Source organism: Sarcophilus harrisii, chromosome 6 (genome assembly GCF_902635505.1).
Source record: "Sarcophilus harrisii chromosome 6, mSarHar1.11, whole genome shotgun sequence".
Lineage (NCBI taxonomy): Eukaryota > Metazoa > Chordata > Mammalia > Dasyuromorphia > Dasyuridae > Sarcophilus > Sarcophilus harrisii.
The window spans coordinates 42,813,336-42,885,424 of NC_045431.1; positions in this window are offsets into that span (position 1 = coordinate 42,813,336).

Consider the following 72,089-nt stretch of genomic DNA (forward strand, 5'->3'; position numbering starts at 1 on the left):
CAAGACATGTTTTAAAAGTAGTTAGGTAGAATAAAGTGTCCCCACCCCCACCCCCGTGTGTGTGTGTGTGTGTGTGTGTGTGCATGTGTCTCTGTCTCTGTCTCTCTGTTAATGGATGAAGGATGAAGTTCATGCATGTACATTGCTGGTAATAGCATTAGTAATAATAATAGTAAAATGTAGTATTATTAATAGCAATAATCATATATCCATAATTCACATATTACTAAATAAATGCCAATTGCTGCTATTATTATCTACTGTTGTTTAGTCATGTCAGTTCTTTTCAAAACTTTGTTAGCCTATATGAATTTTTCTTGGCTAAGACACTGGGATGGTTTGCAATTTTCCTCCCTAGTTCATTTTACAAATGAGAAACTGAGGCAAATAGAGTTAAGTGACTATAAGGTCAAACAGCTAGTAAGTATTTGAGACTGAATTTGAACATACGTCCTCCTGACTCTAGACCTGTTAATCTACCTACTGCAGCACCTAACTACTTCCAATTACTATCAAATACAATACAAGTAATGCATATGTGAGGTCTATGACATATTAGTAGTAATTTGAAGTTTGCAAAGTATATGGCAATTTGGTAGTGATGTCTGACTCTTATTCATACCTACTCATGCTAGCTAGAGTTATTTCTCCTCTTGGGATTGATTTTTTCCCCTTTTCCTTCTTTTTCTTTCAAACCAGATTGGGAAGGAAAATGACAATAGCCCCGCCTTCATACAATTCCAAACCAATCAGTTGCTCCAGCCAATGCTTCTTGCCCATGCTTAGAGCAATACTCGTGTATGTAATTTCTTGGTCCTGGGAGATGAATCAAAACTTTCCTTTTATACCTCTGAACCCAACCAGAATTAACATTCTGGCAAAATATCCCCATTTAAAACTTTTTCCTCTCTCTCTCTCTCTCTCTATTTCTCTCTCTCTCTCTCTCTCTCTCTCTCCAAACATATATATGCATATATATACATACATACATTTACATATAAATATATATATATATATGTATTTTGGCTTAAGAGACAATATAAACATAAAGATAAATAAATTAAATAAAAAATGTCTCCCCAGAAACATCAGATACATTTTTTAAGAAGATAGGCAGAGAAGGGAAGAAGATAAATGGAAAATTTCCCTTTGAAGTGTCATCCATTAGATGGGTTTTAACAAAAGATCTATGTAGACATGCCTTATGATTCTAGAATCTGATGCTATCAATCTCATAACTAACTCCTTTTCCATGTCCATGACAGCTATACTCTAAAGATCCCTTTCTTATGGCTTTATATGGCTTCTCTCCTCTCCACTATTCTGATTTCTTGCCTCTTTTCTCAATTTCTGATGCTAATAATCTCTTAGGTTGAGAAAATAGGTTTATGTGAAACATCAAACCCCATCTTACAGTGCCAAGATAGGACACAATCTTCAAAAGTTAAAGATGAAACTATAGAGGAAATTTCTTTAGACTTTCATCTCCAGTGTCTTTATTTCCCTGGTAATACTAAGGCAATACTACATATATATTATATTTTTTTAGCTTCAAAATAATACTACAAGTTTTATAACCACATTTTCCAGATGAGAAAACAGGCTTGCAGAGGTTCAAGGAACTATGGATTTCAAGCTGGGATTTATTTTATAGGTCATTTATCCAAACAATGTAATTTTACAGTTGAGGCTACTGAAGTCCAGAGATTCAAATACGTGCAAGATCCAAATTATGAATTCATGCCATCAATCTCCAAATCCAGTACTCTTTCCACTGTATACTATTGTTTTCCCCAGTATCATATAGCAACATTATTTAATACAATTATTTTCAATATACACACACTAAGTATCCACTATGTATATTATTTTATTCTGGATCTTGGGTATTCAAAGAATAAAACACAGAAGTCTCTGCCTTTAAAGAGTTTGTTTTGTGGTGCTGGAAGAAAAGAAATTCAACATGTAGATAAATAAATAAATTCATACCATTTGAGGGGGGAGAAGGAAGTTAGGCAGAGAAAACTTGTTAGGAATTGGACTAAAATTTGAAGGAATATATTCATTCTGAGAGGGAATATTATCCCAGGGGTTGGAGGAGAAAACAGGTCAAGGAAGAAGGATATTGATGGAAAGCATACATCTACGAGAAGGAATTCAGGCTTAGGCTAGAGCAGAGAGAACATGAATACAAGTGATCCAAAATAGCCCTGGAAAGATTGGGCAGAGACAGGTTGCAGTGGGTTTTATAAGTCTGTCTATTGACCTGGTGGCAATAGGATAGAGATGAAAATCTCTGAGCAAGGTAGTGACGTAGCCATGTCCTTTCTTCAGAGGGACTATTTTGAAAAATTTATGGAGAATGGATTAGAGGGAGGAAAGATTAGAAAGAGATTAACCATAACATTGCAATAATATAAATAGGAGGTAATAAGTGAATGAACGAAAGCCATATTAGTAGACAGAATGCTATAGGTGACATAAATGTTTTGAGAATCATCATTAAGTAGATGTGAGATGAACTTTAATTTCTACTCATTGGGCATTTGTTTATGAACTTCTTTCTCACATAATCATAATCTTCTGAAAATTTAAAGTCACCAGACTGCTAAAACTCAGGTAGTAGCCACTGAGGCAGGAAATATCAATCTGTAAGAATTCTGCCCAATGACCTGGGGTTAGGAAAAGAAATATAAGACAGAAGAGGCAAACAGTGACTTGCAATTCACTATCAGTCTCAACATCATGAAATAGTTGATGAAAATGAAGTAATAAGATAGAATAGAATCGAAAGATTGATATTTTATTTCTTCAGGAGATGGTATTCTGAATCACAGTAATTAGGAAAGAAAGCGATGGGAGTTTATTAACTATATGACAACAAAATACGAGTAGCCCCTGAATTTCCAAGAAGCAAAGAATGGCAGATAAAGAACTATGTGTTGAGTCAAGAAGAATATGAAAATCCTTTCTCAGACACTTATTAGTTGTGTGACCCTGGGCAAAATCACATTCTCTATCTTAATTTAGTTTGGTCTTCAATAGAATGAGGGGCTTTGTCTTAATGGTCTCTAAATTCCCTTTGCTTTCTAAATTATTGAACCTACGAGTATGCTTTCATGTTTCACTACATAAAAATTAGAGTGAAGAATACAGATTTAAGGTATATATTTATTGCAATGATTTTTTTCCCATGGATTAAGAAATGGAAAGGAATTGGAGATGAGAATAAAATTTAAAAGAAAGAGAAGGAATACCAGAAAAAATAACAACCAAGCAGGGCAGCTTTTAAACTTACTTTATGAATTTAAATACAATTAAACAAAAACAAGTTCCAGATAACATAGAATCATATTTTCATGTGCAATACCCAACCACTTGCCCCCTTCTCTTCTCCATGGAAATTCTCACTTATTATGATGGTTTAGAGTTTTGTAATTTTTAATTTAAAAAAGCTAAGGGTATTGGTGTTGGACATTATAGAAGAAAGAACCTTTGAGGTGGGTTCTAGTTCTAATGTGTTGATGATGTTACCACAGAATTATTAACACTATTTAATTATGACTATAGAAGTTACTTCAAAGAGAAATTCATAAGTAGCTCTTCATTGATTCAATATTATCATTACAAATTTATACATATAGTCCACCAAAAAACATCAAATTTCCATGTTCCTTCCCTTACAGAAGTGTAATTTGGTTACATAAATAGTCATTGACAGCTTCTCTGATGGTCTGAGGTCTAGAAACAGGGTGCCTATAGTTGACCATTTAGCCCTCCTTATATGAACTAGTTGAAAACCTTGTGGTGATGGCTATATTATTTAAAGAGCTTTTAATTCACCTCCTTTCTCTGTTCTCAATTAATATGATTCACTTTTGGCAGTGAAATCTTTTCCTTTTGAGAAGCCCTGAGAGAGTAAGATACAGTTGCAAAGTATTACATGAAACTCCATAAAAGCTTCCTGAGAAAATGAAAGCAGAATAAAGCAAACTATGGCAAAATAAAATAAAATAAAAAATGGGCTTATCCCATTTATACCAAGTCATATTTCTCAACCATAGTAGCCCAAATTCATGACTTTTAAGCGGAGTTTGCCAAAGAACTTCTATTATTAGTGTCTACAAATTTCTTCATTTCTTCATATATTTCTTCAGCTAGGTTCAAGTCAGGCTAGCCAGAGGTTATATACACTCATAGAAATCAACCTCTTTGATTGCTTCTTATGCTTATTAAGAGAACAGAAAGTCAGCTGAATGTAAATCTTTTAACACATATTTCACATTAATTCTATACAGGTTTAATGAAGCTCTGCAAAGTTGAGTTCACAATTACAGAACCTTTCATGAGTTAGTGGCTTTTTCTTTACTGATGGGTTAAATGTGATGCAACATGTTAGCCACTCCATTAAGCCTTTCTTTATAGTGGCTTTGGGAATTGAGACACCCATTGCTTATTCACAGTCAGCAGATTGTGTATGCTAAGCCTCAGAAAACAGAGAGTTAGATATAATTCTTGAACAAGACAATGAAAAAAAAATCGCTTTAAATGGAGAGTTTATTGATGATGTGCCCTGCACAGTTACCATGCACCTCAGGAAGCTGCCCAATTCATTTAAACCATGAGAATGTAAATTGTACTCCAGGCAGGCCACTATTAATGCAGAGACTAGAGGAACTCTGACTCCTTAGCAATCCAAACCCATTTCTCCAGCCTCATTACTGGGTGAGTCAGTTTGCCTAGCATTCTTAAACCTTCCAGCATAATCTCAGGACCAGGTGCTGCATCCAGTAGTCAGCATCTCTGAGAGTCATCTTTTTAGATCCCAGATAGATATACATCTACTAGTAGGTTGGGGAATGGCCAACACATCAACTGACAGTGATTTGGCCCCCTCAACAGTGATATGTATCATTATGAGATGAGAGTACAGACTGAGGATTCCTGATGAGAAATATAGTGTGCCCAGAACCTCACATGACTTCCTGAAGAGTGCTATTAAAATGGGCAGGTGATAATATCAGTCATAGCAACATATCCTCAGCACAAAACCATGCCCCAGATTACCTCAAAGTCATCCAAAATACAAACATGGACTTTGAGACCCTGGAAAGAGATGGAATGAACTTAGAAGGAGAAGAACCAATGGAAGTTATCAGCAAGCTTTGAGTTCTGACATTTTTAATGACATGGAATCTATTCTGGCCGCCGCCAAACCAGATAAAGAGAATGTTTTTTTTTGTTTGTTTGTTTGTTTGTTTGTTTTGTTTTGTTTTGTTTTTTTGTTTTTTTTTTTCCATTGGTTATAGAAAGCTTCAGGGAGACTTAATTCCATATCTGTGAAGGCTCTAAAGAACTAATCCATTTGCATGTTAATTTTCCAAATAAGTCACTGCCTTTTGGTTTACTTAGAGCTGATCCAGTATCCCAATAGCCAGCAAGATTTCTTTCTTTCTTTTTCTTATTAAAAATTTTTTATTTATAAAACATATGCATAGATAATTTTTCAACATTGACCCTTGCAAAACCTTGTGTTCCAGATTTTCCCCTCCCTCCCCCTAACCCCTCCCCTAGATGGCAGGTAGTCCAATTCATGTTAAATATGTTAAAATATATGTTAAATCCAATATATATATATATATATATATATACATATTTATACAGTTATTTTGCTGCACAAGAAAAATCAGATTTAGAAAGAAAAAAAAAAAAAAAACCTGAGAAGGAAAACAAAATGCAAGCAAACATCAACAAAAAGTGTAAAAAATAGCAAGATTCTTTCATCTCGATATTTTGCTCTTCCTCATCTATTGTTGCTGTTATATATTGCTGACCTCTTTTACCTTTGGTTCTGAAGAATCAACAACTTTTTTTGATCTTTATTTCTTTTGCAGTTGCAACTACTACTCTTATTAAGGGTTGGTGGAAATGAGTTTCTTTGACTGATGAATGCCATTCCTTTTGCACAATAATGTGTTCACCTATCAGTTCACCTATCATTTTAACTAACCGCTCTGACTTCTGCATTTGCTACATGTCACAGCTTGTAGTTTATTCAAGTAGTTGTCTCTTCAGCTGCCTGTGGCAAGTGGAAAAAACATGAATTACTTGTCTGACAAGCCCCAAACCTTGTATCTGATCAAAAGAGCTGAACATTGACACGAAGGAGGGTACAGATATTTAATATTTTCCACTATTAGCTCTGTTATAAGTCATATAGTGCTCTGTATTCTGATTTAAGATATTAATAGCCATGTTGCCAAAAATATCAATGATGTAAGGTCATTGAGTAGATTTTACTTTTGGAATGAGACTACAAGTTTACTGGCACTTAGTTAAGTATTAATTACACTAAACTCTGCTACATCCAATAGCTGCTGGTTTTTGAGTAACTGCAAATTCTGTATGCAGTTTTCTTGCCATGAAATCATTGACACTGTATCAAGAAGGGAGAAAAATAGAATTACACATAAGAACTTAGACATGCTAATGGCAATGGAATAAAAATGAAAATATATCAATAGGGAAATAGAGATGGGAGTGAAGAAAAGGTGAACAAAAATGAATTTTATCTGATCCTTCATCTGTAAGGAAAGTGTTGTTACCATCTCTATTTTATAAATGAGAAATGAAGATAAACAAAGGTTATTTATCTACTATTATGTGTCTGAAGCCAGATTTGAATTTAAGGCTTCATGGCAATAAAGCATAGCAAATATTTACCCTGAGGAAAAAATTAAATAGTTAAATATTAGGTTTAAAACAGAAAAGGGACAAAAGAAATTCTCCTCCAAAAATAATCCAAACCATATAGAATCATTACCAGTAACTATAATATGGGAACAATAACATCAAAAAAAATTGAAATATTACACATAAGGTAAAATCCTAGAAAAGAATTGCAATAAAATCCATGGATTCAAGTGCTTATGTATGAAGTATGGTCAAATAAGCAAAGTTCCTAATTCAAGAAAAGAAAACAAAAAGTTGTAGAACTCACTGAGAGTTGGTATAATAGTGACTACAATGTGACTCTGGAATGGTATTTTTTTCCCCAAAGGAATATGCTATATAAAATGTACATGTGTGTGTATGAAGTACTATCACATTCTAACATACTTCTATAAAGAAAGATAAATTCATGTAAAGGAATTCAATAACATGAGGGGGGAAGTGCAGTACAATTAAATGAAGATCAATGGAGGCAGAATCAGAAGCAACATAATCATAGGAATATCGTAACCGATTTCTTGGTATCAATTTTTTCAATTGGAAATTTGAGATAATAACAGTTCTATCTCTTACCAGAATTATTGTAATAATAAAATAAGATCATAGATGTTAAATGGTTTGAATAAAGTTAAAAGATAATGAATTCAGGAAACAACACTAGTTCTGACAATGAGTAAAGATAAAAGATGGGAAATTCAGCTACAGAAGCATTGAATGGAGATTTCTCTGTGAAAAGCTGAACATTCTGATTACTTTCATGGCAATTTTGTCCTTCAAACACTGGAAGAGGTTTGCCTTAATGACAATGTCAGACTTTTAAAATCTGAAGAAATAATAGGGATTTTTTATTCTAATCCTTCAAAAGGTTAAAGCATTTGCTTAAGTAACTTGATGGGGAAATCAGATTGAAGGACTACTTTGTTTTAAATTATCATTAAATCAGCACTCTAAAACCTGAATATATACTATGCCCCAAACATTAGGCTAGAACCACTGAGCATATCCACATAGTAGGTATAAATAATGGATATTTGTTAGCTGACTATAAACTATTAATCACATTCATATATTGACATTTCTGAATTATTATTATTATTATTTAGGACCAGGGCTATTATTCCCAGATTGTGCTTTCATCTAACCCATTGATTTTTTAAAGGTTTTTTTGTTTGTTTGCTTTGCTAAAGCAATTTGAGTTAAGTGACTTGCCCAGAGTCACACAGCTAGGAAGTGTTAAGTGTCTGAGGCCAGTGCATTTAGCTTCCCTAAATCCATTGTTTACCAAAAGAGCAGGCAGGAACTCTAAGTCCAATTACAAAGTATTTAGGTGAGACAAAATAGATGACATGAGAACAGTAGAAAATCTAACAATGAAATAAGGAATGAGTACAATCTTCCATAGACTTCCATAGGCTAGTAAAGAAAACACTCCTTAGAAATGTGCTATAGTGGGAGAGGGATTCAAAACCTACCTCTATCATTTAAATGGTTTTTGATATTGAATGTCATTTATCACCCCAACCTTTAATTTCACCACCTAAAAATAATTGCGTTGGTTTGACTGGAATAAATTCTGAAATGTCTTTCAGCTGTTCATCTATGATCTTACGATCTCATTGGGGTATTTAGGAAATATCTGTGGACAGAATACTGGGTCTGGAGTCAGGAATATCTGAGTTCAGATCTAGCTTCAGACATTTATAAATTGTGTCACTCTGGACAAGTTAATTTACTGGAGAATATCATAGCAAACCACTCTAGTACTTTTGCCCCCCCCCAAAAAAAATTGGAGTCACAAGTCAGATATGAATAAAATAACTAAACAACAATATAATCTCATATTCTGATTTGAAAAAAAGGTTCTAGGGAAGCCTAATTACCTAGTATCCCTGCTGAAACACACATAAATGCATACATAGGCTTATTTCTATGGCTTGCTTTTTAGAGGAGTCCAGTGATAGTTCCCTGCCTCTGTGCAGTTTAAGCAGGGCAGTTGTGTGCTCTGCCACGATCCATGGCTGCTCTGCTGAAACTTTGACACCTGAGGCTGTGCTCCATGATCATAGCTGCCACAGCTAGAGTTGACAGCAGACAAAGTTGGCCCTCTCGCCATGGCATTCAACCTTTTCAGCTGCTACTCTGAGGATCTGCCTTCTTCAATTGCTCTCTGCCTTTTCCTACTGGTAAGCCATTGGGGAGGCATGTTATCCCATTTTAGGGATGAGTGATTTTTAAAGAGTATTTCATCACATGAACCTGGAGCTCTAAACTGCTTCCATTAAAGTACTGGAAATTCTTTAGAGGGATGAGAAAAAGCAGTTGTCTCTTCCAAGTGTTTCTCCCATCAATGCCAAAGTCTCTACCCTACTTATTTGTGCAGGGTGGAGGCTGGCCTGCTTTCCTTATCCTCCCTCTACTATCACAGCATTTTCCAAACTTCGTCTCTATTAACTATTGATGGTTTGTTTTGGTGGAATGGCATAAGCCGGTTTGCCTTCATTCTCCTCCTGGACCCATTTTGGACTTTTCCAATTCCAATAAAATGTCCCTATCTGGATATCTCCCCACTTCCTCACTTCCCTTTGTGTCTGACATTTCCCACTAAAATTTAAGTAATGTGAGGTTAGGGACTGTATTTCCTTTTTATTATTTTGGTATCTACAGAACCTGGCATAGTACTTGGCACAAGAAAGTATTGAATAAATACTTTCTCCCCTTCCTACTTCTTTATATGTCTATATGGATGCATATCCATATATATGCCTGTATAGATGGATGTATAAAACAGCCAATTTATGTAGAAGATTTTGTGAGGTCAGAGATTATGATTTTTAAAAATAATTTTATTCCCAAAAGTGACTATCAAACCAAAAGTTGACCACAAGTTATTTTCACATAAGAATGAATCCTGAAACTATCATTATGTCCAGGGGCAAGAAGAAAAGGTTCAAGCATGAGTCAACCTTCTACTGGTTATGAAAGGGAAAAAAAAATATTTCTCCCCACTCTATAAGCAATATTATTTAGGTTATTCAAAATGGCACAAATCCACATTTCTCCCCTCATTCACATTTATAGTCATGGGGAGTAAAGAGCATGACCTCTAATTTTCTGCTTTTCCCCCTCCCTCTTCACTAAGCAAAGGGACTCTACATGCTGACCCAGCTACTCCATTTTCATTCCTTGTTCCTATTTTCATTCCATGTTCCTATTAAAGTATTGTTATAAATGATAGCAAATTTATATACCAAGATAATTAGTAATGATCCCTAGATATTTTATGGATTAAAGAGGATTTCAGATTTTTTTTCTGTGTTAAATAGTTATCTGTAGCCTTAATTGGGAACTGGTAATTGTGGCGAAATGTAAAAGTTGTAAAGCTGGATTTTTCAATTTTTATCATTTTTTTAAATCTCAAACTCTCTAGTTGCCTTTACAACTAAACTCAAGTGTCATTTTCTACTCAAAATGTTTTCTGTGTCCCCAAATAATTGTGTCCTCTCCTCTCTCCAAAAATGATCTGGTATAGGTCTTTAATCTTTTTCTGCTCCTGACCTGTTTTCACCTGAAAAAATTTTGTGACCCCTGGTACATAGGTATATAAAATAGGCATAGAAATCAAACATTACTGACAAAAATAATAAAGGAATGTAATTTTTAAAATATCCTTTGGTATGAATATAATTTTACCATTTGTTAAAGATGAAAGCAAATTTGCATATAGATATGATTATTTTTACATAAAGAAAAATCTTGACAGGATATTTGATATTTGTAAGGTCACCAAATTTTTCTCCAATCTCTCCACGACCCTATATGTGATCATGACCTGAAGTTTAAGAAGCCTTGATCTAGTATTCACTTTGTATTTTTGCTGATTATATCCAATCTCTTATCTATGAGAAGTATTGAGCTTCCAAAATTAAATTGGACTCTCTCCTCCCCATTCTTCTGTACTCTTCATCTGTGAAATGTAGCAGTCCAATTACAGCACTTAGTAGGTACTTTCAAGCTCTTGATCATTCTTCTTCCTCTTTTCTTTCTCTCTCTCTAATTCAGTCTATCTCTTTCCCTCTCCATGTGTCCATATACACAAATATGTGTAGAGAAGAATCTATCTAAAATACTTATATATGAGTATAAGTATCATTTAGATATACATGCGTATATATACACTCAGATTTTCATTTACTAAAATTAGTCTCTCCTGAAAAACCAACCAGAAATAATATCAAGACAATATATTAAACTCACTTATGAGATGTGTGTGTGTGTGTGTGTGTGTGTGTAGGATGTATAGTGGATGAAGTGAAGGAAAAGCAAATTCTCATGAGAATAGTATGGGATTACAGAGAGCAATTAGCCACTGAAGGAGCATATTATATTTCTGGAAAATATTTGACAAGTTTCCTAGAAGAAATGAGAATGGAATAGTACTTCCAAGCCAAATGGAAAGAAGTGTTACCAGAAGCTTTTCCTAATTCTGTCCCACTATTCCACTAGACAGAACATGTAATTTTAAAATGTAAGTTATCAAATTTCTAAATTGAACAAAGCTTACACTGCTAATGCTTGAGAGCAATATGCCATATGTGCCAAAAGGGAAATCAGTTTTTTTCTGAAAAGACTTATTCAAATATATGTACATATATAGGTGTATACACATATATATATATATATATATATATATGACTATGACTATGTGGGAAAAATGAAAATGGTTCTAAAGCTTTATTTAGAAATCATACTTGTTGTCGTTAAATCCTTTCACATATAGCTACTGACAAAAAAAAAAAAAAAAAAAAAAAAAAAACATTACAGCTAGTGGTTTTCATCTTCCTTAAAATGTGAGGGTTCTTATATAGCTGAAATGAAAGTAGTGTTTTTTATAGTATAGATGGATAGATAGATAGAAAGATACCCTTATATGCATGAATTCCCACTGAATAATCCCATAGAAAATGTAAATTCTATCATTAAGTGATTTTTACCTTCTTATCAATTGTCAGTTTCAAAACTTTCATACATACATATGTATATGTGTGTGCATGTGTGTGCCTATATATACATATATGTGTATATGAAAAGATACATACATATAAATATGTGTGTTTATTAAGTGTGTGTATTTCCTTTTCCTTCCCTGAAAATAAACAGAAAAATTGTGTGTGACATTTAATAATTATAGAAGTTCCACAGGGACTAATATTAAATGTACTAGTTGGATCAAGAAAGTCTGGCTACAATTATCCAAATCATTTCCCAATGCACCTTAAGTATTCTCTAACGATGTGGGATGAAAGAATTTATTTATTACTCTCATCAAGATCCTCAGTTTGATGAATAAACCAGTTTGCTTCCATCTGCAACTGTCTTCCTCATTTGATTCATCTCCCTCCTATAGCTATTGTCTAAACCAAGAAGACTCTGATTTCCCTCTCAGATTCTTTTATAAGCTAGTCCTTCCACAGATACGGGTTTTTATTGCCCTTTAGAAAAGGCATACTAAGACAAGAAAATATCTTTATACTACAGTGATTTAGCACTAATCAAATTCAGAGTCCTAACCAAATTCAGAGTGCTAACCAAATTCAGAATTTGATTATTTTTATGATAGCATGGAGAACTTGCCAGAAGTGTTTCTTGGTTTGGTTTGCTTTGGTTTGGTTTGATTTTATTCAGTCATAATATATTATATAGCAGCACAGGGAACATATACATATATTTGTGTATAGATGCACATATATTTATATGTTTATATATTGTATGTTACACTATAGGTAGTTTGCTTCTTTTTATTGTATAAAAGCAATAATAAGTCATCACACTCTCTTCTGGCATTTCCAGTGTCTTCAGGAGTATTTATATGAATGTTGATTGTGATTTTAAGTTGGCTCAATGAAAACAAAGGATTCCTTTGCCTAAATTCCTTTAATTCAAAAGAAAATTTTCAATCATGTGGGGAAAGTTTTCTAAATATCATTCACAGAAGGAAGCCTCATGATGAAGTTTATCACTATAAAATTGTAATCACAGGCAATAGGCTAGAATCAGCAGAAGTTTGGAATTATATGTCAAGTCATTTAATTCTTGCCCTCTTTCATTCCCATAGATGTGATTCAGTGAAATGAGGCATCCTGAGCAAATACTGTTTCCTTCACTCTTCACACTCTATTCCACAAAGAAACAACAGAAAGAAATGTAATTGGAATTCAACTATATTTATAATCATATAATTATCTTTAAAACCAGTGCAAGTTATAATAACTTTAACCTGAGTTCTTGTAATAAACCTTGTTCTCAATTATTACAGAAGGGAAGGAATTCTGAAGATGTAGACCCTAAGATTACTTTCCAGTTTTTTGCTGCATAAAACTTACATCTGTCAGCTGAAATTTGCTGGTGAGTTTTAAATCTTATTCCTTACTTTTCAATTCCTTCTGTTTCCTGTATTGACTCTCTCCTGATGTATTCCAGTTCTGCTTTTATGAGTTGATGTTTGAGAAAAAAAAAGTATTTGTGAATTGTTTCTTTTGAATTGGATTGTTTTGTTTAGAACTGTAACCAATATGGGATGATTGTGTCTTAGTCCCATGTGCTGTATTTAGTTTAGCAATCGGTATCCAGTTTAGAGGGTATTAATATATTAGAGTTATTACAGGTCTTTAACATTATAGAAATGATTAGTCTTATCTCCTGCATAAAATAATAATTGTAAAATATAAATAAAAATAATGGGCTGGTTTGAACTGTTTGTTACTGTAGTTAAGAAGTCATTTCTTTCTACTGTTTGTCTAGACTGTGCTTTGTAATACTTGTCGCAAGGGCAAATATTCCTATACTCGTGTCTGGCTTGTTCAGCAGAAGTGTTTGCATATATCATTTCATGGGTCATTGTGGTTATAAAGAATGAGAGGATAAGAAACAACTTTCTTGGCATTCTCTCTTTTTTGGTAGTCAAGTTTCCTAGATGTGTGGGAGAATTAAAAAAAGCCATTCAGTCAAAGGATCTGGATTCAAATTCTCTCTCTCTCTCTCTCTCTCTTTCTCTCTCTCTCTCTCTCTCTCTCTCTCTCTCTCTCTCTCTCTCTCTCTCTCTCTCTCTCTCTCTCTTCTCTGCATGAACTTAGTCAAGTCACAAGATCTCTAGAACTTAGTTCCCTCCATTTAAGATAAATGAATAGAACCAGATGATCTACGAAGTCTCTTCCAACTTTTGGTCTATTACTCTATTTTTATAAATATAGGGCTTTTGGAAAAGAAAACTCATTTGGGAGGGGTAGAATTTGATCTGGTAAGACATTTAGACTGGGGTTTTTAAGTGATATAAGACGAAATGCACAGGCAGGGAAACAATGTTTAGATAGTTTATAAAATATGATAATATCACAAAAATGCTATGACAAACTGACCTGTTATAGAGTATATCTTAGTTTTTTATATAAAGTTGATCAAGGATGAAAATATGTTCTGAGATAGCAAATGCTAATGGTATCTGCCAGAGCAACAAATGGTAGCTAATTTACCTCAGAGGGCTGAAATCTTGACTCCACAGGAAGTTATTTTGCCCTCCATTGCTCACGATAGGATGGGGTCCACTGGAGGTTTGGCTCAATTCCCAAGTGCAGCAAGTGTAAGTTATTACACATAGGTTCTTTATTTTCTCAGACATCATTAGAAATAAGGAAGAATCATGGTCTTCCTGTGGCTTTCCCTGATAGAGGATGAATGTGAGACACTTGTCTCTGTTGATGAAATTAGTCATTTGGAAAACAGGTAAGCTTAAAATGACTACTATATTTGTATGGCCTGATAATTTATTTTCCTCTTTTTTCCCTCTTGAATTTTGCAAGAAGGAACACATATTTCTATACAGATTGCTCTATAATAAAGTCAGGACTCATCTTAGAAGATGTTTTAAGTCAGTATTTAATTTTATTTAATTAATTAGGTTTTTTTTTATTTCTTTTAATAAGATCCTAAGTTACTCATCAGTCATCATGACTTTTGATGTGGCAAAATTTTCCCAAGTCGTGTCTCTCCATGTATAGAAGAAGAAAATACAGAATTCTCCAGCATACATACATGTAAAATTATGAAATGTTCCCATTTTAAACTTGTTAATAAAAATGTAAAGATTCTTTCGACCTGTTTCCTTTTACATTGAGTTAATAGATATGGTTTCAGAATGTTGACCATATATTCAATGTGGGCATCAGAAACATAGTAACAGTGTGTTTCTGAATTTTATAATTCAGCCTGAATTAAGATAAGGCGATGGCCTTATAATTCATATATTGCCATTAAATTGTTCAAGACTGGTAGCATACATGATCATGTAAGAATACACATACAACTTTATCTTTGAAGCAAAGAATAAACAAAGGAGTGAGTTTGCATGACTTAGGATTTTATTATATTATAATTATAAAATCCAAGAAGGTTTTGTAGCCAAATTCTATTTATTTAAAATACAAACATATATTTATAGATAGACAGAAAGAGGGATAGATAGATAGATGATGGATAGCAGATGATAGATAATCTCCAACTCAACTTTTCCTCTCTTTGGAGAGTTGAAATCTCAGGACATGAAATATTTTAGTTCAAAAGAATTGACAGTGATTGTCATCTAAAGGGCAATGGAGAGCTATACAATGATGTGAGTAGTCACCAATACATTTACAACAATAAATAGAAAAGGTGAAATGGCAATCTGGAGTAAAAGATATAATCAGGGAAAAATATGTAGAAAAGAAGACTGGCAGGTAATGTTGATTTCAAAGGACTGAGAAAAATACATACTCTCTTGGAATCCTAGGATTATCAAGAGAAGACAGAAGAAAACCAATAAACATATTGGTTTAAATGCCGTATGGTGACTTTATGGGAAGACACAGGCATGAGTCACAAGATGAGATTAAGGTGGGTTGTGATATTTTTGGTTGGGGAGAAAACTCCATTAAGGGAAACCCCAGATCCATTGCAATATTAAACTTTTTGATTGCATAAAGACAAAGAATGGGTAAAGTAAAAGGAAAATGTGATGTTATATATGATTTAAGGAAGTAGGTTTCTACTTCAAAAGACAAAGACAAAAGTTTCCACTGAAGAGGCAATCTCAACTTGCTAACTTGATACAGAATTTACCATTTAAAACTGATGCTGAATTTGAGAGGCTGAAAAAAATTTTGGCACTCACTCAAAAACTTTTGTTGCATTTATATGCAATCTGCTGGCAAGATAATTTTTATTATTATTTTATTTATTGTTGCGCAGAACTGACTTAGTTTTTTTTTAATAGTGATTTGCCCTGAGCCTTTATTTTTTGAAAAGAAAAATTGGAAACTATCTATTGCAAAATGTACAATGAGGAAAGAGTTCAACTTTGGAAATGTCAAGGCCTTATTGAATAGTTTAATTTATATTATTTTGGTATTAATATAATATCATGATAAATATGCATAACACTATAGATTTCAAGTAGATGAAAGAAAAGGGAAATCATTTTAAAGGTTAATACAAATTATAGTAAGCATACAAATATACAGATATAATAAAGTGAATCAGAAAGATTTTTTTAAAACACATCATTACTTTCTAGGACAATTTTTCAAAGAGTATTAGAGAAGGAAGACAGTTATTTCCACATTGCAATTTGAGTGGATGTTGGGGAAAATTTCTATTCCTAAGGCAGTTTTCATGGAACATCAGATGGTGCACTTGACAAAGATTGACGTGTTAAAGGAGAAAGTTATGGAGGAACTTGAATAACTCAAAAGCAATAAATCACCACGACCATATGGTGTTCATCCAAGAGTTCTGAAGGAGAGAAAATGGTGTGAACTTACAGAGATATAGAAAAAAAATAAAAGCAGATAATGAAGCCTTAATAGTAGCATATGTTTTTTGATGATTGGAAGGTTACCAATCTAGTGTGAAGGGGGAAAGAAAAAAAAAAAACACAAGTGAAAAAGAAGTAAAAATAGAGGCAATCTAAAGAATGCTATTAGACTTTAACTTTTCTTGTTTGGAGCAAAGTACATATGTGAAGTATTTATAAGTACTATTCCCTCTTTTTTTAAAATTTCATCCATCGATGTTTGGCTTAAGCTATTCTTATATATTCATACTGTTTCATGAGCCAAATGGTTAAGTCTTGTAAACAATGAAATTTATCCCCTTGTGTCAAAACTAAAGACAGTTTGACCAAGCTTCTTAAAATCCACCAAACAAAACTATCAGACAATTCATAGAGTGAATGAACTTTCCCAATGGGAAAAAAAAAAAAAAAAAAAAAAAAAAAAAGATATCTTATTTTGACCAAAAAAAAAAAAAAAAAAAAAAAAAAAAAAAAAGACTCAAGTCTCATACAAAAGAAAATTTCTACAGTCTCTAACATGTTAAATTGGGGACAAGAATGGAATTGAGGTTCTGGTTTGTCCTCTACAAATTAATTTCTTGATGTTTTTTATTCCCTCTCCTTTCTGATCCTAAAGGCTTTTTGTCCAAGGTTTCACACAATGGCTTGCTGACACAAGATGCATACTACATTTTTTTTGTTGGATTGAATTACAGCACACTAAAATAAAAATTAGAAATTATTATATAACAACTATTTGTCAAATACTTTTGTACAAAGTACATTTTTTGGAATTAGAATTCTTCTTTCACTCTACAATTCATTTCCCTTTGCACTGGATAGAGCTATCCTGGATACTAAATCTGGGTATTCTTATGATAAATTATTTTTGTCACAATGATTTCCTTTATTTCTTATGTCCCGATCACTTTCAAATGTAGCTACCTCCATACCAATTTTGACTAATGAAATTTCCCTTGCTGCAAAGAAAAACAGTTAAATAAAACTAATCAACAAGACAAGCATGTTTATAGCATATGCAATATTCTCTGCCCATATTTCCACATGGATGTGTCTTTTCCACCTTTTTGGAGGCACACTTACCACTTTGGAAATACCTCTGCCCTAAAATCAATTGCACTAATTTGGGAGACTGGTTTGAACTACCATTTCACAAGGATGTTTAGCCACAGTCCTACCTCTACTCACTCAACAAATTTTCTCTCTCTCTCTCAGAGGAAAGTCTTGTCACTCTTTCCAATCTGGCTCCTCTTTAGAGATTGGGTTGGCCCCACTGCATGTAGATTTCCTCAGAGTGGGGACGATTTTCTTTGAATTTGTACCCCTATGCTTAACACAGTATCTGTACATAATAAGTGTTGGATAAATGTTCTGTGTGACTGTCCACCAATAAATCTCTGCCTCTTGTCTCTCTTCTCCTAAAGGAGAGATTCTAAAGCAGGGATTATGAATTTTTTTGAAATGTTTTGATAACTACATTATAATAATTTTATTTTGTTATAATCCTATTTAGTTCATTTTTTGAAATATGAAATACAAAAAAATGAAAATCTTTCATTTTATGCATTGAAATTTCTCTTTGAAAGGATTATATATGTGCATATATGTATATTCTTAAGTATGTGTGTATGTGTTTTATCAGGCTATCAAAGGGGCATATGGTAAAAAATAAAATAAAATAAAAGTCTAGTTCTGGCTTAGAACAACATAAATCATTGACATTACTCAATGCAACTTATCAGTGTTGTTTTAATTTGCATTGTTGAAGCAATTATATATATATATATATATATATACACACACAAACATGTAAATCTATAAATACAAATAAATGTGTTATGTGCACGAGAATATATATGTTAATGTATTATGAGAATATATATGTCAATGTATTATGAGGATATATATGTCACATACATAAATATACACTAATATACTTAGGGTTCATGTGTATTTCCCATGTGCTTATATATGTCCATATGAGTATGACTAGTCTAATTCATACAGTGGCATAATAGATCTCTCTCTCTCTCTCTCTCTCTCTCTTTCTCTCTCTCTTTCTCTCTCTCTCTCTTTGTCTCTCTCTCTCTCTCTGTATGTGTGTGTCTATCTTTCTGTCTCTGTTTCTGTTTCTCTTTCTGTGTATCTCTATCTCTGTATGACTTTCTATCTCTCCCTCTCTCTGTCTGTCTGTCTTTCCATCTCTCTCTCTCTCTCAATCTGTATGTGTGTGTCTGTTTCTCTGTCTCTGTCTCTGTTTTTGTTTGAATCTGTTTCTCTCAGTGTCTCTCTGTCTCTATCTCTCTGTGTATCCCTCTCTCTTTCTCTCCCTCCCCTCTCTCTTCCCTTTTCTCTCTCTTTCTGTCTCTGTCTCTCTGAATCTCTGTCTCTGTATCTTTGTCTCTGTTTCAGTCTAAGTCAGTCTCTCTCTCTCTCTCTCTCCCCCTCTTCCTTCCCTTCCTCCTCTGTTGCTCTCTGTATCTCTCTGTCTTTGTGTTTCTATGCCTCTGTCTTTCTCTCTGTGTCTCTGGTTCTCTGTCTCTCTCTTGACAGTGCAATTGGGATTAAGCAACTTGCCACAGGTCACACAGCTAGTAAGTGTTAAATGTCTGAAGCTGGATTTGAACTCAGGTCCTGATCTGGTGTTCTATCCACTGCCCCTTAAATAGGTATCTCTAGAATCTCTTCAGCAAACCCTCTTCTGTGCAAGAGTTTGATTCTTCCAGGAGATCAGGATCACATGGATGATTCTACTTCTTTCTTCAGAGAGGGGATTGAAGTTTATCCACTACCATAATATTGCTAATATTTTTAAGCTTCAAGTTTTGCTCTTAAGTACTATCATTTGGTAGGAAAGGAATCCTGCCAACCTATATATCTAAAGCTTACCTCCTTTCATACAAAATGGCAGTTTTATAAATACTGCATATCATAAATGTCAAATAAACCAATTTATTCAAGGAATCAGCAAACAGAAATAAGAGAAGCTGCAATATGAAATTATGCTGACAATTCACAGAATAAATGACTTTCCCACAGGAAATAGATATCTTATCTTTACCAAAAGAAAGACATCTAGATCTTACCCAAGATAAAATTTCTGAAGTCTCTAATGCGTTAAATTGGGGAGGAAAGATGATGTTCTATCTCCTCCTCTACATGCCAATTTCTTGCTATTTTTCTCTCCTTTTTGGGACTTTTCAATGAAGACGATCTGTTATTACATGTCTTCTCTTTCTTGTGCTCTGTGCTAGAAGCAAGAAGATAAAAATCTCATCTTTTTAACGTTCTTACCAACTCTGCTATTGGCACAAGCACAAAACATCAAATAATTATTTACCACTAATTAGGATAGTTTTATGCAAATGGATGAGCTCTGCTTATAGAAGTATGTATATTTCTCCTGGCTCTTCTTTCCTTGCTTTCAATCATTAATAATACCACAGCTCTTTCCATGTTTATTTGAATTATTTGTTATTTCTGGTGGCAAAATACATTTTATTATATTCACAAAGACAATATTTGGGTGACTACTCTGTTTGCATTTCTATATCAAATAACCAGACTTTGTCTACATCTTTCCATCAAACAGTCTTTTAATTAACCAGTGGCAGTGTGTGTATGCTGCTAAAATGAATCAATCTTATATGAAATTGACAGTTGAAAAATCAGAAATAACCAGATTTACTATGCTTAATTGCTTGCATGGTAGACATGAAGTAGGAATTAAGCAATTACAAATATGTATCAAGTATCATATATACAAAGCCCAAATTTCTGCAACAAAATCAAATTACAAAATACCTTCACCAAATGCCGTGACCTAATATATGTCAAATTTAACCACGTCATCTCTTGAAGAAACATTGTCTCTTCAAGTGTAGAGGAATTTCATAATTTTAATTCAATTGAAAGTGGCCTCTTCCCTACAGGAATTAAATGTTTTGATCCCATGTTAATTCAGTCTATGGCTAAATATCATGTGGGATGACACAAATTTTGGCCAAGTAAAACATGTGAAGTATTGTCTGGGGAAGAAAATGTCTCCAAAAATAGCTTGGAGAGGTGAAATAAATTCCTTGTAATCTCCTCTGAATTTCTATGAGACACTTGAGCTTTGCTTTACTCTCTGAAGCTTGAAATGCTTATGTTTCCATAAATGAGGCATAGAACTATTTCAAAGACTGGGATAAACTGGACCACACTGAAGAATCAAAGGTGGGTAACCTATGTATTGCTAGCTACCTAGAGTTTCTATTTCAACTTATTGGAGATATAGAATTCTTCCTTTGATGATGAATCCTTACTGATGATCCAAGACTGGACTTAGGCAGATTTTCTGGATGAAAATAGATTTAGAGTTTCTAAAGATATTACCACATTCTGACCCTTTTGTTATTAGCAGTTGGAAAATTTTCTTAATTTTTCAATTTCCTAATCAATAATTTAAAAGTAATTTGACATCAATAATGATACAGCAGTGTCTCCACTGGGCCTATATCCCAATGAGAACGTAGAGGAGGGAAAGGGATCCACATGTGCAAAAAATGTTTTTGGCAGCCCTTTTTGTAGTGGCAAGAAACTGGAAACTGAATGGATGCCCATCAATTGGAGAATGCTTGGGTAAATTTCATGAATGTTATGGAATATTATTGTTCTGTAAGAAATGACCAGCAGGATAATTTCAGTGAGGCCTGGAGAGACTTACATGAACTGATGCTGAGTGAAATGAGCAGAACCAGGAGATCATTGTACACAGCAACAAGAAGACTATACAATAATTAGTTCTGATGGGCATGGCCCTCTTAACCAATGTGATGATTCAGGCCAGTCCTAATGGTCTTGTGATGGAAAGATTGATCTGCACACAGAGAGAGGCCCATAGGTCAACCATATACATAACATTTTCAACTTTTTGTTGTTGTTTGCTTGCTTTTTGTTTTCTTTTTCATTTTTTTTTCTTTTTTGATCTGATTTTTGTTGTACAGCATGATAACTGTGGAAATATGTGTAGAAGATTTGCACATTTTTACAGATATTGGATTATTTGCTGTTTAGGGGAGGGGGTGGAGGGAAGGGAGAGAAAATTTCGAACAGGGTTTTGCAGGGGTGAATGTTAAAAATTATGTATGAATATATTTTGAAAATAAGAAGGTCTTGAAAAAAATGATCAGTGTTAAAAAAAAGTTTAAAAATGTACTCTCTAATAACAGTTAAGTACATTTTCAGTCTAGGGAAAAATTTGACTTCTCCCTAAGTCTCTCTACTTGGCTCCTTTGTAGTTCAAAACTCCCTCAATGCATTTTTTCATATTGTTGAATTACAAAAAATTTACCTTTAGCTATAGGATAATATAAAGGACATATTATCTTGTGCTTCTGTTGGATTGTTATTATTTGTCTTTCCTTCTCAAAGAGAACCTTGCCATCAGAGACATGATACCATTGCTGCAAGTGAATTTGATTTAATTGATGGAGGACTATGTAAAGTCGCCAGTCTCACTTTCCCCTTCAGTGACCTCTGGATCCACTGGTAAAATATAGATCAGGATGAGTGGAGATGCCTGGATGCAGTGAGAGAACTTTGCCTTTTAAAATTAAAGTCTTTTAATGGGTCTCAGTTTGACTGAAGCAATGTCTAATCAGTGATTAAGGCTAGTTAAGAAATGAGGCAGAGAATGGCCTCTTTTACATATATATATATATATATATATATATATATATATATATATGTGTGTGTGTGTGTGTGTGTGTATTTATATATATGCAACACACATGTATTACACACACACATATATATGTGTGTGTGCACATGTATGCATGCATCTGGAAAGGGAGCACCCTCAGAGTTTCTGACCAAAACATTAAAAAAATTATATTTATATTCACTCTGAGCCAATCAGGGCTCAAATAACAACCAGGTAAGTCATGGCATGGGACTTAATCATTGAGAGACAGTGTGATCTGGATTTAAGTCATGTTCCTAGCCTGTAAACCCCAAGATATCTTGCAAAGTTTCAGTGATCAAAATTTCCATTCTGTAAGATACTGTCAAGTTAAACATTGAGCAAAATATGCTACCTTTATTATGAAGTGCTGCATAGTGCACACAATTCTTTTCACTTTATGTGGCCATCTGGTGAAAGTCAAGATAAGGGAACCTTACAGCCCATCATATCAAGAAGCTGGAAACCTCATCTCTGTTCTCAATCCCCTTGAAGGTGTAGGTAGGCAGGTGATAATTTCAAAAGTATTTTCCAAATCTAGAACAAACAATTTTCCCATTAAAGTTTGAGAGTATCATATCCTTCAGAAAATCTGATATATACCAGCTGCTCTCCTTTGAAAACTGTTTGTGAATTTAAGATGAATTTCAACTAAACAGAAAAGTTTACAGACTCTGCCAGGAACCAGATAAATAAGAGATGGAAAGATCCAAGAGAAATATAACTTTAAAGAAACAACTCTTCCTTAGGAATCTGATGATTTTAATATACCATATTATAAGTAATATATTCAAAAGTCTTAATTTTAAATATCTGAGATAAAACTGCTTAAAATTCTACTAACATTGAGGAAAATATGTGAGAAAATTATCAAAATAAACTGTATAAAGTTATATTTTGAGCTTTTGCCACAAATATGTATAGTATGTGATCCTTCAATGTGCCAGATATAAAACAGCTTCTTACAAATCTCTTACAATTTATAAACAGAGAAAGACATAATTATTTTCTTACTTGTCACCTTTCAATATAAAATGGGGTTTCAGTTCCTTAATGCAAAGAATACATCAAATATCAAGATGTTCAAAAGACCCTGCTTATAAAACTTCCCATTCTCTTTCTTTCAATTAACAAGTTTGATTTCATCTTTATAAACAGAGCACCTAGTGTAGTAAGTAGCTACTTAATAAATGTTGATTTATTGATTGATGGATTTATAAAGGTTATAGGACCATGTTATGAATCTGTATAGAAATATAGGAAGATAATGGAAGAAGTATTGAACTTGATCTCAAAATAATGACAATACTTAACATTTACATAATATGCCTATTTTTAAGAAGAAATATATATATGTGTGTGTGTGCATCTATGTACATATATAAAAAATATGTTTTTGTCCTTAATATAAAATGATGCTATATAAACAAATATCATTATAATCTCTTTAAAGATGAAGAAATAGATGGTCAAAGATTGCTTGGGTTCAATTAATTGGTAAGTGTCCCAGATGGAATTTTTTTCCATTGTCTCCTGCCTTTTGGTTGTCCTTCATGGTAGATGTGGATTTGAATCTCTGTTCTGCTACTTCTTGGATATTTAACAACAGACAAATAAGTCATGATGCCTAAGAGATTCATAGGATCATAGTTTTAGTATTTTAAGGCACATTAAAAGTCATCATACAAACTTCCCCTTTTAATGTTAGGAAAAAAGAAAGGAAAACAGAGAAATTCAGCAATTTAGTTGGGGTTACACAGGTAAGTGATGGAAAAATGATTCAAAAATAAATCCCTTTACTCCAATTTATCATTTTAGCTTTTTCTTTCGAATTTTAAATTGGGAGTTGGATTTGAGCAAGAGAATGTATGAAAATCTGCTCTATACTAACTGTCCAAATGTCAAGGAAAGAATAGAGATGAGGGTTCAATTGTGTGTACTTCTCCTTATCTTTTCATCATCTCCTCACTGATTCTATTTTACAAAGATTCAAGGGTGTCAAGGAAAATGTCATATTTCTACTCACAGTGCTGAAATGAACTGGTAGTTACCAACTATAATCCTTCTGATACGATGAAGGATCTCATTTCCCCCCTTTGCCATGCTCCATGCAATCTCTTTCCTCCATGCCCCTTGATTCCCAGTGAACTCTGAAGACTCCTGAGTTTTCTATCTTACAAGCACTAGCTTTCTCAACTAGAATGTGAGCTTTATGAGAACAAGGACTCTTTCTCTCTTCTGTCTCTCTCTGTCTCTATCTCTGTGTATCTCTTTCTATTTCTATATCAAAGATGTAACATAATATTTTAAACTTAATTCAATTTGTTTTTGTTCATTCATTAATTAGTAGAGGGAATTTTTTCAGTAAGAGGTTTCTATCTGAGATGTTTCTCAATACCAACAAAAACAATGGCAACAAATTAGAATAATAATATTTATGATACTTATTTACATTATTTAGTATTTAATACTTATGAAAACTATTGTGAAAAAATTTCTTTGTGAATTTTAAAGCATGACATATGTATCAATAATTACTCTTCTATAGTATCAATTTTTGGAATGAATTTCAAAGAAGAAACATTATTATCATTAAAAACAAAACACTTCTTGTAAATTGCCCCAATTAAAATTTGATGTGGCATAATCCTGTTTATGAGGCAAGCTAGAATTTTTAAAATATCATATTAATTGATAGAAAATTCACGTTTTGTAAAGTTTGGGAAAGGTCATTGCTAGATGTTCATTTTTTCCTGTTATTTAGACAGAATATCTATGGACTGCTCTCCACATGGCAAAAACAAAATCTCAATAAGCTTTCTTCTTGACAACAGTTTACTTCAGATACCATGCCTTGAAGAAGATACATGCCTTGCTGAAGACGCTAAAAAGAACATTTTCACATTGTAAGAACACTAAGGAGTGATTGCCTTCTATTTTTAAAGTATGGGTTTGCTATCTTCTATGTATATAATATCTTATCCTTTCCTGGTTGTGTCTAAATTAAAAGATTGTAATAACTTTTCATTCTGGTTAGATTTTGGCCATTTTCACAAGCATTACAAATATATCAGATTTCTCAATTCATGTAATTATTTTTTTTAAAAGCCAAACAAAATAAAATGGATAGGATTTTTAGGTATTGTCCCTTTAAATTGAAGAAAGGCGCCATATCAGAATATTGCAGGATAGAGTGTATGTGGGATTTGGAGTCAAAGGAACTGATCTTGAATTCTAACTGCAACTTAACTGTATTTTTGTTGTTGAAGAAATCATTTAATTTTGGGAGGTTTCAAATTCCTTATCTTCAAAATGAAAAGGATAGATTAAGTGAATTGTAGTGATTTAACAACTTCTAACAATCCACAACCTCATGATCCCATGAACAGAATCCAAACTCAATAAATCATTGTCTGAATGTGTGTTTTCTTATCTTAAAGAATTCCCCTAAAGCTTGTCTTTTGTTAACCACAACCTAGCTTTGGGGATAAGAATTCACTATTTGACAAAAACTGCTGGGAAAATTGGAAACTAGTGTGGCAGACACTAGGCATTGATCCACACTTAACAGTGTATACCAAATTAAGGTCAAAACGGGTTCATGATCTAGGCATAAAGAATGATAATATAAATTAGAAGAACATAGCATAGTTTAATCTATCAGATCTGTGGAGGAGAAAGGAATTTGTGACCAAAAAAGAACTAGAGATTATTATTGATCATGAAATAGATAATTTTGATTATATTAAGCTAAAAAATTTTGTACAAACAAAACTAATGCAGACAAGATTAGAAGGGAAGAAATAAACTGGGAAAACATTTTTTTTTTATATTCAAGGGTTCTGATAAAGGCCTAATTTCCAAAATATATAGAGAATTCACTCAAATTTATAAGAAATCAAGCCATTCTCCAGTTGATAAATGGTCAAATGATATGAACAGGCAATTTTCAGATAAAGAAATTGAAACTATTTCTAGTCATATGTTAAAGGTGCTCCAAATCACTACTGATCTGAGAAATGTAAATTAAAATAACTCTGAGATACTACTACACACCTGTCAGATTGGCTAAGATGACAGGAAAAAATAATGATGAATGTTGTAGGGAATGTGGGAAAATTGGGACACTGATACATTATTAGTGGAACTGTGAATGAATACAACCATTCTGGAGAGCAATTTGGACCTATGCTCAAAACGTTATCAAACTGAGCATACCCTTGTAGGGTTACTACTGGTCTTATATCTCAAAGAGATCTTAAAGAAGGGAAAGGGACCCGTATGTGCAAAAATGTTTGTGGCATCCCTTTTTGTAGTGGCTAGAAACTGGGAATTGAGTGAATGCCCATCAATAGGAGAATGGCTGAATAAATTATGGTATATGAATGTTATGGAATATTGTTGTTCTTTAAAAAAACAACCAGCAGGATGATTTCAGAGAGGCCTGGAGAGACTTACAGGAACTAATGCTGAGTGAAATGAGCAAGAACCAGGAAATCATACATGACAACAACAAGACTATAAATGCTCAATTCTGATGGACGTGGATCTTTTCAACAATGAATTAATTCAGACCAGTTCCAATCATTCAGTAATGAAGAGAGTCATCTACACTCAGAAAAAAGAACTATGGGAACTGAGTGTGAACCACAATATACAAGTTTCACTCTTTCTGTTGTTGTTTGCTTGCATTTTTGTTTTCTTTCTCATTTTTTTTTCTTTCTAGATCTGATTTTTCTTGTGCAGCAAGATAAATGAATGGATATGTATAAAATGGATATGTAAATATTGGATTTAACATATATAACATATATTGGACTACCTGACATCTAGGGGAGGGAGAAGGAGGGGAAAATTTGGAACAGAAGGTTTTGCAAGGGGTCAGTGTTGAAAAATTACCCATGCACATGTTTTGTAAATAAAAAGCTATAATAAAAATAAATAATTAAAAAAAACTATAGTTAATAAGTAGCAATACCCAATTACTCTGAACTATTTTAATGCCCCTTTATTGGCATGTTTATCCTTAATAAAAAGTCTTATAATACTAATTTGTAAAATGTGGAGATAAATGTTAAAATGATTTATTCTTGGGCTTTTGACTTTAATATACTTTTTTGTTTTTACTAACAAATAAGTATTCATTAAGAATATAGTAGAGGAACTTGTGGAGGTAGAAACAAGATGGAGGAATAAAGAAAGCATTCAATTGAGTTCTTTACACATTCTTTTATAAACAAGTTTAAAGTAAGGGCTCTAGTCAAATTCTAGAATGGTAGAGCCAACAATAAGTCACAGACTTATATATTCTTCCAGCTCAAGAGAACTTATGAGATAAGAAAGAGAGATCTGTGACATGGATTTGCAGGCTAACCCAAAGTTCACATTTATGAAATGCCAGTGGTGGGTTATGATAACCATAGGAGCAGTGGTTTTGAAAGCTCTTAAACAAGAGACAATAAAGAAATCAAGGAAATGTTAAGAAAACATAATAGGGGAGTATTGTGCTATCACTGGATTAGATCATTTGGAAACTGCCTTGCCAATATCTAAACTTGGATGCTTTGTATCCAAAACTAAGAGTAAGCATTATCTTCAATAATTAGAAGCCTTCCCAGTAATATCAGGTTGAAGCAAGAATGTCTATTAAAGTAGTATTTTAAAACAACAAATCAAGAAAACAGATGAACAAGAGAAAACATAAGAATATTGGACTAAATGAAATCTATGACCAAAAAAAAAAAAAAAGAACTTTAACAGAATAATACCAGAAATAATTAAATAAAACTGGTAGTGATAGAACAAGAGTAAAGTAGTAATAGAAAAAAAAAATACACCAATCACTACCTCAAAGAGATTTTAGAAAAGAAATATATAGGGATGTCATTGCTACATTTTAAAACCCCAGATCAAAAAAAGAATAAGAAACAAAATAAAACAATCACTGCCATAACAAACAAAAACACAATTCAAATATAATAAAAGACCAAAGGTTCTGGAAAATTACATATCAACAATCAAAAGAAGCAGAATTTCAGCCACAAATAGTATGTCTAGCAAAATTGAGTATGATATTGAACAAAAAAATGAACAATCAATAAACTCTATAATTTTTGGGATTTTGTTTCAAACAAATTTGAACACAAATAGGGATTCAGCAAAGACAAACAATTTATGTTTTATACATGTCTAAGACTGACATTAGGGTTTGGGGTAGAGCTGGATATGATGAAATTCTAAAAAGCAAAACTGCTAGGAAAAGTTTTAAATCAATACAATTAACAAAGCATTATTTAATATTGCACTAGAAATACTAATAACATAACATCATATGCTGTGTAAATGCTAATAACATCATAACAAAAGAAGAAATGAAATTGAAGGATTAGGTATCTAGGAAACAAACTATCACTTTTTGCTGATGATATGACGGTATATTTAGAGGTGCCTAAAAAAACTCATTGGAAATAATTGATGCAATTAACAATTATTCAAACAATTAACAATTTAGCAAAATAAAAACGTCAAATTCTATGTGGATTGTGGAACATTTGCAACACTAATGAATTATTGGTGGAATTAAGGCCAATTTGCAACTATACCTTAAGAATTATAAAACTGGACACTCTTTGATTCAACAATACCACTATTAGCACCCAATCATAAATAGGTCAAAGAAACATTACTGATATTTTTTAAAGAAAAAACATCATTATTGTGTTAGCACTTATGGTGGGGGTAGTGATGAAAGAACCAAACATTGGCATTCTGAAAACTGTTTTTAGATAAAATAAAAATAATTATAAACATTCGGGAATCATGTATCCTATAAGTTCTTATTCTACTTCCCCTCCAAAAGTCAAGTCCTGCCTTTAATAGTATGCAATGGGATTCTACTAGATTTTGAAAGTTAAAGGCACTTTTTTATTATAGCTTTTTATTTACAAGTTATATACATGGGTAATTTTACATCATTGACAATTGCTTAACCTTTTGTTTCAATTTTTCCCCTCCTTCTTTCCATCCCCTCCCCCCGATGGCAGGTTGACCAATACATGTTAAATATGTTAAAGTATAAATTAAATACAATATTAGTGTACCTGTCTAATACATGTTATTTTGTTGTACAAAAAGAATTGGACTTTGAAATAGTGTACACTTACCCTGTGAAGGAAATCAAAAATGCAGGTGGACAAAAATAGAGGAATTGGGAATTCTATGTAGTGGTTCATAGTCATCTCCCAGAGTTCTTTTCCTGTAGCTGGTTCAGTTCATTACTGCTCCATTGGAAATGATTTGGTTAATCTCATTGCTGAGGATGACCAGGTCCATCAGAATTGATCATCATATAATTTTCTTGTTGAAGTATATAATGATCTCCTGGTCCTGCTCATTTCACTCCGCATCAGTTCGTGTAAGTCTCTCCAGGCCTTTCTGAAATCATCCTGTTGGTTATTTCTTACCAAACAATAATATTCCATAATATTCATATACCACTATTTATTCAGCCATTCTCCAGTTGATGGACATCCACTCAGTTTCCAGTTTCTGGCCACTACAAACAGGGCTGCCACAAACATTCTTGCACATACAGGTTTCTTTCCCTTCTTTAAAATCTCTTTGGGATATAAGCCCAATAGTAACACTGCTGGATCAAAGGATATGTACAGTTTGATAACTTTTTGAGCATAGTTCCAAATTGTTCTCCAGAATGGCTAGATGTATTCACAATTCCACCAACAATGTAGCTGTGTCCCTGTTTTCCCACATCCCCTCCAGCATTCCGCGTTATCTTTCCCTGTCATTCTAGCCAATCTGACAGATGTGTAGTGGTATCAAGGAGTTGTCTTAATTTGCATTTCTCTGATTAGTAATGACTTGGAGTATCTTTTCATATGACTAGAAATAGTTTCAATTTCTTCATCTGAGAATTGTCTGTTCATATCCTTTGATCATTTATCAATTGGAGAATGGCTTGATTTCTTATAAATTAGAGTCAATTCTCTATATATTTTGGAAATGAGCCCTTTATCAGAACCTTTGATTGTAAAAATGTTTTCCTAGTGTTAAATGAATTTTTAATGTATTGGGTAGCAATCACAATTTAAAAAATATTTCCATGGTAAATATTGATGCATGTTCTTGATATCTGTAATGTAAATGTTCTTAAGCTATGGAAAACCAAACAGAACAGAAAATTAGTTCTTACTCTTCAAAATTAGAATTAGTAATATTTCTATTTTAGTCCCATTTTATATCAAGTTCTCCAGCAACAGGTATTGTAGACCTTGTCCTTTGTGTAAAATCCTAAATGCTCTTTTTTCAGTTTTTTTTTAAACCACTGACAATTAATTCCTTCCAATTTATCCCACATACTATAAACTTTACCCCTGAATTTAAGCCTTCAAAAGCACACTTTTATCCTTTGAATAAAGCCCAAACTCCATAAAAAAGACCACCATTATCTAGTTCCAACATTTTCTATCCAATTTTGTCTCTAAATATTTCCCTATAACAATTTTATAAAATCATGTTACTCTCTTTTAACGAATGCTCATTCTCATTTTATATCATGTTTTTGCTCATATTTTTCAATATCTACTCACAATGTTTTATTCTCATTTTTCCTTATATCAAAATCCTACCCAATTCTTATTGCTTAATGAAGCCTTCCATTATTATTCTTCAGCACAAAATGACTTATACAGAAGACCGGGTTTGAAATATAAGCACTTAGATATAAATTTAAGACTTGTTATTTAGTATCTTTAATGGGAAAATTTATTTAATTTTTCATTCTCCTCTCTAGAAGGAGGAAGTTGAACTAGATTGTTTCTAAACTAAAGCTAAAAGTTCTAAAGCTACGTTCTTATTAATCAATGTATACAATCTTTGTTAATATCACTCATTTTTTTCTTTACTGCCTAGACATACTATATAACGTCTCCACTATGGACACTATTCCTTTATTCAACCATCGGAATTTTTTATTACTCTCTTTGGATCCAAATTCCTGGGAGCTGAACTACTGCTTTATCTTGTTCAGGTCTCTAAGCTACTTACTGATCATCTATTATACCTCTACACCTCCCAATTCTCTTTATTCTAACACCATTAGATATGCTGTTTTCACTGTTACAATGTAAGCACTTTGAGGGCCAGAATCTTCTTATTTGATTGTATTTATATCCCAAGAGAATAGCATAGAACCTTGACACAGAATTAGCAGGTAATACATATTGAAACCATCTGTTTTCCAACCAAAACTCTTTTCAAACCAAACTTTCAAAACAAACTTTCCAAACCAAACTCTGCTGCTCTCTATCTATTTTTCTGTTTATCCTTATCCATTCATCTATCATCTATCTATCTATCTACCTGTTTGTCTGTCTGTCTGTCTATCTATCTATATCCATCCATCCATCATCCATCCATTTTTCTTTCTTTCTATCTTCTTAACTATCTATCAATCCATCCATTCATCTATCTATCTATCTATCTATCTACCTCTCCATCCATCCATCCATAAGCAATGATCACTTTTAAGATTTTTGTCTATTAGTGTGTTGCTTCTTTTTTCTAAGCTTTCAGGTCATTGTGTTTAGGTTAGCATTAGATTAGCATATAACAAAGGTTTTATAATTTATTGAATTGAATCAAACATAATCCATAAGATTTACCATAATTCATTTAAAATAAGCAACAAATACTTTTTTGATTGCTGGATGGATTAAAGGAAAAGAATGAGAATAAAATCTTTGCTCATTTCTTTATCTTAGTTCTTCTGTTCTTAAAGACAGAGTGTTCAGAAATAAACTCAGAGCTAGCTTGAACTGTCGTGTTAGTTCTTTTGATACATAATACTATTTATTTGGAGATTCACTCCTCGTTGATCAAAATGTCCGAGAAAAGGTTTTTTACATCATAAACAAGGAATTTAGGTTCTATGTCTATCTAGCTCATAAACCTGTTTCTAATTCCATACATTTGGAGCCTTTATAACAGTGGAATTTTGTACAACCTACTTTTTCAAATTAGGAAATTAAGGCTCAGGGAGATTAAGTGACTTTACAAAAACAATCAAGATCCCAAATGACTGAATTGATCAAATTTTCTGATTCTCTAGTCTACAAGCTTTCCATTGAACCTTGCTGATGGATACCCCATTATACATCTGGGTAATGCATGGACATTCTCATTGATGACAAACTTAAAGTTTTACTATATTCTAACTTTCTTTATTAAACATTTAGGTTATATCATCTGTACATTTGGGCAAAACATTTTTGCATGCATTTATAATCCTTCATTGTGTTATCTCTTAAATATAATGTCTGCCATGTCTATCATATCGTATAAAATATTCCATGCTATCCTTTTGCATTTTGTTTATGATTTTATAGGTCTTAATCATGTATCCTCTTTGACTCAGAATTATAAAAAGCAATTTTGGTGCCTGGAGCACATAGCACAAAATGTGTCTGGAACAAACATCATGAATCACACATTACAAGTAGTTAGAAATGTATTCTCAAATGAGCTCCACCATTTAGGATGTAAAAATAAAATGAGATAATTAATATAAATTCAGATAAGTGGGAGGAGGATTTTGTTATTATATACATTTGTAAATGTTCAAGAGTACATATCTTACATTTTTATATTCTTCAAATTTAGATTCACTGGAGTCAAAGCTCTGGCTATTTAATCATACTTCAAAGTCTTCTTAGTTTTTAAGTTTATATGATGAAACTTTATAGGATACTCTCACAACAAATTCCTATTTAAATGGTTGCTTTTTGAAGAGTTCTTTGTGTAACTTGTAATTGTATGATAATTTTTGTTTCATTTTAAATATTTCTTTTTGTAGTTTAAAAATGTATTTTAAACTTAAATGCAAAATGAGAAAATTAAAAAAAATAAAAATATTGTCATGGTTCATAGCAGAACATAAGGAAGGAGTCAATATAAAACAGTAAATTTATTTTAGAAATAAACATATTCTAGAATATATAAAGAACTGTGTCAAATGTATAAGAATATAAATCATTCTTCAATTGAAAAATGGTCAAAGGATATTAACAGACAATTTTCAGATGACAAAATTAAAGCCATCTACATACAGCCACATGAAAAAATGCTCTAAATCATTATTGATTAGAGGAATGCAAATTAAAACAACTCTGTGGTACTACCACATACATCTCAGATTGGCTAAGATAATAGGAAAAAGATATGGGAGGCGGTGTGGGAAAACTGGGACACTAATATATAGTTGGTGGAATTGTGAAATGTTCCAACCATTTTGGAGAGAGATCCAGAACTCACGCCCAAGGGGCTATAAAACTATGCATACCCTCTGACCCAGCAATGTCACTACTGGCATCTAATAATCATAAAGGAGGGAAAAGACCTCACATGTGCAAAAATGTTTAAAGCAGCTCTTTTTGTGATAACAAAGAATTGGAAAATTATTAAGTGTCCTTAAATTGGGAAAAGACTGAATATGCAATGGTATTTGAAAATAATGGAGTATTACTGTTCTCTAGAAAATGATGAAGCAGCTGATTTTAGAAAGCCCTGGAAAGATTTACATGAACCGATGCTAAATGAAACAAGCAGAACAAGGAATATATTGTATACAGTAACAGCAAGAATGTGGGATGATCAACTATGAAAGATTTGGTTCTTCTCAGTGGTTCTGTGATCCAAAGCTATATTAATGTACTTTGGACAGAAAATGCCATCTACATCCAGAAAAAGAACTATGGATCTTGAATGTAAATCAACAGCCACGTTCTCTTCTTTTATCTGTTTTTTTGTTTTTTTTTGTTTTTTTTTTTTTTGCCTCTCCTATGGGTTTTCCTTTTTGTTCTGATTTTTCTCTCCCAATATGATTCAGAGAGCATTGTGTATCAAAATGTTTTAAATCTGCCTGGTTTTTCTTTGCTTATTTGTGAGGGGTTTTGTGATTATACTTTTCCCCTCCTTCCCAAAGAAAGCTACAATTAAGCACATATGTTCATGCATATTCATGTGTGTGTATGCATGTGTGTATACACATATATAGATAATTATCTATAATTATAATATAGATAAATATCTACATATTATAAGATAAACATCTTATCTGAAAGATTGTCTAGAATTCCCCCCTAATTTTCTGCATCCATGCTGTTATTGGTTGCATAGGTTTCATTTGTACAAGAAAATTTTAATTTAAACTAATAAAAATTAATCATTTTAGACTTTGGCAATGTTATTTTTAATGCTCTTCTTAACTATTGCTTTAATTTTAATCTAACACTGTATCTGCACAAATGATATGGGTTATGATCAATAAGTAATTTACATCTACTCCAAAGTTTCTCTTTATCTTGGTTAAAAAGGAATAAATGAAAGTCTGTATGTTTAAAAACATATAGAGATCCTTATGTATACATGCACATGGATATTAAAACAAACTCATAAAAATAAATGAACAAAATCCATTTTGTAATTATGTTCTTGCTTAATTTTTATTACATTCTCCTATGTTGCTCATGTATGTGTATATGTGTGTATAGTGTATTACTTCACATATAAAAACATATCACTCATATATGTATTATATTATTATATTATTTAACCTGAAATGATTATCTTACTTAAATTTCCCCATTCTATTTTCTCTTTTTTTGGGGGGGGGAATTTTTCTTTTTTCCTTACCTATATCTTCTTAGGTAAAGAATTTGAGGATAGTCATTATTTGTCTTTTTATATTCTTAGATTACCCATCCAATACTACTTTAGCTTCATGACCTTTATGATAAAAAAAGCTTCGAGTTCTGTCAGAAAATTAACTTCAATTCGTGTAGAAGGGGCACAATGTTGGGATCAGGTTACATTATGTTTGGATGTGGCTGATGTGTTTGGAAAGCTCTACCATAGGTTAAACATAAATAATCTGTTCCAGGACTTAGGATGGTAATTTCTTTGGATTTTCCTAATTCAGATTTCCTTTGTGCTCCTGTGATTTTCTTTGTTCATGGAGTATAGTGCCTTATATGATGATGAGCCATACTGTGATACACCTCTCAGGTCTCATAATTGATGCTAAAATTTTTTTCATAATTAATGCTAAAATTGATGCTAAAAAACCTAGAGAGTGTTTTTGTACTGCTTCATCTGACCAACATGGGAACACTTGCCCTGGGCCACTCCCACATGAGTTCCTTTGAAAACCCTAAACTTGAGTCATTTGAGTGAAAAAAAAAATAGGTAAAGGTAAGAAATAAACAGAACAAAGCTTTATTTTTATGTGAAAGTAAATTGAAATAATTATTTCAGTATGTAAGCATATTTATATTTGATCACAAATAAGCCTAAATGTAGAGACAAATATTGGTCAATTGACTCATTACTAATTAGTTTTTAAAGTGCGTATTCTGTCTCTTTTTGCAAATTAGTTATAAGGAAACCAAAATAAATCAGGATTTATCATTTCTCTTTGCACTTAAATAATCAACCTCATTTCTCTAATTCTATGGAATGAGGAAAACAAAACAAAATAAACAGAAAGAAAACATATCCCCTAGGATAATAGTAAGGAGCAAAATTTCCTGAATATTTCTAGGTAAGGATATGTTTAGTCCAATTTCACTCCTGTTCCTGAGACTTGCTTTGGGCATGGCTCTTCCAGATCACAGAATCTGAACTGTGCACATTTGTGAAGGTTAAGACATAAGAGGAAATGACGTAACTGTCAAAATCATTGGATAAATTTTGGAACTCATTCCTCATTGTTCAACCATCTACAGCATTGATGTTTTTTTTCCTACCAAAAAGACCAGTGAAAATAACTAATTTTCTTTAGGAGAATCAAAACCTTTATTTTGCATTCTGCTTTATATGGAGCAATGTAAAAAGACAACCAAAATAACTGAAATCTCATGTATTGGTTAAAGATATGTATGATGTATTTCACATACTATTTTTAAACATTTTTATTTCTAACTTCATCATCTTAATTATCAATTAGTATAATTTGACCAGACTTGTGATTTCATCAGTGCAGCCGGGGTCCTCAAACTATGGCCTGCGGGCCAGATCCAGCAGCTGAGGACATTTATCCCCCTCACCCAGGGCTACGAAGTTTCTTTATTTAAAGGTCCACAAAACAAAGTTTTTGTTTTTACTATAGTCTGGTCCTCCAACAGTCTGAGGGACAGTGGACTGGCCCCCTATTTAAAAAGTTTGAGGACTCCTGGCCATTGTTTAGAGTTACTGGGAGATTTAAAAGACCTAGGCAGAGGCCTGTAGACAATATTATAGTAATAACTAGTAATTATATAACACTTAGAAAATCATACTATATATCCCAGACTTTTCACAATTACTGTCTCATTTGATTGTCACAATAACCCTAGGAGGTAGGTGCCATTATTATCATTTTGCAGATGAGGAAACTAAGGGAAAAAAGATCCTAAGTACTTTCCTCAGAGACACACAGCTAGTAGGTTTATGAGATCATATTTAAAATCAGTTCTTCTTGCATACACACTTCATACCTATCTGTTTCATCACCTAGATCTCCATTTGTGTCTGAGGCATTACCTCAAGCCAGGCTGATTCTGATTCTGTGGCCAGCCCTCTATCTATTATACCAAGTTATTTCTTATGCATTGACATATTTACATATCTACATACTGCCCGACCTATATTCATAAATAAAAATAAAATAAGATTCCAGTCTTCTATGCTCCAGAATTCTTACAGCTGGAAAAAATGAAAGAACAAGAAGACTATCTTACAGAACCCCACATCTAACCCATTAAAGGAGATAGAAAACCACACAGCAGAAAATTTTAGGAGTTTGGTTGAGCCATATGAAGAGGCAGACAAGTTTTCAGCAAAATTTTAGTAATTTACACTAACAGAGGTCTACTTCAATCTACTGAATTTTAAAAAGGAACAAGAAAGGAGAAAGGAATAAAAATAAAGGAATGATAGAGTTGCAAAATGGACTTTGTTCATTTATTTCGATGACTTAGTTTTAATTATTCATGATAATACTTCATAATATATTGTTTAATGTCCTGTAGTGCTGTTTGTAAAATTAATGTCAGCTCCAGATTATGAGGTTTCTGTAATGCTCAAGCCTATTAAAAATATGCTAAGAAGGACACCTTATTTGTGTGAGAATTATCTACAATAGAGATTAACAAAATGAAAGCCATTAATATGCAAGTAGATATTCCATTTAGATAATATAATTAGAGCACCCACTAAGTGCAAAATATGTAAAATTATAAATTCATCAGGAAATAGAGCACAAACACACAAAAACTTGTGTAAAAATGTATTACATCAAGACATTCAATGTAATAAACCAATATGTGATTAATTGCCAAAAAATGATAAAGGCGATAATTGCCATATATTCAGAAGAACACTACATTATGAAATCACTACAAGTATTTCAACAAGGCCAAATTCTAAGTTCACATGCTGGATCAATCAATCATAACTTGTGACTGGACCAAGTAAATCACTCAAATTTTCTGGGATTCTGAGATTCCCTTCTGCAAGAAAAAAAAAAAAAAAATGAAGGTATTGTACAAGATGAACTTTAATTACATTTCTTTTTAGCTATAAGTTTATGACCCATTGATCATAACCCATAAAAGCCAAAATGGGCATATGTAAAAGTACATTTTCCAAAATTGACATATATCCTCTTGTTTCTCAGTTTTCTTTCTTTCTTTTTTTTAATCTTTTAAAAAGATACTTTGGATTGTAACAAATTCCCTGTGACCTGAATTGAGTATTAAGGTAAAATTTCACTGTAGTCATTTTAAATATATTTTAACTTGATATTATTCTTATAACATGTAAATATGTATTCTTGTAAATGTAGACATTGAATAAGAATCCTTCATATCTACTATGAGGAACTGATTAGACAAAGATTCTACAGCATATTGTGACAGGGAAAAATATGAAGGAAAGAGACTATATGACTGACTTAAAAATCTGGGAGAGAGGAAGAAAGATTAAAGGAAAAGGATTGGAAAGGTGATGAGCAAGTTGATAAAAAGTTAAGGATCCTTAGGTAAATTTATATTTTCTAAATTTTCTCATCTATAAGCAAACATAACTTTTTAAAAGTTTAAAAAACTTACATCAATATTTGATATATGCAAATGAAATTCAAATCAGACTAGTACAAGCTCTAGGCCAGCAGTGTCAAATTCTAAAAGAAACAGGAACCACTAAACTATAATGAAGAGTTTCTGCAGCATGTATTCAATTCAAAAACTACATATTAACATTCTCTATGCTTCATGACATTTTATGTATTTTGTTAAATATTTCCAAATTACATTTTATTCTCATTTTGTCCACATGCTATCCTAGAGGTATGTTGCAAACCTCTCTTATTGGACAACTTTTCCAAGCTCTGACTTGCTAACATGGTGCTAACCTACAGTACAAAAGCAGTTAGTTTTCACTTGGAACTGCCTTTTATCAGTCAAACAACAGGTCTATTCCCTAGCTCCTACTTCGATGATACTACCCTAACTTTTGAAGATATGCAAAACCAAAAAAATTTTAAATGGGATTATATCTACATACACATAGAAATTATTTAATAAAGGAATACATACAGATAGTGCACTCCGGGAAGTAACATGAAATCTTTTTAATAAGACTGTGAGCAGAATCCTATTCATGACTTAGGGAAGAAACAAAACTATTCCTTTTATCCTCAAACTATTCGGAGAAAAGAACAATTATTAAAAAAAATATTACTTATGGGAAAATGAGAAAAATTTGTGAAAGCACTAAGAAAAGTGCTAGTTCACTACTAAACTTAGTAGAATGTAACCTCCTTAAAATCAGGGGCCATGTCATTTTTATTCCAATAGAAGACAAGTACCTTGAGCATAGGGGGTGAACCTTTTGGATTTTTATTCCCAGAATCTTGTACAATGTATGGTACAAGGACAGAGCTCAAACCTTGTTGATTTGAATTGTTATTCAACAGTTTTTGATAGCACCAAATACTGTTTTCTTTTTTTCAAGTAATAATGAAAAATACATTTTAAAATACTTTCCTCATAACAACTCTACAAGGCAGTTAGTATATATATTATCATAAACATCATTTTTCTTATAAATTAAAAAAATGAATTTCAGATGAATTATTAACCTGTCTTTGGTCTCACAGCGCTGGAGTCAGTATGAGATCTTGTTGTTCCATCATCAGAATGTTACCCAATGCATAATATTACCCTATTGTTCTATAAACAAGCAAACATTTATCAATTGGCATCTATAGCTGGGAACTGTGCTAGAATATAGTTGACATATTTATTGGACTAGAAACAAAAATTCATTAATATAGGGAACTCAATGAAGCAATTCCTTTTACCAATGGAGACCAGCATCTGTTGCTCTGCAATTTTTAGTTTTAGGAGTCACCAGAGCACTGAAAGTTTAAGTGATCTTCTCTATATCATTAACTCAGTGGATATCACAAGTGGCTCAAATGTATATATATCCTTTATATTATAATGTCTCTTGTCAGTAGTAGTATTTATGAAAATCTAATTGAATCTTGAAGGTAATATTTACAAAGTGGTTTTCTACTTAAATCTAAAGCCAATTTCTTCCAAGAAGAAATTCATAGAGAGCACAATACCAGAGTTATATCATTTTGTCATATCAAATTCCTTATAATAACGGTTTCACTTCAACTCAAGAAACATATTTTAGGAGCCTAATGTTCTATATGAAAACACTGATTTAAAAATGTAAATCCAAATCAGAGAAAGTGATGCAATTTCTGCTTATTTATGTTACATTGCTGCCAACAATTCAGCATAAGACAAACCAAACATTCATTCTCCCAAAATGTTTCTGTCCTTCCCAGTGCCCTTTTCTTGTTGATGGCATCACCATATCCTCAGTCACTAAAGGTCATAACTCCAGTCATCTTTCACTATCCCTTCTACCTTACCCCTCAAATCCAATCAGTTTCTAGACTGTAAATCTTGAAATTATTAATTCTTTTTTCTCAATTTTCCTTGCATCTGTTTCTTTTCCTCCATCTACACTGTGATTATATTAGCTCAAGGGCTTAAGAATTGCTCGTTAAATTGACTTTAAGTTGAATTAAAACTAGTGTCATGAAAATCCAGTAATGGTAATAATCTAGTTTTCCCTGAATTTATACTCTCCTTAATAGCAAAATAATATTCTAGAGGCACAATTTTTACTGTTAGTCCCAAATCAATTATTCAAAAGTCTTCAGTGGTCCCCTATTGTCTCTCAAATAAGATAAAATCTCAATAGCCTGACACATAAATTTCTTTTTTTTTTTTTTCCCAGAGGCAATTGGGATGAAGTGACTTGTCCAGAGTCATGCAGGAAGTGTTAAGCATCTAAGGCCAGATTTGATCTCAGATCCTCCTGACTTCAGGGCTGAGCTCTATCCACTGCACCATCTAGCTGCCCCATTTCTTAATTTTTCTAAACCACTATACTTACCTGACCCAAAACAGACTTATCTCCTACCATCTAATCTTCTACCCTGAAGCTCTTGCCATCTGCCTTGAAATTGTGTCTTCTTATACTCCACCTCTTACATTCTTACTTTCAGCGTTTTCCTTTGAGAACAGTATTATTATTCTAGTAAGACTTCTGGAAGGTCATGGCAAAAGAGTCATAGGGTCTCATAGCTTAACTATAGCTTAATATAGCTTGCCTTTAACTCCCAAACATGAAACTTCTTTCCTAGATTATTGATTCCTATTATATAGTGACTAGCTCATTCCAAATCAATGTTAGATCACTGAGGACAGAAACCATATTATGGTAGTTTTATCTCAATATCTAGTACATAGTTAGATTATTTTAGGCACATAATAATTATTTTAAAATTCTTATCTATTCTTCTTTCCTCCCTTCCTGACTCCCTCCCTCCAATTCTCCTTCTTCCTTCCTTTTTCTCCTCTTCCTTTCTTCCCTCTTTTCTCTTTCTTTCTTTTCGTTTATTCCTTTTTTTCTTGCCTTTTCCCTTCCCCTCAATAATTTCGTCTTTTCTTCCTTCCTTCCTTTTTTCCTTCCTTCTTTCTTTCCTACCTATTTCTCGCCCTTTTGTTTTCTCTTTTCCTTTTTTCTTTCCCTAAGAATTCTCATTCTCTCTCATTTTTAACACAAATTCAACTTCCTTTATTTATTAAATTCATTTTCCCCCAGATAAAATTGTTCCTTCCCTGCCCTGATTTTCTTCAATTATTTTGCCTGATCTCACCTTTGCCCTAATGCCTGTACATGTTTATCTCTACCATGACCTTTGACTAATCAAAGACAAATTCCTATAAAGGGGCAGCTATACAATATTTGTTTTTTTTCCATTCATTGTTGCTCTCCAACTAGCACAGGGACTTGTTCAGATCAGGTGCTCAAAATGTTGAGTCAGTAAAATGGGATACATGGCACTCTCAGGAGCTCCTGACTCTCTAATATTAAGAACATTACATCTTTGAGCAGTTAGATATGAAGAGTTTTATGTTTATATTTAACATATTATCATATTTAATATATCTGAGTTAATTAAGAGAACCTGCCCTTGATCAACTAACCACAAAACTATCATTTCATTCTGCTATTCATGGCTTGTATTGGAAACGATACGTAGCATCAGATATTGGAGCTGAAAGGACCTTGGAGGCCATTTCTTTCAATCTCCTCATTTTAAAAATGAGAAAACGCAAACTCCAAGAGACTCAGTCATTTGTCCAAGATTATACAATTGAGAATGTAGGTCAAATCCTCCAACTGTAAACAAAGAATATTTTCCATTGTACCCTTCCCTCCTTGCTTTCATTAAACAATTATATCTCCATAGAGACTTTATCTAAAACCTAACATCATTACAAAGTGAAGAAAAATTTCCCTAGTTACTTTAATTAAAAAGTGTGACTTCACTGAAGGCAAGGAAAAATATACAGAATTATATATTATGAAATGAATTGTGCATTTTTTAAACTTAACAATTTAGAACATATTGGATTTTAGAAATAATATATGCCAATGTTATAATTTTATAATTAGTAAAACTTAGAACACTTATAACATGAATAAAATTATATAAATAATAGTTATGATAGTTGTGATACCAATTTCGGACTTTTTGCTCTAAATTTAGTGCCCCTAATGAAATACTTCATTGCTTTCTTTCAGTTGTACCCAGAATCAATCAAGTACTTCAAAATATGAAATCTTAGGAGAATAGTGTATGACCAATTCCTTTTTCTTTCTTCCCTCTTTTCTCTTTCTTTTCCTTTATTCCTTGTTTTCTTTATCTTTTTTTCTTTTTCTTTAATTGGTTTGACCAGTTAAAAATTCCTTTAGACCATTTTTATTAAGGGGGCTGAGGTGAAGGTGGAAAATTTTTTCTTGTTGAATAATTTTGCTGTTATGATGATTTACATTATAGCACTATCAATCCATTGGATAATGCTGCTTAAAGTGGAAAAAAGAAAGAGAAAAATGGAAGAAAGGAAGAAAAGTAGAAAGGAACAAAGAAAGGAAAGAAGGAAGGAAGGAAGGAAGGAAGGAAGGAAGGAAGGAAGGAAGGAAGGAAGGAAGGAAGATTTATGAAAAAGGAAGAATGAAAGAAAGAACAGGAAAAGAAAAATATGGGATTTCAAAAAGGATCATTTTACTAGAGGTGTGCATTGACTTGACTCAAAAAGTCAAATAATAAAATAACCTACATACTCTGATAAAGCATATTTTCATGGCACACATTCCAATCTGTCTATCAATTTCAAGGTCATAAAAATGGAACAGATTTCAAATGAAGGTTGATATTTTTATTGTTCTTTTTTGAAAAATGAATCAATTTAATCTCCCTAATAGTGACTCTAATTAAGCATGCAAATATTCAATTAATCTGGAAGGCACAGTAGGTTTCACAATGCAGTGAAATAATGTGAATGAAATAATTGGCCCAGTGACACAATTTATCTTTTATATTTTCCCAGTTTCACAAAGGAATGACTTCACTAAGAGTTATGTTTTATTCATACACTTGGGCTCCAAAACTCCAGTGATTTTGGATACTTAATTACACCAGTCCACTCACAAACAGCATGTGTGATTGAACAACTGACAGGAAGCCCTTTATTTATTGTAGATATTTTAACACAGTGTTTGTGAATGTAGTATGAGCTTGAGTAGTATTTAAGTACACAATTTTAGGGAATTTTTACATGCTCCCTGAGCTTCTGTCATGTGCCTAAATGGGAATGAAAAGAGAATAAGTTCAAATATTCACATTTCCACCCTACCATGATCTACTCAGTTATAAATTAAAGGATAATGACCAAAGAATAACTAAGAATTCAGGTAGAAGAGTAAAGCTTCCTTTTAGAAAGTCAAAATAAATGGAATGGCCTTTTCATTTTATAAATCTAGTTCTCTCACATGAGAGTGGGTTTTCTTAAGTATTTTTAAAAGATATTATTGAAGTATCCTACCAATCAGGAAATGGACATGATTGTGAAACATTCTGATAGTATCCCAAACAATCACAATCCAATGAACTATATTCACTAAAAATCTATTGGAGTGCAATCATTGATCAAGAAACACAAATCAATCATCATCAGGGAAATCTGGGTATGTGTTTAAATTAGAAAACGTGTATATGTTGTAATTCATGACATTTTCTGAAAATACTCATCTGATAGTCTTTGGCAGTTATGTTTGTATTAGCAAAATTGTGCAGTGTAGCATTCTGGGGAAAATACAGAATGCAATAATGTATTATGTTTCAATTAAATAAAGGATAGCTCTTCTGTAAGATAAAAGAAAGAGCTGAGCATCTATAAGGATAAAATACTTGGAATGGTTTAATACTTTAGGCTAAAAGTGATGTGTTTTCCATTTGTCCTTCAGAGCATAAGCTGATTTTCAGCCACACTAAGAAAGATTCCCTCCCTCTCCCCTTTCCAGTTACGAAACAGAGATCAGTGTGCATAGTGAATAGAAGAGAACCTGGAATATTGGATTGAAAAGATGGGCTTTTTTTCCTTCTCGCAATTTTATCTTCACTTCTTTTTTGAGATTTATCCCCAAGTTTCCTATTACTCATGTAAATCTATATTGTGAAGGTCATCATTGTTTTTTTAAATCAACATATATGCATTTTTTCATGTAAACTTTTATTAAGTTCAGGGATAAGTCATCTGACCTGACAGAGCACTAAGAAAAATATATTTACTTTGCAGATTTTGGGAGTCCTAAAGGAATTGCTCCTATTTACTGGATAAATAGTCTACACCTTACCATGTGTATTTAAAAAGACAAACACTAGCTCTTTATAAATATTTGAATATCTTGGTTATCTAGTCTTAAGTATGATTTTAGATGAATTATGACATCCATTTACCCAAGTGAGTAAAAGGACTCTTGGGTAAATAAATCATTTTAAAATAGTAGTAGAGTACTATCTTCTTTAATAAGCAAAACAAAACAAATTTAAAATGGAAAAAGTTCCAAAGTTGTGATGATATTTATGATTCAGAAAAATCATTGGGATTGAAGCAACAGATGTGGATTGATTCAGTGATTCACCTAAAATGGCGTAATTGGAGAGGCAATCTTGTACACATGTAGCAGTATATTCACAGATTCTCTTTGTTCATGCAAGGTGCAATTTGACATATTAAGGAAGGCTGATCATCAGATACAGTTTAACTAATTGAAGCTGTGTTATCTGCTACAGAGCTACTTTGGCCTCAACATTGGATTTTGTTGGGAACATATATATTCAAACACATTCTTTGGTGTAGTTTAACCATTTAGGAAATTACATTAATTCCTTTGGGACAGGAGTGTATTACTACCTTAAAGAAGCATACAATAATAAGTAATTTATTTGACTTAACATTGATAATCATCATCGGAGCTAGTTTATATGATAATTTGCAAATGACTTCTAAACATCAAAGTGCTGTTTAAAATATAGGTATGAGATATGGGTACCACACCAAGGAGGAAAAGTTATTAATCTGAACCACTAATCCCTTTATTCATTCATTCATTCAGTAAGAATTTATCAAATGCCTACTATGTGCCAGGTTCTGATCTTGATATTGGAGATACCAAGACAAAAAAAAAAGAAAGAAAGAAAACACATAAGGTGCATCACATATCAGAAAAAAAAAATTATAAATGAATAATAGCACACATACCTTCTTGTATATACATTCTCACGTATACCCAATTCATATATAATTCCTACCAATTTTAAGGATTGGTACAATGTATATTGTCAACTTTGACATTCTTAAAGTTTAAATTTAATTTTTTTCCCTAGGATATTGATTTTCTTTTTTAAAACTCACTCATACCCACGTACATTTAAATTAAAGATGCCTACCCCCAAAAAAAATTAGACAGGCATTAGGATTCAGAATTCATAGAAATGCAGGAGTGGGAGCTGGAAAGATTGACACATGAGCATCATAAGAATGCTCATGAATTTCTACAGTCACTCTATTTTCCTTATCAGAGGCATCTCTAATGTCTTTGTTCAAGTTCAATGTTAAGACAAAATGACCTATCTACAAATCAGCCCATAGTTAATCAAAGGAATTTTACCAAGGGTGTACAACAAGAATACAATGCTACTTAAACCTCTCTGAATGCACTTCCTTATCTCAAAATGAAAATATGTGTAGTCACCAGGGCAGGATATGATGAACATGAAGCCTCGTCTTCAGAAAGCCAACTAATTCTGAGAGGACCTAATTGCCTATGTCTCTGAACTTTTTTGATCTTTAGATGATTATGAAGTTATGTTCAGTAAGCTTGGTTCAATTCTGGGGACACCTTTCGCTCATTTTGGGGAAAGCTAAGCTTCTTCTCCTCCCTAAATGTAGTAGAACTAGGGAAATTTTTTTTTTGAGAATTTTTGGCAAGAATAAAATGTAACAGATTTCAAGGTGTTGTGCAGATTTAACAAATTATTAGTATTTAGGAAGAATGATAAATTTGAAGATATTCACAAACCAGCCACACCTTCTTAAAAGAATCCCTGAGTAGGTAAATTTTCTTTTTTTTTTTATTATAACTTTTTATTGACAGAACCCATGCCTGAGTAATTTTTTACAACATTATCTCTTGCACTCACTTCTGTTCCAGTTTTTCCCCTCCCTTCCTCCAACCCCTTCCCCAGATGCCAAGCAGTCCTATATATGTTAAATAGTTTACAGTATATCCTAGATACAATATATGTTTGCAGACCCGAACAGTTCTCTTGTTGCATAGGAAGAATTGGGTTCAGAAGGTAAAAATAACCAGGGAAGAAAAACAAAAATGCAAACAGTTTACATTCATTTCCCAGTGTTCTTTCTTTGGGTGTAGCTGCTTCTGTCCCTCATTGATCAATTGAAACTGAGTTAGATCTTCGTTTTGTCAAAGAAATCCACTTCCATCAGAATACATCTGATACAGTATCGTTGTTGAGGTATATAATGATCTCCTGGTCCTGCTCATCTCACTTAGCATCAGTTCATGTAAGTCTCTCCAGGCTTCTCTGTATTCATCCTGCTGGTCATTTCTTACAGAACAATAGTATTCCATGACATTCATATACCACAATTTACCCAACCATTCTCCAATTGATGGGCATCCATTCATTTTTGCAGTTTCTAGCCACTACAAACAAGGCTGCCACAAACATTTTGGCACATACAGGTCCCTTTCCCTTCTTTAGTATCTCTTTGGGGTATAAGCCCCGTAGTAGCACTGCTGGATCAAAGGATATGCACAGTTTGACAACTTTTGGGGCATAATACCAGATTGCTCTCCAGAATGGTTAGATTCATTCACAACTCCACCAACAATGCATCAGTGTCCCAGTTTTTCCTCATCCCCTCCAACATTCATCATTATTTTTTTCCTGTTATCTTAGCCAATCTAACAGGTGTGTAGTGGTATCTCAGAGTTGTCTTAATTTGCATTTCTCTGATCAATAGTGATTTGGAACATTCTTTCATATGAGTGGAAATAGTTTCAATTTCATCATTTGAAAATTGTCTGTTCATATCCTTTTACCATTTATCAATTGGAGAATGGCTTGATTTCTTATAAATTAGAGTCAATTCTCTATATATTTTTGAAATGCGGACTTTATCAGAACCTTTAACTGTGAAAATGTTTTCCCAGTTTGTTGCTTCCCTTCTAATCTTGTTTGCATTAGTTTTGTTTGTACAAAGGCTTTTTAATTTGATGTAATCAAAATTTTCTATTTTGTGATCAATAATGTTCTCTAATTCATCTTTGGTCACAAATTTCTTCCTCCTCCACAAGTCTGAGAGATAAACTATCCTATGTTTCTCTAATTTATTTGTGATTTCGTTCTTTATGCCTAAATCATGGACCCATTTTAACTTGGTATAAGGTGTTAAGTGTGGGTGGTAAATTTTGTAAAGACTCCAAATGACCACCTGAATTTTTATTTTTTCTTTCTTTGAGATCTTAAGAAAAAAACTAAGTAGAAATAAAACATTGCAAAGGTGTCTACATAGGCATATCTATTCCCTTACCACATCTGGAAGACCAACACTGATATCTTTTTATTCTATGATAATATTCCAATATGAAAGAAACAGGTCATAGATTGGCTTCCAAAAGTCATTACACTGGGCAAAATAGGAAAGAAATTCAAAAGAGAGAATTGTTCAAAGAGGAAGCACAGAACAGAATAAAATATATATCTTCTCCCCTCCCTCAACATTATTCACCTTTCCAATTCAGGCAGATTTAGCTGAGGTACTATCTAGATCACAAAGCTAAGATATACTTAGACACAAATGATTTGGTATTTTGGGTTATCTTAACAACTGATTTGTATTGCTCCATAGTCGATTCAATTGACTGCCACATAATTGATAGTTAATGCAGCTGAAGATTCCAAATTGATCCTGTCACAGCCAATTTGGTTGTATGGTTTAATCAGGATCTAAGAGTATTGAAGAAAAAAGGGAAAATAACTAAAATGCAAATAAAAAGATGAAAAAAAATCTCTTACATACTAGAGGTAAGAGCCTCACATGCTTTCACATTAGTTCTCATAATGTTTGATTCTGACAATTATTTTCTCATAAGAAGTTTTGCCTACTACAATCCACTTTCTTTTTGGCATTCCCTCAGACTTCCAGTGCCAGACCATAGTTCCTTTGGCTAACGTTAGACTGATTCTTATCCTTCGGGAGCTTCTTTTTGATGTCTTTCCCAGTTTGATCATTCATGAAATTGCCAGAATTTTGCAGCTACATAGAATTTAGCTTTTCAAAATGGTTCCTCCCAAGGTTCCAAGATTATCTATTTCAAACTCTGGAAAATACAGAACATAAATAATTCCCCATGGCATCTAAATACAAACCATATACTCTTAAATTTGAAATAGATAAACTAAACACTATTTAGAGTCCAAGAAAAGTGTTGGATACTTATCTCAATTTATTTTTTTTTAATTTTTACTTCACTCTGCCTCTTTCACACATAAAACACATGCATATCCAGCTTTAAAATATAAAATATGACATTTGAATTTTAGGATATAGCCTCAGGTATCAGTCACAAGTGAATTATAAAGCTTAGAGGAAAGTGGCAGTGTGATTAATGACCAAAAAAAAGTGAAGTTTCATAATGTTTGTGTTTCATGAATTTTCATCATATTGGAACAATTGTTTGTTTGCTACTTTCTTATATTGTAGGTCTTAATTAGCACTTCAAAAAAACACTATGAGAGAGTTTTAAAATAAATTTGACAAAACTTGTCAGTAAATATTATTTGTACAGTTCTTAAAAAGGAGTAGAAGGTTATATAGTTTTAATAATTTCCACTAGAGCTCAGGTGGGTGTCCCCATATGCACAAAAGAGATATTCGGGACTTATTTCTATTTCTGTTGGATTTTTTTCCTACATTTTTCCATTTTCTTCATTCTGGTATCTTTCATAATTGCACAGTTTATAGGTATCACTGAATCTCTCTCTAGATTATTTTATTGGCACATAGAATTTGGTTACATTTGGTAATGGGAGTTACATAAAGTACAGAGTTTGTGCCCTCCAGATGACAAAAGATTTGGTCTTCAGTAAACCTGGATATGCTTTAAAATGAACTTAAAAAGAAAAGAAAAAAAGAAAGCTAAAATTCAGTTTTCCCTTCTTCATCACAATAATGCTACCTGATACATGATTGACTTTGGAAGTTGTAGAGAATATTGATCTGACAGATTCTCTATAGGCTGAGCATTTTAGTTCTGAGGAAAATATCCTCACTTCAAATAGGACATAATGTTTACTTGTCCCAGGCAACTCCTACCATGATACTACTACTCTGATTACTGCTATTTTTTTCTTAAAAAGACAAAACTTGTTTCCACAATGTATTTTTCTCTCTCCATCCCTAATAATAAAAAAATAAGAGATTTAAAAATGCAATTCAGAATAAGTCACTAAGAAAATTCAACAATATACTGAATGTTTGACCATAATAGTCTCTACTTTTGTAAGAATGGATAAAAAGTCTCACATCTCTTCTTCAACTCAAGCTTGGTAATTATAATTATTCAGGATTAAGTTTCAATTTCATTATAGTTGTTATAAATATGCCCATTTATAATTACATGTCTTTCTGTATACTATTTTCCTGCTTAACTTTACTTTTATCAGGTCATCAAGTATCCCTATTCCTACCATCAGCTAAGATACAAAGATATAAATATAAGAACATACAAAGGTATTCATCATTTGTCATGATGTAGCAATATTCCATCATGTTAATATGACACAATTTATTCATTCTTTCCCTAGTTGGTGGAAATCTTATTTTGTTTCTAGTTTTTTTGCCACCATAAAATCTTTTTTTTAAATAAATATCTATTTTATAACCTTTTACTTCTCTGATTCCCTTGCAATATATGCCTTTTAGCATAAGCTCTAGGCCAAAAGGTTTGGATGTTTTCATTGCTTTCTTAGCATAATTCAAAATTGTTTTCCAAGGTCGTTGGACATTGTACCATATTTTTTCTTTATCTTTTTTAAACTTAATATATATTATTAATGTTGCTTTATTTCTACATGGCCAATAGTTCTCCTTTATTATTCTTCTTCACAGAGAGTCGTCGTTTTCTTTTAAAGGAGTGAAAATATTAATCAAAAACAAGCAACACATTAAAAAGCCATCCATGTCTAATATCCCACACCTATTTTCATCTCTGAAAAGGAACTAGAGGAAGTGTTTAGTGATATCTCTTCTTTAAGCCAAACTTTGGCTTTATACTATAGCAACATTCAGATTTGATTGCTTCTCTAATATTGATCATATTAACAATCTAAAAGTACAGTAATACTCCATACAATCATGTATATCAAATTAGCCATCCCATAATTGAAAAATGTCTATTCTATTTCCATTTTTTATCAACTTCCAAAAGTGCTGTTCTAGATATCTTAGTGTATTGGATATAAAAGCTTTTTTTTTTTCTTTCCTCTTACCTACTTGGGCTATATGCATAGCTACAGAATCTCTGAGTTTAAATGGTAGGAAAATTTTAGTCATTTTACTTGCAGGATTACAAATTATATTTCAAAGCAATACTACCAATTAACAGCAACACCAACATTGAATTACTGTGCCTATTTTTTTCCACATAAGTCTTTCAGCACTATTTCTATCATTTGTCATTTTTGCCAATTACTGGTGCTTTTTCAAGTTATATAGGACAATCCAACTTTATATAGTGCCCAGCTGCATATTTGCTATATATACGATAGACGGAAAAAGAAAACTCTCAGCTCTTTCCTTTCTATGTTTTGTAAATGTATGCATTTGAAACCTTACTTACTATAATCTGCTCTCTTTGCTGTGTTACTGTATTAAAGGATCAGTAACCTCTCTCTCTCTCTCTCTCTCTCTCTCTCTTTTTCTCTCTCTCATAGACACATATACACACACATCCAATTAAATTCTCAGATATGATTGAATTTTGTATCAGCCAATTATTCTTATATTGACAAATTTATTTATGAAAACTCTATCTATTGATTGTTGAGGTAAAGCAAGAATATTCACTATTAAAATATATAGATTTTACAAAGGGTTCAGATTCTTTTCCATAAGATGCTATCATACCTCTATGAGCATTCCATTTTATACAATCTAAAATCATTTTTAAATAATTGATCTTAAATCTAACTTTGTTTTCCTGTTTTTCCACCAAAAATAGTGCAAATCAGTGCATAGGTAGCCATAATAGGACATCATCAATCCATGTTATTAAAATATCAGTGTAGTTTGTGTTGATTGTTTTGTTAAATGCATTAAATTCTTCACATTTTACAATTCTATTGTGTTTCTATGTTGTTATTTTTTAATTAAAGAACTGGATCATCAGATCTTAACCATTCCACAATATCTATAAAGAATATTGTGTGGGCACATACCAAATGAGAGGCTCAAAAGTATTAGATTAAGTTAAGCTCCTTGTTTCGAAAGGATTATTTGAAACCATGGCAAGTAGAAGTAAAAGTTTTAAATTATGAAAATCTGATAATAATGACCTTTAAAATTTCAAGTAATTAAAAGAAAGAAACACTAATATTCTGACTTTGTGCTTAAATTAAATACTGCCTGTTAGGCCAGTCAGTACAAAGTTTCCCTATCAAACTCTGCAACAAGTTGACTAAAATGTGTCTTGCTTTCAAAACTAAAGTTTGATCTTGTGATCAGTCATTTCATGACTCTATTTGGAGGTTTCTTGGTAAGGATACTGTTGTGGTTTGCCATTTCCTTCTCTAACTCATTTATAAATGAAATGGTTAAGTGACTTGGCCAGGGGCACACTGATAGTATATCTGAGACCATAGTTAAACTTAGATTTTCCTGATTCCGGGCCCAGAATCCTATTCACTAAACCACCTAGCTGTCAAATTTAATTTTAGCTTCTGACTAAAAACATGCTAGTTAATTTAATTTAACAAATAATCAAAATCTACCAGTTTGTAGTACATTAAAATAATCATTGAAGTCAGTTTCGCCCTTTAGATATAATGAGGGCAGCAAGATACACAGTGGATAGAGAGCAGGGTCCAGAATCACAAAGAACTCAATACCAATACCGACTAGGAGCTGTATGATTCTGGGTAAGTCACTTAACCTTGATTGCCTCAGTTTCCTCATTTGTAAAATGAGCTGCAGAAGAAAATAACAGACCATTGTAATATTTTTGCCAAAAAAACCCTAAATGGGGTCATGAAGAGTCAGACACAATTGAAAAATAACAAAACCAAATAAGACTTAAGCTAAACAGGGAAACTCAGCAATGCATAGACATATATACTCACATCTCCTTAGTACTGAAGCTTTCATATTGAATAGTTAGAGTAAAAACCATCCTTGGCAGATGCTAATAAATATTCATTAGAAGTAGCCCCAAGCTTGAAGGCTTGCCATATTTATGCTAGAATTATTTTGGCCATCCAGTTGACATTAGTCTTACAAAACTATAGCATATAAGTATTCCACTAACCTCAGCCTGCCCAGCAACAAAGACTATGTGAAAATGCCAGAATATCTGGCATTTCCTTCAAATATTATCAAAGGAGTTTTGATTCTATGAAGTTTGGGTTATGTGCAAGTAAAGTGGTCTGTATAATAGAGTGATTATTCTTTACAAACTATATTATAAAATTGGATTAGCCCATTATTAAGAGGTGTTATATATCAGGTGCTAGTTTTCACCAAAAAAGGACATCTTTGGCACTGCCATTTCCCCTTTTAGTTTCAATAATCATACTTTCAAAACACACCCCCTCTGCAAAAAATCTATCTAGTGAAATAAATGATCCCTTGGTCTGGATATTTGGATGGAGAAGGAAATAAGGAACATGAAATCAGTATTTTTAGGGATTTGTGTATCTTTGACTTCATAATTATAATTGAATAAAAATCTGAATATGAATGAAAAAGAAAAGGAAAAACACCAGTTATTGGGCACTATTCTTGTTTTTGGATTAATGACAGCCCTAGACTTATAGCAGGACAAACTGGCTGGAGTTTAAAGAGTGATTTTAGATCAATCTGATACCAAAATCATGACAAACCAACTTTTATTAAATGTGTAATTTGTTTACCGATTCTGAAATATCATAGAAAGATAATCCAAGACTTTTACAGATCATTTTAAGCATGTAGATTTCAAAGGCATCTCTGACTGTAATTTCCAGAGGCAGAAACAATAGTAAAATCAATCAATATTATTAAATAAGTATTATGTTCCAATCACTGTGCTATACACTGGGGATATATATCTAGAAAAATAATTACTAATTACCAATTACTTATATTCAAATGGGAGTTATCTTCAAACTTCCACATCTCTGTTATTTCACCCATTTAAATGATTTTGTTGTGTTATATTCTTTTATTTCTTTTCTTCAGTGTTGACTTTGCATATTACCCACAATTAAAATCAATAATAAGTAGATAAAATAGAAGAGAGATATTAAAGAGCAGTGGACAATAGCAGAACAGCATTGACAGTCCTGGCTTTCTGGAAAGAGTAAAAAGAAAAAGAATCAGAGGACATGAAAATACAAAGAGCAAATGAAATGATAATGAGATATCCAGAAATGACAATGGATAGGAGAGAAACAAAAGAAAAATGAACTCTGGAAATGAGAAGCCTCCAAAGGCCATCTATGCCTTCTTCAGCATTTTACCAAAGACTATCTTTGCTAGAGAGGCTAGGATTCCATTAAAAGAAAACCTAAAGAAGCCTGAAGCAGAACTTAACAAAATGAGATTCAGTTGCAAGAAGAAAAATAGTTCATCAGGGGAAAAATATAATAACATACCCTGAGCATATTTAATAGGAGGAAACAGAAAGCAATCAATAGTTTCAAAAGAAATGAAATAGTAATATGAAATTGCAAATTAGACACTAAATTAGATATGAGATTGTAAAACGCACAACAGAAAAACACAATTTCATGTGCTTTTTGGTTGCGTGCATAATACCAAAAAGCAGGGAGGTAATGATCACTCTTGATAAGGCTCAGATGAGAATGGAGCTATGCCATAATCTTGTATTCACTTCCAAACTAAAGATATTCATGAAAAACAAAAAAAAAATTAATAGATGGTGGAGGGATGTGTTCAAGCTGAAATGTTAAAGGAATTACGCATTCAGAGTGAATTTAAAATAGAAAAGTACAAACTCCTAGGGAATATACTAACCATTTAATCTTTAAATGATTATGGAAATGTCTGGCCCTTTAGTTTCTATAAGCAGTAGATTTTTTTTTCTCCTCCAGAAATGGCCATACCTTGGCTTCACTATATAGTAGCAAATAATAAAACATAGAAATGAAAGAAACTTTTGTGACTATCTGATCCTAATTATCTATTTCACAGATGACAAAACTAAATAATTGATACAAATCTGATGAATAAGATTTCTGTATTTATATGTTTGTATGTATATACTTACAATTAAAAAATGTGAATGACTGAAAAGGAGCTGTTTGTTTAAACTTATATTGTCAGTAAACAATAATTTATTAACTACTTTGTGTGAGGCATGAGGCTAAACAAGGAGGAATACAAAGACAAAAATAAAACAGTTGACCTCAAAGAGTTCATATTCTATAAGGATAATAATTAAGGAACCCTCGCTTGATGACAATAATTCAGGGATGTAACTCTGCTTGCATATTATATACAGGCTTCTTTACTGTTGAATGTCACCAGTTCTGTATTTCATACTGGGGTATCAGGTTCAAGAAAAATAAATACATTTATATGATAGTTGCTATAATGAATCCTTTGATAACATGAGAAACAGTGTGAAACAGCAGATAAAGAGTTGGTAGTATAAACACACTTAAACCCAATCCACCTTTTACATTAATTATGTTCATGTAACTATGGACTAATAGTGTGCATTATTGTATGTGACTAATCATGTAACTATGGACTTTCTTGTCCACAGTAACTTTCTAGTACTCTAAATAGCCTTCTATAAATAACAGATAAGTGGATGACCTGTATAGTGAGTGACCAACTTTGAAAGACTGAGTTATTTTAATCAGTGCAATGATCTAAGACAATTATGAAGGACTTATGATGAGAAAGTCTACTCAACTCAAGAGAAATAATGAACTCGGTGTAAATAAAAGAATATTTTTTCACTTTATTTTTCTTATTGCTTTTTTGGGGGGAGGGAATCAATGTTACTTATATGGAAATAGGTTTTGCATGATTTCACATGTATAATTGATAGCATATTGTTTGTCTTCTCAGTGGATTGGGGGGATAAATTTAAGGAAGGATGAAAATTTAAAAGTCATTTTAAATGAATGTTAAAAATAAGTAAATAAACAGAAAAATAAGCAAGAAAATTCAATTAAAATCTAAAATACAAGCTAAGTCAACATAGAGTAGTATCAAAAAAAAAAAAAAAACCCTCCAAAAATACAAAATTCTCTGAATGAATATTGCATTCCAAGGAAATTGAGCCATTATGCTATGAAATACTATGAAAAAATGAATTAAAAAATTTAAAACTCATAAAGGTAAAAAAAATGGAGAAAACAGCATAAAAATTCTTTGAAAATGGAGCAAGGGGAAAATAATACAGAATAGAAGGCTGAAGTAAATGGAAGAAGGAAAATTATGAACAAACCACTCAACTGTAGAGGAAAAAAGAGCCCAGGCTCATACAGTGTCTGAGACCAGATTTGAACATCAGGAAGATGTGTCTTTCTGACTTCATTCACCACTAGATTGGAGTCCTCTATGCACTGCATCATCTACATTTCTATGGATACATATATATCCATATCTATATAATATAGACTCATACATAAACATATGTATGTGTGAATAACTGATTTAAAAATTACTGACATAATTTTGTTCTCAAAAAGGTAGTCCTTTGTTTCATGGGCAGCCATGAAAAATATATGTCTCTATATATTTATGGATGTATATCCATCAATACATATGCATATATTTATTATTATAAAGTCATAGAATGTAGCTGCTAAAGAGTTATAGTTATGGAACACCTAAAGAGTACAAAAGAAGTGCACATATTTTATTGGTATGCATGCAATAGGAGGAGATCCAAAGGAAACTTGATGAGTCATTGCTATACCTTTTGAAATCTGATTTAGGGAAGCATATGGAGGAGGGTTACTCCTGTTGAAATGGCCTGGGAAGGATTGCATTTTGCACTATTGAAGGGCATGCCCCCCAACTTCAATAATCTTTCTGCTACAGCTCAGTTTATCAAATAATTGTTAATTCGTGAACGCAAATCTGCCATGAATAATTAGCATTTTTTCATGTGGAAGGTTTCATGATAGAATATAAGACTTTTTAATTTAAATTTTTATTTCATTAGTTGTGAGAAACAACTGATTGACATGCAATTGATAGTTTTAGAAAGTTATTATAGGCACTATGGGTCTGTGATTTGTTCAAAGTCATTCAAATAGGCCAGAGATTGGAGCCAAACTTTAACCTAAGATGTTCCACCTACAATCCTAGCCTGAAATCTTTATTAAAATTTCCAGGACTTGAGATCATGGAAATTATCTGTGTAAAAAAAAAAAAAATTCAAATGGATATAGATAAGGAGAAGAAAAATAAATAAAACACCAATTTACAAGTACGTACGGGAATTTTTCTTCTCAAAAAAAATTCATGAGGCCAAAGATAAATCAGCACAAAGAATACAGAATACTGATGTGTTGTTTCACCCCTTTTTAAATCTAAATAAGATAAAAAGGAGTTATTACAAATTATAATGAGTGCTTTAAATTTTCAGACTCAAAAATAACATTCCTCTTTAAGAACTTGGTTCATTTGTTGTGAAACACAATGAGGATAGCAGAAAAGGAACATGGTATTTATTGTCATGGAAACACCTTCTGCCTCCATACCTAGAGCTCCAGCTGTAATTAAGTGTCGTGGATCAGGACATAGCGTGAGTTTGTGTGAAAGGAAATGAGCAAAGAAGATTCCAACTTCAGCACATTAGGTGATTTTTCTTTAAGAGCCCAAGTGTCCCTGATAAACTCTGAGAGTCTTGTTTCAAAAGCTTCAAAAGAAAATGATGAGGGTAATCAGTTTCAAAAAGCAGAAGCATTTACTGTGAAGACAGCTTAGTGTGAAAGGGTAAAGGAACATGAAAACATTTGAGGGAAAGGAAAAGGATTTGGCATGAGAAAACTATCTCATTTTAATTAAACCAGATTTCTCCCCTTCTCACTTCTATTCATAATTTCACTTCTTTCTCTACATTCCCACCAACTCCAGGAGTCCATTCAGTTTTTATCTCACAAAGTATTAGGCTCAATGGCCTATTCTGGCTTCTTATTCATTATTTCAATAACTTTAAAAATATCTATTTTATACTACCTAAACATGGTTTATGGATTATTTCCATATTTGAAAAGAATATACCTTCTGGCTTCAGTGTTCTTGACCATAGCAAATGAGTGACTTAGTTCATTTTTATCTGCTTTTCTGTTTACAAAGATCTTGACTTCTTTCCAGAGAATGGGATAAAAAAACAAACAAATTAGCACAAACTAAATTTTTCCTTCCTATATCCAGAAGCACAACTAAGAATATTATAATGTAAGAAAGCAAAAATGTCATCAATTCTGACAGATTACCACCATAATACAAAGAAGTGGTTTTCTTAGCTGCTAAAAGTGTTGGTTGTGTTTGTATACGACCTTGGAATCCATCTTGTGAGTATAGGGAATAAACTAAAATTTATCCTTTAAGGACCTTTTCCCCTGTGACTTTCTCATACCTTATTAAATCAAATTTCTAACTTCCTATGTGGTAGGTTCTTTTTTTTTTTAATTTCTCTTTTTTTTTTTTATTTAATAGCCTTTTATTTACAGGATATATATCCTGTATTTCCTATCCTATTTTATCCTATTTTATTAAAATTAAAATATCCTATTTTAATTAAATATATTAAAATATAAATTAGATACACAATAAGTATACATGACCAAAACGTTATTTTGCTGTAGAAAAAGAATCAGACTCTGAAATATTGTACAATTAGCTTGTGAAGGAAATCAAAAATGCAGGTGTGCATAAATATAGGGATTGGGAATTCAATGTAATGGTTTTTAGTCATCTCCCAGAGTTCTTTTTCTGGGCATAGCTGGTTCAGTTCATTACTGCTCCTTTGGAAATGATTTGGTTGATCTCGTTGCTGAGGATGGCCAGATCCATCAGAACTGGTCATCATATAGTATTGTTGTTGAAGTATATAATGATCTCCTGGTCCTGCTCATTTCACTCAGCATCAGTTCGTGTAAGTCTCTCCAGGCCTTTCTGAAATTATCCTGTTGGTCATTTCTTACAGAACAGTAATATTCCATAATTTTCATATACCACAATTTATTCAGCCATTCTCCAACTGATGGACATCCATTCAGTTTCCAGTTTTTAGCCACTACAAAAAGGGCTGCCACAAACATTCGTGCACATACAGGTCCCTTTCCCTTCTTTATAATCTCTTTGGGATATAATCCCAGTAGTAACACTGCTGGATCAAAGGGTATGCACAGTTTGATTGTGGTAGGTTCTATGGTTCCTGATTTGCACCTAATTGAGTCCTTGTTCTCATTGAATGATTTGTTATCACAATGACCTGACTTTGTATACCAATATCTCTCTTATGAACTTTTGACTCCTGGTTTCCACTTTCCCTTTGATTCTTCATATTCTGTTTGATTTGTACTCTAGTGCTTTCTATGTGAACTTGATCACTTGAATGCCATACATCATTTGTCCTAACACAGATGCTTACTTTGCCACAAATTACAATAAAACCTTTTTGACACCCACCTTTTGACCATACTAACTTATGGTTTCAAGAAACAATTAGGTCTCTACCACTAGGTCCTGTTCCTAATGATCATTTCATTCTATTTTTTAGAACTTTCTTCACCCTGGCTTTTTGCAGGGTTTATTTTATTAAATTTGGTTTGATCACTTCAGTATTTGATAATAAAATCCCACCTTCCAACAAGATCTCTTTGCTATAGAAATGCTGTAGATCTTCATTCCCCTCATTGCAAATCTATTTAGATTTTAAAACCTTGGGAAAGAACGGGTTGGGGGGGGGGGAAGATAATGCAGAAATGTAATCAATTCATCTGAATGCTCCCCCAAAACCCCCTTCTGAATATCTTTACATAATGGCATAAAACAATTCCTGGAGTAACACAACCCAAAAGACAAGATGGAATAAATTTCCAGTCAAAGAAACTTAGAAGATCAGAAGGAAAGGTCTGTCACATCTGGGTGAGACTGAAGCATAGTCCAGTAATAAACTTGGGATGGAAAATGTCATATGCATCCAGAGAGAGAAAGAGAGAGAGGTATGGAGACTCTATATAGATTGAAGGAGAATATTCCCCCTCCTTAAAATGTATTTGATTGTTTTTCCCTTTTGTTTTGATTTCTCTTGCACAATATAACTAATATGGAAATATGTTTAAAATGATTGTACATGTATAACCTGTGGTGGATTACTTGCTGTTTTGGGGAAGAATATAAGAGGAGAGAAAGAGAGAAAAGAAAATTTATGACTCAAAATAATTACAAAAAATGAATGTTGAAAGCTATCTTCATATGTATTTGGGAAAATGAAATATTATTGAACTTTAAAAGTGGAGAAAAAAGAATAAACTATCCATATTCCACCTTCTGTAAGAGAGCTTCTCTGATCTGCCCCTTGCTACTGCCTTCTCTCTAAGATTGCCTCCCACTGATAGTGTGTATATCTTGTACCTACGTAGTTGTTAATGGATTCTCTCATCTGTCCAAATATGAACTCTTTGAAGGTCAATTAGTTTAATACCTGAATACTGAAAAGTAGGAATTTAATAAATGTTTACTGACTGACTCACCATCCAGTCCTTAGGCAGATTCAAAAAACGAGTGATAATCTGGCATGTTCTTACTATGTACCAGATGTCAAGTTTCCAAATACTGCAACCAGCATCCATATCATCAGTTCTATTCTTGATTAAGACATTTCACAGTGTCCCAGTAAAGGATAAGGCATTTCACATTCTTGGCTTCCTTCCACTGAACTGCAATTCAGATGCTCTTGATTCAAGTCTCAGCCATGTCATTTATTAGTGAATGATCTTGGGAAAGACATAGCAATACTTGGAGTCTTATTTTCCCTATCTGAAAAATGATGAAAATAAACTAGATGCCCTCTAAGTTCCCCTTGTCCCAGTTTTAACATTCAATGACTATGTGATTTTATAATCATGATGTACTCTTCAGATATTTTCAAAATGGTTTTTAGATACATGAGAATCACCAAATATAAACTTATTAATTATTACATATTATCTTTGCTACTGTGCCTGATTTTAAAAAGATAAATTTATTTTTTATTTATGTAAGAAAGATAAAATAGCTAGTTAAAAGCTATGGAGAGAAACTTCACTGAAAGCACTATATCTCTGTGACTTTATGAGTAAAAGGTAGCTACCAGTATTTTTGTAAAATAATGATCTTATAAAGGAAAGTTACAATTTAGTGTCAAGATGTAACACTAGGGTGTGATAAGAATATGGAAGATCAAAACTGTATATACAGCCTTTACTCCAAATTTGGAAACTATAGTCTTTATTACAAATAGAATTTACAATTAGCCAATCCATCAGCTACTATTTATTAAATGCTTACTCTATCCCAAGGATTCTGCTAATTTTGAAACATATATTCCATGGAAAAAAAATGCAACTACATAATATTATACTACCTAAGACTGCATATTTATAATTTTTTAAGTGATTGATTGTTATTTTTGACTATCACTGACTGATTACTAAACCATTGGTTAAACTTTGAGTATTGCAATTATTTGACTCACAATTAAATTAACCATCTGTAATTAGAAAAAACTGATGATTGTTGGTTAATGTTGACCATCAATATTTTCCCAGCATCTCATATATGTGACTACAAATCAATCATTAACAAATATTCATTAAGTACTTGCTATGTTGCAGGAAGCAATATCTCAGAAGACTTAGATGTTTTAGTTAAGCAAAGGGAATTTGGAAAAGCACACACACACAAACACAAAACATACACACACAAACATACACACACATCTAAATAGGCATATAGGAACCAGCTACAGCAGGCTCACTAAAATAGTTCTTAAATTTTCAGGGAGAACATTTAAATCTCAGAAATTACCAAATGCCCTTGAGTGAGGCACTGACCTCTACAAAATATTTAAAGAGTCAGAGAATATGTCCAACATATTGGGTAAATACTTTCTAAGGAATTTATGAAAATATTTTCAGGAGAATTACACATCTTTAACCTATATTGGATTATTTGCTGTCTAGGGGAGGGAGGGAGAAAGGGAAAAAAATTGGAACCAAGTTTTGCAAGGGTGGATGTTGAAAGCTATCTTTTCATATGTTTTGAAAAATAAAAAATGATTATTATTTTTACAAAAGAATTTATGGAAATTCACAGAATAGAATTTTATAGGATGAAATGGCAAGGGGATTTCTATCTCCATCAAGGAAATAAAGAACAACATTGATAAGAGAATAGACTAATCAAGTTATTGAAGTATTATGTGAACAGTTGATGTGATATACTAGAACATTACTTCTCAGTGGTGTCTACATGTGTCTGGCCCTTTTTCCTTTTACTGTCATACAGAGGGATTTGTCTTCATTTGGCATCTAATTCATTCTCCAAAAGAGGACTTGAAACAAGGTTTCTCTTTCTTATATACTGATTCTGTTTCCCTTTTTTTCGGTTATTGTTTACTTCCAGTAGTTGTATAAAAACAAACTGACAGGGTGGAAGGAAAGGGAAATAATATTTTCAGCTGAGTGGAAATAGTTTTTTACAAGTGATGTATTCCACAACAATGCCAAGAGTTGCACTGAGAAAAACCTTTGCAGGATAAATCACAATGATAATTCCAATAGTGGGGATGGGAAGCATTTATCACCATGATCTGTCCAAGTGTTTGCTTCTGGCAATGATGTAAGAAGATGGAACTCCCTCAGTCTGCTGGCATGTTTTGCCAGCATCACTTTTGTTTCTTGAGCTAGAGGAAGGGGACATCGCTCTCTATTGTGATATAAACCTTGTAAAGCTTCACATTTGACTAGATAACTTGATTAGATAAATAAAAAATGGAAAAATTAACTTAGGATCAGGTTAGTCTTCTTAATTAGACAAGAAGTATTTCTAAAATACCCCCTCTGTCTAGCATCATGTTACATACTGGGAATACAAAGAAAAAAAAATAATCCTTGCCCTCAAAAAGCTTACTGTCTTTTGAGACAGATGATATGTAGTATTTGAGAATGGCTGAAATATATACAAACCAAACTCTTTATGTGGAAGGGAAGAAATTTTAAGTATTGTTGAGTGGAGGGATCAGGAATGGGGCTATTGATACTAAGACTGAAAAATTTAGTTTCATATGTAAGATATAATAAGGTCTGTTTGTGAAAGATAAAGCACTGATGGGTAAGAAGACTGGAAATAGAGGAAGGAGTCAACTGGTACAGGTCTTTAAAGAACAGAAGAATTTGTATTTAATATTGGCTGTGATTTTAAGTATGATAAACTGATTTGTATATTGCATATGGAACAGTTATTAGATGAAAAATGTTGATGATATACTAAGATTATTTGGAAGGTGATTTTGTGATATACTTGAGGAACAAGATTTGAAATAAAAATGAAACAGGTGGGTACTAAGAGAATTCTTTTTAAAAAAAGAGAGAAAAGAAAGCAAAAAGAGAAAGAAAGAATCTATTCACTGGATTCTGGCAGATAGAAATTACATACTAGAAATATGCTACATCTACCTATTCACCCAATTTGATCACTATAGTGGCTCACTTTTGGTGGTTCTACTAATGAGTGATGGAGAAAAAAAAGAAGAAAACATATTGTCAATTGGCTTGAGCCAATCTGTAATGGATAATAATCAAATCACCTGATGGATCACTTGTTTTTCTAACTAAATGGCTCAGCTTCTCCGTTTATTAATCCTATCCATTGCTTAGAATCTTGCCTGCAAGTGAGTATGAGTGAGTCAATCGGTGACCTTGAAATTATTTGAATATGCATAAATTAAATACACAGAATTAGGAAAATAATAGTTCATGACAAAAACATAGATAAAATGTGACACTTCTCTCCTAATATAACCTTCTCTATTTCTCTAAATTTCAAATTAAATTCTTTTAAAAAATGTTCTTGGGCCATTTCTTAACTGACCAAATAAAAGACTAGTGAGACATGTCAGAGTTAATTTTTCAATGAATATTAATGAAGGGTACATTATTCATGTTTCTTGAGTGACATTATTTGACTGATTAAAATTATACAACAAATTATGTATTTGTTTAATGGAAATTAGCCTATAGCAACATTTCACAAATTCCTTGCAAATCTGGTTACTGTTAAATGGCATTTGCCATGATGATATAAAACAGTTCTCCAAATAGAGTACCTTTGTCATCCCACAAGTCAGGTTAAGCCCTTAATACCATGTTTTCTTCTTTTTTAGTGAGATATTTAGAGTGAGTGGGATATTGTCCATAAAGGCTTACTCTTGCAGATCCAGGAAATACAAATTAGTCTTGAGTATATTTCAACATTATTCCAAAAGTTAAATGAATGATTGCATCCTTTCATGGGTTCAACTTCATATTGAATTTATTTCTGTCTAGTGCTGATTTTGGCACCTTGTGCAACATAGCAACAAACCTCTAGGTATTAGTGATTTGGTTGTCCTTATTTTCCAGTGTGATATTTTCTCAGGAACAGTTCCTCTGGTGATTTCACTTTGCATAGGAAGCCTTCTAAATATATGACTCTTACTAGACACGTGTGGTATTGCTAATAGAAAAGCAAAAAAGTAAAGTAAAAATATCTCAGTTCCATATGACTTAGTATTTTGACATTAATGGGGTATTAAGCATTAAAATCTTATCTATATTATTCATTGCATGATTGGGGGAGGGATGTTTATTTGTTCTGGGTTTTTTTTTTTTTAAGTATTCTGTCATAGAAAATTTAGCTAATAAATTTGATGTTTTATCATTTCATTTTTTTGAACCACAAAAAAACCACAAAAATAAACTGTTAAATTAATTCATTAAAGAAGTATACATAACACTTTTGGGATCTTATAACATAAGCTTTACTGAGATGTTTGCCTATTCAAACACATTTTCTGAAGAAGAAAAAAAAAAAAACAAACTATAACTGATATACTGTTTTGGCATCAACAAGTGAATAAGATACATCCAGGTGGATAACTACCATTTCTAAAGAACTTAGATTCTGGTATATTCTTTTTTTATTCCTGAGGCAATTGGGGTTAAGTGACTTGCCCAGAGTCAGACATCTAGGAAGTGTGAAGTGTCTGAGACCAGATTTGAACTCAGGTCCTCCTGACTTCAATGCTGGTGTTCTATCTACTGCACCACTCAGTTGAGCCCCAGAATTGGGTAAATTCTTAAAATAAACTTTGAGAAGTAGTAGATTCTAGATTTGTGAAGGTTTTGTGAAAATCAGGTATAACATTTAGGAAATTCAGTCTTAAATATTTAGCAATAGATCATGTTTGCAATCTATTGATCTAGTTTTGTCACTTGCAAATTCCCTATTTTGATCAATACAATGTTCATGTTTTCATATAATTCCTTTTTTGACATTTTGCCATTATGACAGTAAAATCAACAAAATTAATTTTCCCTACAGTCATAGAATACCAAATTTTGGGAGAAAAGACCTCTTTTTTTAAGGGAATGAAGGGAACATAATGAAAAATAAAATTGGAAGCTACAATGTTTAGTAAATAGCATGAGTTTATTCAATACTTACTGATTGATAGATTGGAAAGGTATACTGACCTGAGATTTTGAAGAGCTTTAAAAGACTAAAAGGAATTTTCCTTTTACCCTTTATTGAAAAGAAAACAATTATAAATTCATGAGAAGAGGAATAACGAAGACAAGCTCAATTGGAATAAAGAAAGGAGAAACTGGAAAGTGGGAGTTGAATTATGAAGTTGCTGGAATAAGACCGGCAAAAGATAAAACCACAGACCCCAGCTTTTGGGATAAAAGCTCATTATTTGCCAAAAACTGCTGGGAAAATTGGAAATTAATATGGCAGAAACTAGACATTGACTCACATGTAACACCCTATACAAAGACAAGGTCAAAATGGATTCATAATTTAAACATAAAGACTGATGGTATAAGAAAATTAGAAGAACAGATAATCTACCTCTCAGATCTGTGGAAAAGGAAGGAATTCTTGGCCAAAGATGAGCTAGAGTACATTATGGAATGCAAAATGTATAATATTGATGATATTAAGTTTAAAAAGTTTTTTTGTACAAACAAAATCAATGTAGACAAGATTAGAAGGAAAACAGAAAAATGGGGAAATTTTACATATAAGAATTTTGATAAAGGCTTATTTCTAAAATATAGGGAGAATTGACTCAAATTTATTAAAAAAAAATACAAGCCAATCTCCAATTGATAACTGGTCAAAGGATATGAACAGACAATTTTCAGATAAAGGATTTAAAACTATTTATAGCCATATAAAATTATCTAAATCACTATTGATCAGAGAAATGCAAGATGAGACAATTGCATAGTTCTCAGATTGGCTAAAGTGACAGGAAAAGATAATGATGAATTTTGGAGCGGATGTGGGAAAACTGAAACATTAATATATTGTAAATGGAGTTGGGAAGTGATGCAGCCATTTTGAAGAACATTGTGGAGAAACTATGCCCAAAACATTTTCGAACTATGCATAGCCTTTGATCCATCAATGTCTCTACTGAGTATTCTGAAGAGACCATAAAGGAGGAAAAGGGATCCACATGTGCAAAAATGTTTGTAGCAACCCTTTTTGTAGTGGCAAGGAACTGAAAACTGAGTGGATGCCCCGCAGTTGGAGAATAGCTGAATAAGTTATAGTATTTGAATGTCGTAGAATATTATTGTTCTATAAGAAATGATCAGTAGAATGGATTCAGAGAGGCCTGTAGAGACTTACAGGAACTGATGCTAAGTGAAGTAAATAACACTAGAAGAATATTATACACAGAAACAAGATTATGTGATGATCAATTCCACTGGACATGACTCTTTCAATAAAAATGTGGTTCTGACCAGTTCTAATGGTCTTTTGATGGAGAGACTCATCCACACCCAGAGAGAGGATTGTGGGAACTGAGTATGGATCACAATATTGTATTTTCACTGTGGTTGTTTACTGGCATTTTTTTTTCTATTTTTTTTCCTTTTTAATCTGATTTTTCTTGTGCAGCAAAATAATTGTTGATGTATAGAGGAATTGCACATATTTAACATATATTGGATAGCTTGTCATCTAGGGGAAAGGAGTGGCGCAAAGGGAAGGAAAAGTTGGAACAATAGGAGTGAATGTTGAACACTATTTAAGCATATTTTTTTGAAAATCAAAAGCTTTTAAAAATAAGACAGGCAAAAGACGATGAGACCTCCAATCTAGTCTCGAACTAGGGCAACAACTTTGTTGTGAATGAATCAAAGGAAAATAGTAAGTTGTATATCATAGAACCAAACTAATTCAGTATGTGGAATGAGATGGTAAAAGAAAAATCAAGAAAGGTCACTAAGTTCCTAAGATTCAATAAATGGAAAGATGATGGAAAAAAGAAGTTTAAAAGAAAAATTATTAAATGGTATTGATGTTGATAGTAGGGATGTGATAGTGGTGTTTTGCTTTATTTTGTGGGGTTTTTTGTTTTATAAAGATGAAGGACTCTATTTAAATAGTATGATATCCAAATGGATGGATAACAGGAAGTTGTATAGGGAACAGGAGCACAGGAAAATATGACTGGATATATTGACCTTGAAAGCAGGTATATATGGGTGATAATTTAACTAATGGTGATCCAAATGAGAAGTTGATGAGGGAATATGAAAGAACCCCAAATCCCTTTTCTGTTTTTATAATCAAAAGATCTAATTTATAAACTTGATTTTTTTGAGAAGGGTAGATGGCAGACAGAGATTAGCATCCTATTTCTGGATCAGGATCATTATCCTAATTTTGGAACACTGATTATGAGTTAAGAAATATAGTTCTTTGTGCCAGTGTTAACATATATAAAATGGAAATAGAAATATCTGTCTTTACTTACCTAATATGAAACAAAGAGGGATTTAGGGTATTCAGGGAAGACCAGTATCTCAGGTGTAAAGGCTGCTAAGTTCTTTTCAGAACTGCTTTCTTGTTTCATTGACAAATCTCACCTGTAGCTATAGTAAGCTATAGCATGCACAGCTGTCACACTCCAATAAACAGTTTTGACAGAAAAGCTAAACAAGATTGAGGGTAACTGAGGTCTCAAACCCATCAGTGAATTAATGGCAAGTCTACCCTAAGCATATGAAGACTTTCCCTAGCAGAATGGGCAGATGAGGACTGTTGTTCCAATAGCCATGAAGGTGGCTGAAGAAGGAGGTGTGAAGTGCTTAGAGTTTGGTTAAACATCAAAGATAACAAATTATTTATCACCTCTTAAGCCATCACCACTCATCTTGCCCTTTGTCTTGCTATCAGAATTTAATGACTCTGAAAGAAAAAGAGAGAGCTAGAATTTCTTGTAATTTTGTCTCACTTAAATCCAATTTATGTACAAGATATCACCCATGATCATTTTATTGTTTTTAATCTACTTCAGCCTGGTGATAGCAAGTGATGAAGTAGCATATGTGGATATGATGGGAAATATAGACACAGTCTTGCACACAGGTTGCCTTAAGCCATAGAGTTATCTTCTTCCTGGAAGAAGTAGTGGGATTCAACAGCCTCTTGTGTGTCTAAACTGCCTTTTGATGGATCATACTGCTCATTTTCTGGAATTTAGAATTTAGAATTTAGAAAAGATCCCCTAAAAATTATCTGTTTCATCTAACTCTAATCTATTGCTATGGCAGGAAGGGATTCTCACCATGTGGTCAGAACAAAAAAAAAAAGTAGAAAAACATTTTTGAAGATAATTATATTCATTATAAGTACATGGAAATAGGTGCATGCTTATGGATAATATGAAATCCAGTAAACCAAAAGAAACAGTGCTTGTTGTGAGAGAACTAAGTAGATATAACAACCAAGTGGAACAAGACTAACAAATGAAGGTATGTTTACCAAAGTTGACATTGAAAACACATTTTTCTGCAGTGGTCACAGTGATGGGCTGTGCAGAGCTTCTGAAGGTTTTGCAATAAAAACTGATCTAGTCAACAAACTTATATGCTTTTCAAAAGGAGCAAAAGACAGATTACTGACAATGCAATTGTCCCCTTGCTGGAAAGTAGTACTCCACCACCATCAGAGCGAATGCTTCCACTATGGCTTCAGAATCGAGGATGACTGATATGATGTTTTCTGCTCAACAACTCCAGGAGAAATGTTAGGAGAAAAACAGAGGTCTGTGCAAATCATTTATTGAACTGACTAAGATCATGGATACTGTCAGCTAAGAGGGCTTGTGGAAGATCAAGGAAAAACTTAGTTGCCAAGAGAAGTTAATTAGTATTGTACATCAGTTTCACAATGGCAGGCTTGTCTGAATTCTAGATTATGGATAATGTTTTCATGATTTTCTAGTTATGAATGAAGTAAAACAGGGTTGTGTGTTTGATCCCATGTTATGCTTTTTTAGAATGTTATTTTCTGTGTTGTTGTTGAACTCCTTAGATCATAATTAAAGCAGCATCTAGGTCAGTAATAACACTGATACAAATTATTTAATTTGAAAGGGTTACAAGCTAAGATTAAAATAGAGGGACAGTCGGTATGTGGTGTGTCTTTTTCTTCCCAGATGTTTGTGCATTCAACACAAGCTCTGAGGCTAAGATGAAACAAAATATGGATCAATGCTGTGATGCTTGTGCTGTTGGCCTAATGATTATCATCAAGAAAATATAGGTTCTTAACCATTCATCATCAATCTACAGACTCAATGGTTACAGCAAATGGAGACATTTTGAATGCTATGGATAATAAGTTCACTTACCTTAGCAATACACTTTTCAAATGGCACGGCTGATGCTCACATTGCCAGAATTAGCTCAATATCTGGAAGGCTCCAAGGGAAAGTATGAGAGGGAAGTGGTATTACACGGGCTACCAAACCAATTCTACAGAGCCACGGTGCTGACCTCATTATTGTATGCCAGTGAAAGCTGGGCAGTATATGAATGATATAAGTGGAAACTGTAGGAAACAATTTGTATTTGACCTGTAGTAAAATGCCTGATATGTAATCAGCCACATTTGGAAAAAAAAATTCTCTACCACAGTGATGTCATTTTGGTCCTCCTTGAGAATGAAGGACAACAATCAACCAGCTAACTAGAAAACATGGAAACTAAAGATCATAGGTATAGAGCTAAAAGTGATCTTATAATCCCATCTCATTCTAATGATGAGGAAATTGTGGCCTGGGGAGCCAAAGTATTAGCTAATATTTCATCTCTCTGTAAATGTACATGTTGTGGAGCAGGTGAGGGCCTAATTTTCTTTGCTATAAAGAGATTATTCATTAGGAACCAAGTTACTTCCTTGCCACAATGAGTGATATTGTTTTGTTCTGTTTTTTTTTTTTTTCATTCACCTTATCTAGTCTGGAAAATAAAGGCAAGAATCAGATTCAAAATATAGTTTGTATGTGAATACTTACAATAATAAACAGTCCAATATAATTTCCTATTCAATCCTAAAGCTTACAACTGGTAAACATTTACCACAGATTTAATTTTTGCTTATCAGATGCAAAACTATATAATGATAACTTTAAATTGATCTAGGTATTGGAACCATAAGTGATAGAATTATGCTTTGACACATTGCTATGGACCGCTGCCACTTGATTCATTTCTACACATAACATCACTTTATCAGGAGAAATGATCATATGAACTAATAGTGGATCTCAGCTGGATCACAGTGTGTCTCTTTAAATTTCACTTCATTCTGCTAACATTGCATTTCTTCATATGTCCTTATTATATTGCTTAATGCAGTGTCACAAAAGGATGCACTGGAATGACAAAATGCCAGACTAATAAAAATAGAGGGATCTTGTTCTATTTTCAGCTGAGACAGCATACTGATAACTTATAGTGGTAGAGGCAAAATATTGTAGAAGCAAATGCAGAAAACTGCTGTTCAGGAGATCTGACTCGACTGCTAACAATCTAGTTGACGTTAGGTGAGTTGTTTTGCCCCCTGTTTACTTAGCTACAAAAAAGGGGGAAGAAGAAGAAAGTTCTGAAGAAGAGGAAAGTTTTCCAAGGGTTGAAAAGGGATTTGCTTTCTACAACATGATAAAGTTTCCAAGTAAGATATATGCTATAATCTGGTCATCATAAGATAAAAAGAGGAAAATAGTCATTTAGTCCAACTCCTAAATTTGCTTTTATTGTTGCTGTTGTTGTGAAGTCAGGAATCTTATCATTTTCTGATCACAATACATGAAGATAATAGAGTTTCTTTTTGGAAATAGAAGTCTTGAGCAGAGGAAGATGTTTCCCTTTACATATTGCTTAAATTGAAAGTGGCAAAATTATTTCTAATGGCTAAATTTTATTCTGGCTTAGGTGCATGGAATTAGGCAAGAGAGTCTCAAAGAATCAGGTACCTTTAAGATTCATTTTTTAAAAAAGAACATCCCAACTTCACTTTCATGTAATATTTATCTCAAAAATGCACTCATATTCTCTAATTACTGCTGTTCTTATGTATTTCCTCTGAATATAAATTTGGTAGCTTTGCCCTTTCAAGCCATGCATATATTATGTCCATTACAAGTAGCAGGGTATGTGGGAAAGGTGTGTTAGAAGTAAGGAGATTATAATAAATCCTGTGTTGGAAAACTACAAACTTAATGGATTTTCAAGTTGTCTTATGACATAAGTAATGCAATAAAGGCCAATTTCCTCACTCCTTAAAATGTGCAGTTATTACTTGGTGGTGGGTTAATCAATCCATTCCCAGTTCTCAATTTGAGTAAGAATATTCTAGAAAAGTGCATTTAGAAGATGGAGAGTCTCAATTATGAAAGGGGACTATGGATAGGAGAGAATAATATTGTATTCTGAATGGTAGTAGAGAGGAATTAAGACTTATTTGAGGTTTCAAAATTTCTAGATTACAAGGACAAACTGAATGATTTACAAATGTTTCTCAAAATATTTGCTAAACAAAGATGATGATGAGGAAGGGAAAGAGAAGGAGGAGGAGGAAGATTATGATGATGTTGATAACAATGGCAGTAACATTAAATAGACTTTTCTATAGCTACAATGGAAATTATGTTATCAGTATTATTGTATTTTTCAATATATGATAACACTGAAGCAAAAAAGTCACTTTAACATGGTCAATAGTACCTAGGATGTATGTGGTAGAGTATGATTTTGAATATACAATCTCTTGATTACAAATCTGGTGCTTTTTAAAGCCCATCAAATACATTCAACAGCCAAAGCTGGACATGAAATTTTGAGGAGAGGGGATATATTTTTTCTTG